The sequence below is a fragment of the Cavia porcellus genome, unplaced genomic scaffold (assembly GCF_034190915.1).
Source record: "Cavia porcellus strain 051 isolate PalLab524CR breed Dunkin Hartley unplaced genomic scaffold, mCavPor4.1 scaffold_9, whole genome shotgun sequence".
Taxonomy (NCBI): domain Eukaryota; kingdom Metazoa; phylum Chordata; class Mammalia; order Rodentia; family Caviidae; genus Cavia; species Cavia porcellus.
The window spans coordinates 71,949,928-72,022,016 of NW_026947492.1; the positions used below are offsets into that span (position 1 = coordinate 71,949,928).

Sequence of the window (72,089 nt, forward strand, 5' to 3'; positions counted from 1 at the left end):
AATGTGAAAGTGAAAAATATACTGAGGAACTATTTCAGGCTGAAAAAAAAGGAATTGATGATGAAATACAACACTGTCTCACTCAGGTGAATCTTGGACAAAATATCCTTGCACTTTCCTTTGATGTAAAGTTCATTATTAGAAACACTTGTGAAATCTGAATGAGGTGTGTAGATTACATGGTTTCAGTGATAATGTACTCATTGTTATACAGGAGAGTATATTATAGGAAGTACAAGTAATGGATCATAATGCTCAAATGGTTTGGAAAGTGTGTGTGTGTGTAATGTATGGAAAGAGATTCTTCAATAAATTGTGTCAAACATTAATATTTGGGAAACCTAGCTGAATGTATTCTGGAATTCTTTCCATTATTCTTGGAATCCTTCTGTTACTTTAAAATCATTATAAAAATGATTTTTTTTTTTTTTTTGTCTTTTGTCTTTTTATCGGTACCGGGGATCGAACTCACGACTGCCTGCTTGCAAGGCAGGCACTTATGCCGCTGAGCTAAATCCCCAGCCCCCGTAAAAATGATTTTTAAAATCATTGTTTCTCTACCACATTTTTTACTTCTATTTCCTTTTCTGTCTTCAAATGTTTTCTAATGATCTCCCAAAGGCACTTGAAAGTAAATTTATAAAGCACTTAAGCATATTCATTAAGTACAGATGTGCTAAAACATGATGAGTAACCTTTTGGGTTCCTTGAATCAAACTACTTGAATTTAAAATACCATAGTATATGTGGTTTTAAGGCAATGCACTTAACTTCTCATGTATGTTTCCTCATGTGTAAAGGCAAAATATTGAAAATATTCCCTTCATGACTGGGACAATTAAATTATGTGCTACAAGTAAAGTACTTAGCACAGTGTCTAGTGCATGGTAAATAACTGAATGTATACGCAAAGCTTTGCAAAGGAGTTCTGAGAGAGACTACTGCTGAAAAAAATCTGGGTTGTGTAGCATTTTGTTTATTGGAATCTACATAGAGCCCCAAGTAGCCGACAGTCTTAAAGAATGTGTCATATTCTTACAGTATTGAATTCATTCAGTATCTTCAATGAAAATGTAAAATGTTTTTTATGGCAGATTGAGGAAGTCACCGTTATGTGAAGATTTTAATTAATTATAATAATAAGTGGGTTTTCTTAACTTGAAATTATTGTCATGACTGTCTAGCATCATCAAATAAGGAAGATGTAACGAAGGGAGTGGCAGGTATTTTTACTGAGATCTGAACAGAACAAAACCTGTGTATTGCAGGCAATGCTTGACATGAGCTATTTAGAAACTTATTTTTAAAAGTATTGGATTTTATCAGCTCATCCAGTGAAGCAGAAAAAGCTCAGCTTGCTTGTGATGCTTGTGGAATATGAGAAATTTTTCTGCACTAGAGCATATAAGAGCAGTGTAGGAAAAGAGATACAAGAAAAAAAATAGGGAAAAACACAAAATTGCATGATCCTAGCTCTCATGCCAAAATAAATCCTGCCCAAGTGATGCTCAACATAGATTATCTTTGAACGTTATGGGAATCAAAAACACTAGTTTTAGATCATCATGTCTGCCTGTGAATCTTGACATTGATGCTTTATAACCAACTCTGTGATTCTTGATAAATTATGTATCCTCTCAAATGAGGTGATATTAAAATGATTGTTACATGTATTTAATAAATATCTACTGCTCTTTTTCTGATAGAAAGTGTAAAGGCAATAAAAAAATCAAAATTTGCTATTGTCTGGTGCGTATATGCTAATAATTGTTACCTCTTTCTGCTGAATTGTTCCCTTCACTAATATAATGATCTTTTTTTCTTCTGGTCAGTTCTTCTGATCATTTTAGCTTAAAGTCTACTCTGTGTGTAGGATACTACACCTGCTTGTTTTAAGATTCTTGTAACGTAAAATATTGTTCTCCATCCTTGATTTTTTAGTTTATTAATTTCTTTTTTGTTTAAGTGTGTTTTGTATACAGTATATCATTAGGTTTTATTTCTTGGTCCATTCTCCAATCTGTGTCTTTGATTGGTAAGCAAGAGACCATATGTATTGAGAGTTACTTACAGATGCTGGCTTATTTTTGTCATTGCATTTTGTTGTTGTTGTTCCTGATTGTTTTTCTTTCTTCTACTTAATTGATCATCCTACCTGATGCATTCTATTGGAATTTCTGGCATTGTTAGCTTCATTGTCTCATTATTGGTTATCTTTTGGAGTTTTTTAGAGTACTGAATTTGTGGTCATGAATGGTTTCATTTGTCATGGAAATGTCTTATTTTTTCATCAATTTTGGAAGATAGTTTTTTAGGGTATGTCAATCTGGGTTGGAAGTTGTTTTATTTTCAGGCTTGAGACACTCCACTGCAAGCTTTCTTGGCCTTTAAGGGTTGTGTTGTGAAATCTAGTATAATCCCAATGGCTTTTCCTTTAAAAGTGATTCTCTAACAGCCTTTAACATTGCGTTCTTGTGTTGGGATTCAGGGATTTTAATTATGTGTTATGGAGACTTTTTTTTTTACTGATTGGGGGCTATTTGTGTCTCCATATGCCTCAGTTATTTGTATGTTAAATTATTTTCCCTCATTTGGTAAGTTTTCAGCTATTTCAGTGGATAGTTTTTATGCCATTTGTGTTGTCTTATTTTTCTCTTCTTTCAGCTGCACTTCAGTTAGTCTTGTTTGTATTATCTAGGTGCTTTGGGACCGATTTTTTATGTTCTTGTGTTGTGTTTTAAGGTGTCTTTCAATAACTGATGGCTGACAACAGTCCTGCCTTCTAGTTCTAACACTTTGTCCTCATGTTGATTACTTCTGCTGCCCATATTTTCAATAGAATTTTTACCTTTTTCATTGACTGTATTTTCTGTGCTAGACATTTATACTTTGCGTTACTTTCTTTGGTTCACTTAGCTTTTTATTTGTGTCTTCTGTAGTCTTGCCAAACATTTTATCAGTATCTATTTATTCTTCTGTGAACTCAACAGTAGCTTTACTGATCTGTTTGTTATCTCCTCTGTTATTCTTTGAAATATTTTAGCTCTGTGGCTTTGATTCTTACCCCTGAGAGACTCCTGGGTCAGTGTTGTAGGAGGTTGGAGATTGGGAGGGATTTTATGTTTCTACTTCTTGTTTTTTTGTCCTGAGGTTTGTAGGTTGAATATAGTGAAAGACTTTGTTTTACTTTTGGTTTTTATTCTTTTTTATAAAAGAAGCAACTATAGAAAGCTTTTATTTGTTCAAAGTAACAGTGCTAATGATGTAATACAGATAAAACCCAGAAACTCCCTCAAATACTACTTTAAAAATTAACAAATTAAGGGGCTGGGGATTCAGCTCAGCGGCATAAGCGCCTGCCTTGCAAGCAGGCAGTCGTGAGTTTGATCCCTGGTACCAATAAAAAGGAAGAAGACAAAAAAAAATTAACAAGTTAAACTTAATTTTAACAACTTAATTTTCATTAGAATGCAATTTTTCACACTAGAAAGTAAAAAACGAACACTCATATATTTATTTATATAGTTATTTATGCATAAAATGATAAGTTGTATAAAATAATTTTGCATGATGTAAGTCATTGAGCTGCATCTTCTGGACAAGAATGCCAAATAAGTCTCTTGTCATAAAAAGCAATTACAATTTGACAACATTTCATGTATTTCCTCTTTTAACAGGGCCAAGTCAGCCTCTCCTGAATCTTTCCATTTCATGAGAAACATAAATTCTCCACTACTGTTTGTGGCACTAATAATTATTAATTTGAGATTAAGACCTCTAGCAAAGCTTCTTGGTTTGTCAGTAGAATCTCTTTTCTTTGATTTGCTATAATCAGATTCATTTGTTTGATAAAGATTTTCTTTTCACATCATCTTATCAGCATTTTGAGAATTAAGAAATGCTTCAGTTAACTCTGGACAATCTAAATTTTCTTCAAGTTCTCATGTATTGTCAGCATCTGTAAATTTCTTTCACTCCAGAAAATACTCCACAAATTTACCTATAAAATTCTCATGTTTATCTGCTTTCTGGCTGAATATTACTCCATTATATTAAGAAATCACATTCAGGACTTCCGGGAGAACATGGCGGACAGATAACAGCAACTGCCGGAGGCTCTCTGAAAAACTAGGCTCAGAAGCCAGGTATGGTGCGGACTAAAGAGACATAAGCTGGTGGAGTTATGCTCTGCTGACTCAGGAACGAACTCGGCTGAGAGAAACCAACTTGGAATGCAGTCCTGGTGCTAAAACAGGAACAGAAAAGCCTTGCTGCCGAGGCTGGACCCCGCGCCATTGGAAGCCGCGATTTGGGTTTCCCGCCGCGCGGTGGCTGGCTGCCTCTACATCGGCTCCGCAAGGAGAGAGACGCGCGGAAACTCTGGGAGCGGGAGTCTGCGAACGGAGTCGAAAACAGGACGGGCAGGGAGGCATGTTCTGACTTGTGGCGAGGTGAGTGAGAGAGGCTGACACTCAGCCACAGTTTGAGCCACAGTTTGACTCCAGCGGACTTTCTGGGCCGGAGCAGTCCTGCTGGAGCAGGGCGCGGTGGCGACTCCAGCCACACATTCCCCTCTCGGGCGGGATTGGTGAAAAGTGCCTGGCCTGCGTGACGCTGCTGGCGGATCCCGTAGGCTGTCCCAACCCAGATCCCAGAGCCTGACGGTGGCCGGGAGGGGAGACGCGTAGGCTGCCTGGTCCGTAACTCCCTGGTGCGCAGCGGTGAGCTGGAACACTTAACTGGCGCAATTCGATCAGGCTGTGGCTGACTGGGAGAGAAGCTGGGCCTCTTATATAAGCTTACTTATATAAGGAACAGAGAAGAAGAGGCAGCATGGGAAGAGGCAGCAACAAGAAAGGCTCCTCGGCCCCCAATTCTGAGAATCAGGCAAAAGCAGACACCGCACCAATACACATAAGGCGCCATATAGAGAGCCTCATAGACCAATTCAGGAATGAAGTTATCAACGACCTGAAGCTAGAAGTAGGCAAAATAGTTAGAGAAATGCTAAGTACCACCCAAGAAAAAACAGGTGGTGGAATGGAAGAACAGAAAAAAAGGGGAGAATTGTTTGATGGAGAAAACAGAGAAAGCATAGAATACGTGAAGCAGGTTCAAAGGGACTACCAAGATACTAAGAAGTCTATCGAAGACTGGCATAACAGCTTGAAAGAAACTAAGGACAGACTATCTGAACTGGAGGGCAGACTTGTAATATGGGAGAATGAAATGAAAAACTTCTTAAAAATAACAAAGAAACAAACAGCAATAATACAAAGACAAGAAGATGATAAGAGGATCCATAACTTAAGGATTAAGAACATAAAAGAAGAAGTAGGGACACAAACAAGTGAACTACAAAAGCTACTCACAGAAATAATCCAGGAGAATTTTCCTAATTTAGCAAAAGGTAAAGATACTCAGATGTATGAGGCATACAGGACCCCAGCCACCTACAACCCAAACAGAGCAACACCCAGGCATATAATAATAAAAATTCCAGAAATTCAATACAAGAACAGAATATTAAAAGCTGTCAGAGACAAGAAACAGACCACTTACAAGGGAACACCCATCAGAATTACAGCAGATTTCTCTGCACAAACCATCAAATCACGAAGAGCGTGGGGGGAAATAATTCAAGCTTTGAAAGATAATAATCTCCAGCCAAGATTGAGATATCCTGCACAACTGTCCCTGGAAATTGATGGAAAAACAAGGTGCTTCCAGGATAAAGAGGAACTGGGGGAATTTGCAACCACCAATTCAACTCTACAGAGAGTATTGCAGGATATTCTAAAAAAAGAAAAATACAAAGAATCCAGAAATAGTGGAGGCCACAACGAATGGAGCAGAGAACAAAGTGAAGAAGACAAACTGACAGCTACTGACAGAATAAGAGCTTAACAGAAATGAGACAGAGAAGATTGGATGATAGGAACAGCTTTTTTGGAGAAAATGACATCTTAATAGGTAATACTGATTTAGTATCATCTTGTTTTGAAGTCTCATCTAGCTTTTGTCCTTCTGTCTCCAATGGTCTAAATAGGTTGTATCTTACTGGATTTTATTATGTACGATAGTATAAGCAAAAACCTTTTAAAGACAAGGAGATTATACAGAAACCATTGTTCATTTTCTGTTAGTCGATTCGAAATTCTCTGTAATGCTGTCATTCTCTTAAATGGTTTTACATTGTTTTGATATACTTAATGCTACAGTATACGAAGTTGTACTCAAGGATTTCAAGGAAAGAGACAATATGGTAACTACTTTTAGGTCAGGATTATCTGGTGGTGAAACACTATTCTGCGTAAATGGTTATGTTTTGATCTGTGCTGTTTCGTTGTTATGCCCTCTTTTATCTCAATCTCCACTCCATTATTTACTTTTTTATTTTTATCCTTTTAATTAAAGGAAAAAAATAGCAGGATATATTATAGTAACCCACTTTGACTTTCCATTACCTCGATTTAAAGCCCTGTATTACTCTCACCATCTGGTTTTTAACTGATGTTCCCCTATTCTGTTTTGCTGGATAGTATCAGGTTCGAAAATTTAGGCATCAGCTGTGAAGATAAAGAGATTCATTATAACGCCCATTCTCGTTGACTTTTATCTACTTTTGAAGACCTGCAATGTCTCCAATGTTTTGGTTTTGTCGGTTTTATTCTTTACTGTTTTGTTCAATTGTATTATAACTAATGATATAGGCAATTCTATTAGAGATAGCGGGAGGCATTATGGTAACCATTGTTGATCACCTTGTATTATGTTTTCACATTATCTATTATGTCCACCCTTTTGACTTGACCGATTCTGTTCTGTTATGTCACATTTGGTTTTACTCTCTTCCAAAAAAGTAATAAGAACCGTGGGAGCAATGAAACCCAAAATGTGTAATAGTCATTGTACAAAAGAGAGGAAAAGAAAGTGCTCTAAACTATATAACTGCATGTATATTTAAGTGTATAAGATAAAAAATGATATCACAGAGTTTTATTGGATCATTGAACAGAACTGTTAGCAGTATCATTGTTGGAATGTCCACTCTACAAGCTTTAATTTTGTGACTTGAACAATTATTTCTAAGATGACAATATGTAATCCATTAACTAGTGATTTCCTACTGTTCATTTTTTTTCTGCAAATCTGTATAACTTGTACCCTTTCTCTGTTTTTTTTTCTTTTCTCCTTAAATAAAAAAAAAAAAAAAAAAAAAAAAAAAGAAATCACATTCATACTCATATATGAGAAGCTGATAAGTAAGATCCAAAAAGTACAATAAATATTGTGAATTGGAAAGAAACTGTTCAAAAAGAAAAGAAACTGTGATAGGAAAGGAAAAAAAGGAGGAAAGAAAAATGAAAAATATATATACACATACATGATAAATAAAGATAGTTATACAGCTAGTTTCTCTTAGTTCATTGAAAACAAAGGTTTGTGCTAATATTCTTTGAACAATATTTCATGTCTATATCATGTACTCTGAGTTACTACTTTGAAGATAACTATGCAATGTATTAATTACTATTTCTGTATTATCTTGTTTTGAAATTGTTTATTTCTCTTTAAAGGAAAAAAAAAGCACCTTCCCATTCACTGCACTTACTCCAACACTTTTTCCACCATAAATTCCCCAGGCTCTGCCTCCTCAGTTTTTTTTACTTTTTCCATTTCATCCCTTTCTCATTTTTCTTGCAATGTGGCTCTATTGAAGGCTATATTTTATTGCAGAAAAAAGCTGTTATTCACTGCCTCAGATCCTCATGTTTTGTGTCCATGATTTCTCAGCCTGTGTGAGTGCAGTTCCAATCACAAGACTTCATTGCTAGTAAGGAGGCCTGTTAGCATCTGCACTCTGGCATGTGTCACTATGGGCCTTTCCTTCTGTCTCTGTTTCCCCATCTCCATTTATTTAGGAGGGCATGCTACACTGTGTTTGGCTTTGTGCCCAGTTCTTTGAGAAGGGCCATACAGGTGTTGGCATACAGAGAAAACCAGTTGATAGTAGCAACTATTGTCACCTTAGGTATAGTACTAAAATCAGCAATATTAATAGTGTTAAACACAAACTGGGTATTGATACATCCCAATAACCAATAACATACCATAAAAAAGAGATTTATGGTTATAGTATAAACGCTAAGACAAACCATAAATAAAGTTTCCTAAAATAGGAAAATAACAATAAATAATACACTGTATATTGTTATCTTCAAAGTAATTACTAAGCGTACAAGATATAGGCATAAAAACTTCTCCAAATGACGTTAGCACAAGCCTTTTCACTGAACTAAGAAATTAGTAGTGTAACTATCTTGTGGTTTTTTCCTTTTCCCTTCCTTATCCCCTCTCCCCACGTGGTTCCTCTTTCCTTTTGAACAATTTCTTCCCATTTCAGAAGATCTGTGGTACATTTTGGAGCTTAGTTACTCTTTCAGTTTCTCACACCAGAAGAAACAATATGATGTTTACACATATGAGTCTGATTTATTTCATTTATGATTATGGTCTTTACTTGCATCCATTTACCTATAAATGTCTCAGGTTTATCCTTTTTTATGGCTGAGTAGTATTCCATTGTCTTAAAAGATCACATCTTTTTTGTCCATTCTTCTGTTGGTGGGAATTTGGATTGTTTTAAGATTTAGCCAGTATGAATTGTGATGCTATAAATATCGGTGCACATATATCATTGTGATGTTTTTAATTCTTTTGGAAGTGTACTCAGAAGGATAGCTGGGTCAAATGGGACCTCTAATCTTTTAGGTTCTATATGGTTGCACCAGTCAACACTCCCACCAACAGTACACAAGGATCCCTTTTTCCCCGTAACCCTGCCAGTGATTGTTATTGATTCATTTCTTAATGAAAGCCATTCTTTCTGGAGATGGAATATCAATATTGTTTTTTTTTATGATTTTTTTTTTATTTAAGGAGAAAAGAAAAGAAAGAAAAAAAACAGTGAAGGGGTACAAGTTATACAGATTTACAGAAGAAAAAAATGCGCAGTAGGAAATCACTAGTTAATGGATTACATATTGCCATCTTAGAAATAATTGTTCAAGTCACAAAATTAAAGCTTGTAGAGTGGACATTCCAACAATGATACTGCAAACAGTTCTGTTCAATGATCCAATAAAACTCTGTGATATCATTTTCTATCTTATACATTTAAATATACATGCAGTTATATAGTTTAGAGCACTTTCTTTTCCTCTCTTTTGTACAGTGACTATTACACATTTTGGGTTTCATTGCTCCCACGGTTCTTATTGCTTTTTTGGAAGAGAGTAAAACCAAATGTGACATAACAGAACAGAATCGGTCAAGTCAAAAGGGTGGATATAATAGATAATATAAAAACATAATACAAGGTGATCAACAATGGTTACCATAATACCTCCCGCTATTTCTAATAGAATTGCCTATATCATTAGTTGTAATACAATTGAACAAAACCATAAAGAATAAAACCGATAAAACCAAAACATTGGAGATATTGTAGATCTTCAAAAGTAGATAAAAGTCAACGAGAATGGGCGTTATAATGAATCTCATTATCTTCTCAGCTGATGCCTAAACTTTCGAACCTGATACTATCCAGCAAAACAGAATAGAGGAACCTCAGTCAAAAACAAGATGGTGAGAGTAATACAGGGCTTCAAATCGAGATAATAGAAAGTCAAAGTGGGTTACTATATTATATCCTGCTATATTTTTCCCTTTAATTAAATGGATAAAAATAAAAAAGTAAATAATGGAGTGGAGATTGAGAAAAAAGAGGGCATAACAGCGAAACAGGGCAGATCAAAACATAACCATTTAAGCAGAATAGTGTTTCACCACCAGATATTTCCGACCCAAAAATAGTTACCATATTGACTCCCTCCCTGAAGTCCTTGAGTACAACTTCATATACTGTAGCATTAAGTATATCAAAACAATGTAAAACCATTTAAGAGAATGACAGCATTATAGAGTATTTAGAATCGACTAACAGAAAATGAACAATGGTCTCTGTATAATCTCCTTGTCTTTAAAAGGTTTTTGCTTATACTATCGTACATAACAAAATCCAATAAGATACAACCTGTTTAGACCATTGGACACAGAAGAACAAAAGCTAGATGAGACTTCAAAACAAGATGGTACTAAATCAGCATTACCTATTAAGATGTCATTTTCTCCAAAATAGCTGTTCCTATCATCCAATCTTCTCTGTCTCATTTCTGTTGAGCTCTTTTTCTGTCAGTAGCTGTCAGTTTGTCTTCTTCATTTTGTTCTCTGCTCCATTCGTTGTGGCCTCCCCGCCACTATTTCTGGGTTCTTTGTATTTTTCTTTTTTTAGAATATCCTGCAATACTTTCTGTAGGGTTGAATTGGTGGTTGCAAATTCCCCCAGTTCCTCTTTATCCTGGAAGCACCTCGTTTTTCCATCAATTTCCAGGGACAGTTGTGCAGGATATCTCAATCTTGGCTGGAGATTATTATCTTTCAAAGCTTGAATTATTTCCCCCCATGCTCTTCGTGATTTGATGGTTTGTGAAGAGAAATCTGCTGTAATTCTGATGGGTGTTCCCTTGTAAGTGATCTGTTTCTTGTCTCTTACAGCTTTTATTATTCTGTTCTTGTATTGAATTTCTGGAATTTTTATTATTATATGCCTGGGTGTTTCTCTGTTAAGGTTGTAGGTAGCTGGGGTCCTGTATGCCTCATACATCTGAGTATCTTTACCTTTTGCTAAATTAGGAAAATTCTCCTGGATTATTTCTGTGAGTAGCTTTTGTAGTTCACTTGTTTGTGTCCCTACTTCTTTTATGTTCTTAATCCTTAAGTTATGGCTCCTCTTATCATCTTCTTGTCTTTGTATTATTGCTGTTTGTTTCTTTGTTATTTTTAAGAAGTTTTTCATTTCATTCTCCCATATTTCAAGTCTGCCCTCCAGTTCAGATAGTCTGTCATTAGTTTCTTTCAAGCTGTTATGCCAGTCTTGGATAGACTTCTTAATTTCTTGATAGTCCCTTTGAACCTGCTTCACATACTCAATGCTTTCTCTGTTTTCTCCATCAAGCAATTCTCCCCTCTTTTTCTGTTCTTCCATTCCACCATCTGTTTTTTCCTGGGTGGTGCTTAGCATTTCTCTAACTATTCTGCATACTTCTAGCTTCAGGTCATTGATAACTTCATTCCTGTATTGGTCTATGAGGCTCTCTATATGGCGCTTAATGTATATTGGTGCGGTGTCCACTATTGCCTGATTCTCAGGATTGGGGGCCGAGGAGACTTTTTTGTTGCTTCCCTTCCCCATATTTTCTGTTCCTTATAAAATGCAAGCTTACATGGGAGGCCCGGCTTCCCTGCCTGTCAGCCACAGCCTGATCACATTGTGCTGGCTAGTTGTTCCCGCCCACCGCTGCGCACCAGGGAGTTGCGGAGGAGGCAGCCTACGTGGGAGTCATTCGCTCCTCCGGGCCACCGTCAGGCCCTGGGATCTGGGTTAGGCCAGCCTAGGGAGTCCACCAGCAGCGTCACTCAGGCCAGGCACTTTTCACCAATCCCGTCCGAGAGGGGAATGTGTGGCTGGAGTTGCCACCGCGCCCTGCTCTTACAGGACTGCCTGAGCCCAGAAAGACCTCCGCTGGAGTCAAACTGTGGTAGGGGGTCAGTTTCTCACTCACCTCGCCACCAGTCAGTTTTCGTGTTCGCTTCCTTGTCCGTCCTGTTTTCGACTCCGTTCGCAGACTCCCGTTCCCAGAGCTCGGCGCGTCTCTCCTTGCTGAGCTGCTGTGGAGGCAGCCAGCCGCGGAGCAGCGGGAAATCCAAACCGCGGTTTCCAATGGCGCGGGGTCGAGCCTCTACACTGAGTCTTTTCTGTTCCTATTTTAGCGCCAGGACTGTATTCTAAGTTGGTTTCTCTCAGCCCAGTTCGTTCCTGAGTCAGCAGAGCATATCTCTACTGGTTCGTGTCTCCTTAGTCCGCATCATTCCTGGCCTCTGAGCCGAGCCTTTCAGAGAGCCTTCGGTAGTTGCTGTTGTCTGTCCGCCATGTTCTCCCGGAGTCTCAATATTGTTTTAATTTGCATCTCAGGAATGACGAATGAGGTTGAACCTTTTTCCATATTTTTCTGTTTGTATTTCTTCATCTAAGAAGTACGTATTCATCTCAGATGCTCATTTTTAGATTGAGTCTTCAAATGGTGGGGGGCGGATACTTTTTTTCAATTCTTTATGTATTTATTTAGACATAAGTCCTTTGTCTGAGGGACAGGTGGTTAAATTTTTTTCCAACTTTGTGACTGTCTTTTCACTTTGTTAGTGATTTTTTGCTGTGCACAAGTTTTTTGATGAGATCCAGTTGCTGATTATTTATAGTATTTACCATGAAATGTCTGCCTATACTTATGTCTTCAAGATTTCTACCTATTTTCTCTTTCAATAACTGATCACCAAAATCAACACACTCTTCTAATGGAGTGTGGGGCCTGATGTTCTTCCTGGCCTGAGCGTGGAATACTCAGGAAATGTATGTCTAGTCCTCATTCTTTGCATATGTGTTTTCTGTGACTGTCTCTCACCCAGTCTCTGTGGTTGACTAACACTGAAAATTCTAGCATGAATCTTAGTTTACAATTTTGGGATTTTCTTGGGCTAATTCCGCTGGCCCATCCATCATTTCTCGTGGAAGATACTTACTCTTCAAAGTCTCTCCTGGGCCTTTGCCTCATCCACAGCCAGGTCAGATGGTTGGTCCCTGCCTCTGTAGCTCAGAGGGAACGAAAGTGCAGTGCTGGCCATGAGTTGTCAGTTTGCCGTAGTGATATCTGGGAGTGAAGCTGCTGTCTTGTCACACTGACCTAGGTGCAGCTGCTCTCCAAGTAAGTTATAATTTTTATCTTCTCAAGGAAACCAGGGATGTCCAAGTATTTTCTGAGGAGATGATTGAATTGAGATATAAGCACCGAGATGGAGTTAATAAGACAGAGAACTTAAGGGAGAATGTGGCAGTCAGGAAGAAATACTTTCAAAATTCTGTAGCAAGTATACAGACTATAGCACACAAAACACCTGTGTGGTTTATGTAAAGTGAGTGTTAGGGATGATGGCTTTATATGTGACTAGAAGGATCAATGTGAGATGAGTCATGGTAAAGAATTTGTCTTTATATTAGAGGAATGGAAAACTACTCTTGTATTTGAAACATAAAAGTGACATTTTGGTCTGTTCTGGTTATATCACAAAATAATTAATGATGGGTACTTTATACAGAAAAGAGGTTCAGGAACCAGACACTTTTGGTGGCTAGTCGTCCAAGATGGTATAGTTCCATCTCTTTGGCCTCTTGGGAAAGCCTGACTACCTTGTAACTTGGCAGAGAAACAGAAAAGGAACCTGCCTCATGCAGAAAGACCAAGTCAGGTACTAGGTGTGGTATTTTGGGAAGGTGCTGTTGGAGAACTAATTCCCTCTATTAGATCAGCATTAATCCTTTCTGACAGTGGTGCCCTCCTGACCCAGTTACCATGCAGTAGCCCCACCTCAACACTGCCACACGGGGTCCCAAGCTTCTATCACATAAATCATAATAACTTTTATGTAATATAAGCATCCAAGGATGAAGTAGTGGTAAATTAAGGACAGAGCTTTATTGAGCAGAGCCATAAAGTACACACTTCCAATCAGAACACACTCCAGCCTATTAAAACCATATTATATGATTAAAATGTGTGTTTTTAAAATAGTCTGCTGGTTGATATTTGGAAAGCATGTTAAAGGGAGCTAATATGGATTCAGAAAGGCAATTTATAAGACTATAGGGATAACATTATTTATTGGAATAGGTAGTTCATAACAATGGCTGGATTTAGACCCAAGGTAACATGGTGAAAACGAAGTTTAGAGAAACATCTGTTAAAGAACTTTAGACTTAAAGAACTTTAGGCTTATTTAGAAATTAAAATTGAGTATATATTTTGATTCATTAGATATGGGGCTGTGAGCAGTAAGGCAGAAATGTTTCTTAACTATGTATTTCCCAGAGTTGGGTTAGGATCTTTTCATATATATATGAAAACTCAATATATATCTGTGGGTACTTGGGCTGCCATTATAGGCTTTCTCACTTGAGATACAAATTTCTTGCTTACCCGATATATTACAGGCTTGATGTCTTGATTGTTTTTATATCTACAGGCTGTAGTGCCATGCATAGTGCACACTAGGTTCTAGAATCTTGTCAAGAAAATAAATTTAGAGACTTTGAAGTGGAGCTGAAATGATGCTAATATATTTTCAGAAAATGGAAATAGCTTTCAATATGAAAAACAAAGTATTCTTAATTCTTAAATTTGGCTCTGTTGAACATATTTAACAGTTCAGAGAGGTAGCAAGCATGTTTCATATTTCCATAACGCTCTTCTCCAATCAAAGCAAAGTGAATAGCAGTTCCAGTTTGTGTTGTGCCTAAGGAAGAAACCTAGGACATTTAGCACTATGTCCCTGAAATGGCTCCTTTGCATTCTTTAAGACTTGGCAAGTCAAGGGGACAGTGTAAACATGTCTACACCAGACTTCAGGTAAATATTGTCTTTTTTATAAATTGTTTGTTGGCATATTTAGCTATATATTTATCATAGGGAATTTGTACCTGTACATGATATAACTTCATTCTTTCCCCCCCATTCTCCTACCCTCCTTTCAAACTTCTTCCTCTCCTTGCTTACAAAAGTTTTGTCTTCAGGTTTTTCTTCTTTTCTCATTTTTTCTTTTCCATTTCTTCCTTTCTCCTCCCCCACTCCCTACTTCCCCTTCCCATTTGAACATTTTTCTTCCTATTTCCAAAAATCTATTGAACATTTTGGTCCCTATTTACACTTTTGATTTCTCATGCTAGGGAAATGGTATGGTATTTACTCATGTATGTCCAATATATTTTACTTATGAATATAGTCTCAAGATGGATCCATTAACCTAGAATTGTCTTCAGCTGATCCTTATGGCAGAGCAGTATTCTACTATATTAGAACAAAACTCCACATCTTTTTAATATATACATCAATCAATGGACATTTGAACTATTTTCAAGATTTAATGGTTATAAACTGTGCCTTTATAAACACGAGTGTGCATATATCACTGTGGTATGATGTTTTTAATTGTTTTGGAAATCTATTCAGAAGGGGAATAGCTGGGTTGAATGAAATCTCTGGTTCTAGTTTCTTGGGAAATCAGCACAGTGATTGCCACAGTGGATGCACCAGTCTACACTCCCACCAGCAGTGCTGAAGGATTCCTTTTTCCCACAGCCCTGCCAGCATTTGTTATTGGTTGATTTCTTAATGGTAGCCATTCTTTCTGGAGTGAGATAGAATCTTAGTGTTGTTTTAATTGGCATCTCTCGAATAACCAGTGATGTTTCACATTTTTTCACTTGTCATTTCTACTTGTTCATCTGAGAAGTATCTCAGGTGCCCATTTTTGGATTGGGTCTTTAAATTTGGGGGAGTTTTGACTTTTTTGAGTTCTTTATGTATTCTGAATAGTGGTCCTTTTTCCAAGAAACAGTGGGAAATTTTTTCCCCACACTGGGTTATCTCTTCACTTTGTTGGTGGTTTCTTTTGCTGTGAAAAAGCTTAATAAAATGAGATTCAAGTTGTTGACATTATGTGATATTTCTTGAGTGACTGGGGTTTTGTTCATAAAGTCTTTACCTACACCTCCGTCTCTTCAAGTGTTCTACCTATTCCCTTTTAGAGGAAATTTGATGTTTCTTTTTTATTGTTTAGATCTTTGATTCATTTCAATTTTAGTTTGCTGCACGGTGAAACATATGGGTCTAGTTTTAGTCTTTGACATCTGGAAAGCCAGTTTTTTCCAGCACCATTTATTAAAAAGGCTATCTTTCTTCCAATGAACGTGTTGTCACCTTTGTCTAAGATAAGGCAGCTAAGTATTTCTAGAGTTGTTTTTACATCTTCTAATCTGTTACACTGATCCTCAAGTCTGTTTTTTTTCCCAGCACCATACTGTTTTTATCACAGTAGCATTATGCTGTAATTTCAAATCAGAAATTCTGATGCCTCTTACTTTGCCTTTGTTGCCTAGAATTAACTTTTTATTCTAGATTTTTTCTGGTTTGAAATTAATTTGAGGATTGCTTTCTCTAATTCTGTGATATATACTGCTGGAAATTTGATCGGGATTACAATAAATCTATATAACAATTTTGGAAGTATGACCCTTTCACTGTATTAGTTTTCCTAACCAAGAGCAGGGACATCTTTCTATTTTCTGATATCCTCTTCAATCTCCTTTTCATAGTTTTCAATGTAGAGGTCTTTTACTTCCTTCATTAGATTGATTTCTAGGGTTTTCAAAAAAAATTGTTTTGGGTGCCATTGTGAGAGGCGTTGTTTCCCTAATTTCTCCCTCAGTGGGTTTTCACATACAGGAAGGCTTTGGATTTTTGAATGTTGACTTGGTATCCAGCTATGCTACAGAATTTGTTTATTAAGTCTATCTGTATTATGGTGGAGTTTTGGCAGTCTTATATGAAGAATATCATGTCATCCACAAATAATGATAATTTAGCTTCTTCATTTTCTGTCATGATTTCTTTTTCTTGTCTAATTTATCTGGCTAATGTTTCCAGAACTATATTGAATAGAAGTAGTGAAAGTGGACACCCTTCGCTTATTCCTGATTTTGGAGTGAAAGCTTCAGGTTTTGTCCATTTAGTGTAATGCTAACTATTGGTTTGTCATAGATAGCTCTTTATCATATTGAGATAATCACATCTATTCCAGTTTACTGTAGGATTTTTATCATTAATAAGACTTTGTCAAATGTTTTTTCTTCAGCTATGGCGATGATCATATGATTTTTGTCTTTGGCTCTGTTAATATGATTTATTACTTTTTTGATTTGCACGTGTGGAACCATCCTTGCATCTTTGGGATGAATCCTACTTGGTATTGGTATATAAAAATCTCGATGATTTGCTGCATTCTGTTTGTCAGAAAATTATTGATGATTTTTGCATCTATATTCATTTGAGAGATTGATATTAGTCCTATTTCTTGGTTGGGTCTTTCTCTGGTTTTGGCGTTGGGTAATACTTGCTTCCAGGAATGAATTTAGAATATGGCTTCTCTTTCAGTTTCATTGAAGAGTTTAAGAAGTAGCAGTATTAGAGGTTTTTTTGCTAAATTTCTTGAACAGTTAAGCAGTGAATCTATCAGGGCCTGGGCTTTTCTTTGTTAGTGAGTTTTTAATTACATCTTCAATTTCATGGACTTATACTGATTTATTTAAAATTTTTATGTATTCTGGATACAGCTTTGATGATTCATGTGCATTTAGGAATCTGTCCATTTTGTTTGCATTTTTTCATGTTTTAGAATACAGATTCTCGAAGTAGGTATTGATGATCTTCTGAATTTCTGGAAGTTCTGTTGTAATGTTACCCTTTTAATTCCTACTTGCATGTATTTGAATCTTCTTTCCTTTTTAATAAAGGTTTGGTTAAGGGCTTGCCAATTTTATTTAATCTTTCAAGCAACCAACTGTTCAATTCCTTGATTCTTTGTATTTTCTTAGTATCAACTGTATTAATTCCTGCTCTAAATTTTATAATTTACTCCCTCGAAAGAGGTTTGGGCTTGACATACTGTTCTTGTTCTAGAAGCTTGAGATTCAACATTAAGTTGTTTATTTGAGCTCACTGTTTTCCTGATATTTGTATTCACCATTATAAATTTCCCTCAGAGAATTACTTTCATTGTGTTCCATAAATTCTGATATGTTTTATTGGCATTATTGTTTAATTTGTAGAAACTGTCTTATTTCTTCTGTAATTTCATCTGTCATCCATTGGTTTTTCAAGAGGATATTATTTAATTTCCATGTGTTTCTGAAGGTCTTGTGGTTTCTTTTACTATTGCACTGTATTAAATTTCATTGCACTATGGTAGGATAATATGCATGGGACTATTTGCATTTACTTAAGTATTTTTTATAGTCTCTTGCCAGCTTGTTTCACTGGCTTAGCACAGCTGGCTGTTAACTGCATTATAAAAGACTGCAAGGAGAACGATTAGACTAAAAACGTATAGACAGACACTAATCCTAAAAACTAATAAATGCAGCACCTCTTCAGCAGCTTTTTCTAGTGTTCATACTCTGTGATCAGGTCTATTATTGTAACTGCTACTTGTGGCTAAATTATGGATGCCCAGACTCTATATTAGTCTATAGTAGAAGAGTACACTGTATATATCTTTGTCTGATAACACAACTATTTTCAAGATGCCCTTTTCCTTTCTTTTGGCTCATTCCTTTTTTTATTGCTCATAAAAATCTATCCAAGTATACTAATCAATATTTCTAATAATGTGTTTTGTTTTTAAACTTTCTTCTGTTCCTTCTTGAACCCTCTAGAATCTTATTTCATATTTGGTTACAGTTTCTTTTTCTTTTATGCTGCGGGTTTTCTCCGCATATCTGGTAAGTTTTGTTTTGTTTTTTGTTTGTTTTGCCTAGTGTATCAGCCAGTTTCCATGATAGTCTCTGATTGCTCCTTCTGATAGTTATGCCCTTGTGTAGTTACCTCCTTCGCTGTAGTGTGGTCTGTATGACCAATAGCATATGGCTGAAGTGAATATATGCAACTTTGCAGGTTAGGTCATAAAAGGCACTGTGGTTTCTGTTACTTCCTTTTTCAGCTTTTGTTTTTAAAAGTTACTAACTTTAGAAAACGTTAAGGAGCCAGGCATAGTGACTCATGCCTGTAATCCCAGCACTTGGGAGGCTGAGGCAGGAGGATTGTTGGGAGTTTAAGACCAGCCTGGGCTACAAAGTGAGCTCAAGGCCAGCCTGAACTATATAGCGAGACCCTATCTCAAAATGACAGAAAAAAAAAAAGAAAAGAAAAAAAGAAAACATTAATGAGTTTAGAAAACATTAAGAATATAAGGAGTGGTCTACCTAGTGAAGAATAGAGAATTCTTGTTAAACAGTCAGTAAATGATGGAAAGAGATCGCCCTTAGTCCGAATCAAACCTTCACATAACTGGAGTCCCAAACAAAATCATCACTGCAACCTCATGAGAGACTCAAAGGCTGAATGACCTCACTAAGCCATTTCTGAATTCTAGAACTTCAGTAATTATGTGAGATAATAAATGTTGTTTTAAGCCATTAAGATTTGAAGTAAGTTTATACATAGCAATATATAATTTATAGTTATTCATACTTAAAATAGGATGACAGAGCTGAATAGGAGTTCTTTGTATGTTATGGAAAGCTTTCCTTTTAATGGATTTTGGAAATGGAGCAAACTTTTGGGAAAAATACAACCTCAGTTTGTTGTTATAACAGTCTCATTAGGTACCCTATTTCTGCCATACTTGTTCATTTAATTTTTTTAGAGATTGATAAATCTCTTTTTGCCAATAAATATTGATTACCAGACCTCTCTTTGTGGTGGTAAGGGCTGGGAGACACTCTTTTATACACCAAGGTTTAGTTCTTTGGATTTTCAACATTCCACCCTTATTTTCTGATCTTAGGGTTTTTTCCCCAGGTATGTGGTTTCTTTTTTCCTATGTCACCTTATAATTGTCTTCAGACTATGGATTCCTTCAATTAATTGAGTTTTCAATACCTTTCTTCATTCATATCATTTCTAGAAATACTGTATATTGAAAAAAATTTGTCTGCTTGGACTATCTCCTCTTACATTCCTTTTATCTTCTGTTGTTCTCTTTGCTATCTTGTTTATACTAGTCAAAATGTATTACTTTACCATTATTTTAATAGAGTTTAGAGGTTAGGAAAGTCCAGATATGTTTATTCTCCCATCTGGAACCAGAAGTGTTCTGTGCAGCATATATTATTTTACTTATTCATACATAATCCTTCACTGTAAAAGATTTAAGACAAGATTCTGCTGTTATATATTCTTTTTCAGGAGATCTCAGGGGCCATTGGTATCTCCTCATTCACTCTTCATCTGGCTATGTCAGTGGAATTACTATGCCAGCACTGCATGCTGTCATTCTATTTTCTCTGAACTCTCCCTCAACCTCTCAAATAATCATAGGTATGTTATTAACCCTAGAGCTCTGGAAGAGTGACCCTTTTTCTGTATGGTGTCACTCAGTGGAATTTATCTGGGGAAGATCTGGCATTACAGACCTCTAGCCAAATCTTATCCTTCCTTGACATAGCTATACAAATGGTGTTGGAGGCAATTAACTGCTGCTACCAGGGCTAGCTGGAAAAGTATGATGTGAAGTAATTTCTCCCTCCATGTTTCCCTCCAGAAATATCTTCTGTCTCCTGAGCCACAAGATTTTCTTCATAGGTTACAGTATTATAAGATTTGAATCCAGAAAAAGAAAATAGAATTCGTATACTAAAAGAATCCCTCCTCCTGCCTAAACCACAAAGAAAGACAGTTTTGGAAAATAAACTCTTGATATCTGTGAAAGTTTCTAAACAAGCTCTGTGTATTTGTTTCATAACAAAGTTTATAAAATAATAATTGCAAACTTTTGTATTTTAACTTTCTGAGGCAATAGTGCTATCCATTTCCTAAATACGTATGACATCTCTTTTCTATATTGTATAATATTAGCCAACAAAGACTTTTTAGTATTTAATTTGGTACTGTTAACACAGTATTACCTCCAAGAAGAAAATGTGTTTTATGGAAATAACCAGTGATAATTAAATTTAAGACTTTAGCATGTTTCTTAACAAAGTATAAATAATAAGGGACAAATTATAATGATAAAGAATATAGTACAAATAATATTTGAATGTCTGGTCAAGTTTTTGATGCTTGGAAAGTCTAGCCTTTATGATAGACTTGTTGATTTCCACTTGAAGTTCTATATTAGTCAGAGTTTTACTAGAGAAAACAAATATAACACAAGATATACAAATGTATAAGAAATTACAGGATTGGCTTACAATGGTCAGCCACAGAGTCACATGAGGAAGAGTACCTTACCCTGACGGGAACCAAAGCTTCTAAGCCAGCAGAACGTGAGGTCATGGAGACAGGAATAAAAAATTTTGCTGTCTTGGTTACTTTTTTCTTATTATTGAGATAAAATACCTGATGCCCAAAATTTGGAAAGGGAAAGTTTATTTAGCTTACAGTGTGTTGAAGGTTTCTGTCCATACTCACTTGGTTCCAAAGCAGGATGGCATGGCTGAGGGGCAACCGTTCATGGCAGCTGCAAGTGGCAAGAGCGAAAGGGCAAAGCAGAGGAAAAAAACACAACTTCTTCCCTCCTTACATTGTATGCCAGCTCCGCCCTGGGCGGGTGTAGCATTTACACCATCAATCCAGGCGCTAGACAACAAGCCAATCACAAATGCTAGATTCAGCAGCTTCCATGACTATATGAGGTTTGGGGGGCCACCTAGACACAAACCAATAAAATTTGCTTTATATGTTTTAAAGCTATATTATTATGTGCCTGTAATGTTAATTTTTACGTATTTTCTCAGTGAGTTGAAATTTAACTGATATCACCGTTATATTTAAAATTAAAGATCTGTCAGCACACATTAATATGGGTACATCTTAAAGACATAATGCTGAGAAAACATGCATAATATGGAAAAATATAAACAGTATGACTATGCATATAAAATTTAAAATTCTGAAATGAACAATATGTTGTTTAGGGACATATTATAGACAGATCTAAAATGAAGTAGAAGATTTTGGTAAATTATGGGGGAAAGAAGAAGGTTATAATTAGGGAAGAATACACAAAGATTCAAAGATGATGGGGATGTTAGGTATGTTGTATTAGTTTGTGGGTATAAGGTGTACCCTCACAAATACATAGGTATATATTTTATTTTGTCCTATTCAAATATGCTATTTATTCTTTTGTAATGATATATTTCATAATGAAAATGATCAAATAATTATATTAATACATTAAAAGGAAGTTAAACACAATTTTAAGACTTCCCTGCTTAAATCCCTAAACCCTGGAGCAATTATCTCCTCACCTGTGACCTTGAGACTTGCTCATAATGTCAAGCCTATCTATGAGGCTGTATCCTTAGCTCAGTGAAAACAACTAGGCCTGGATTGTGTTCTAGGGGAGACTTTTTCATAACTAAGTTTAGGACCATGTAACAAACATTTAATCCCCTATCCTGACAGAACATTTCTATTAAATTTTTAAATCAGAAAATATCCCAATTTCATTTCTATTTTCTCCCTGTAATTAGTCTTATGCATTAGTTCCATGTCACATAATCTGTAAAGTAACTAAATTGGAATGCTTACTTGTAGCTGGGCTTTGCATATTATGATTTACATGTGTTAATTTAAACTTTACAAGAATCATTAAAATGAATAATATTACAGAGATTGAAATGACTAAGATTAAATAACTTCCCCAAGATACTCTGCTCTGAACCATATTCTATGACTCCAAAATCTGCACTTTTTAAAAAACCTGCACTCTTAGCTACGATGGTCAGGCCTTGTTCTTGATAATTCTCTTTCCAGAAACTGTGGTCTCATCTTTGAATTTCAATCCAGAAACTAAACACAAATATCTTCAGTGACAGCAGCATCTTCCCCACTCCTTCAGAATTCCCATTACAGGATATTAGTCCTTCATCTTCTCACTGTAGAATCTCTTATCACAGGAGATGTTTTAGTAGTTCCTTTCATACTGTCTTTCTGTCTGAAACTAATATCATCTAATACTTCCTAATATCATCATGAGCCTGGCTTGACAGCCACTGTCAGCCAAGAGAGTCACTCAGTGTCTCTCTGTCTTGTCAAGGTAAGTGAATCTACTGCCAGGTTGTGGTTTCTTTTCCTAACTGTAGTTATCTTGTTGAGTAAACAATTATTTTGCATGTGAATTATGTGCAAAGTAATAAAATACAAGCCATAAATTATGTGCAAGGTAATATAACAAATTTTAAATCTGATAGTAAGTGAAAAAATGCTGCTTGTATATGAACATAGATGCCTGCAAGACTGGAGGCATTAGAGAAATACCACTCTCAGAGCATGTAGGGCAAGCCAGAAGAAGAGAGCAGAGAAGTGAATTAATTGTGGCTACCCATACACCATGGGGTGAGATGAAAGCAGCTGGATAATTTCTGGCACACTGCCTGCTGCATAACAGGTAACCAACACCAAATGTTTACTTGTGGAACAAACGATTGAATGATGCACACCTGAGGCAAACCATAATTTGGCAGAGAAATGACACTATCATGAAAGTGAATAAGAATTAATTGAATATCTGAAGCTAACTGCTGGTTGAAAGCAAAGTTTGGAAGATCCTTGATTCCTCTTAAGAATGTAATTGTCCAAAAGGAGAGAAAAGAAAGAGACCTGGTTACTAAGGGTCTATGATGGAAATTTTGTGTCAAATTAACTGGAACATATGGTACCCAGATATATTGTCACACATTATTGTGCATTTGACTTTTAGATAAAATTAGCATTGAATTGGTATACCAAATAAAGCAGATTGCCTTTTTTAAAATATCTGGATCACGTTCCATCAACTGGCCACCTGAATCAAACAAAAGAGCTGAGAAAGGCAGAACTCCCTGAGTGCTTGTGCTTGGCCAAACAGGATTTTTCTGCCTTCAGATTCCAGCTGAAACAGCACCACCTGTTAGCTTTCCAACTGGAACTTACAACTTTGGTTCTGCTGGGTCCCTAGGTGTCCAGTTTATCACTAGCACAGGTAATGATTTTATAGCCTCATAATGAGGTGAGCCAGTTGTAATAAATCTCTACTCTGAGTGTGTGTGTGTGTGTGTGTGTGTGTGTGTGTCTGTCTGTCTGTCTGTCTGTCTGTGTATATCTTCATATCCCATTGGTTCAGTTTCTCTTGAGAATATTGGCCTAGTTTTACCAGCAAGGACCAATTTGTTGCTGACACAAAAATTGAAAAAAAGTGAAAGGGCCATATTAGATTTGAAAATGGCAACAGTTAAGTATTTTATGTATACATATTCTAAAAATAAGAAAAAATGATCATGGTTCTATAAGGCTTTAAATGGAATGTTGGATTTAAAAGCATTGGGAAAAAATTGATTCAAAATACAGTACACAAAAGCTACTAGGAGACTTAAAAGAAAGAAAAAGAAGTACATGAAGATACCAAGAGACTGTAGAGGGAGCTGTTTGATCAGCTCAGGTGCTGAAGGGCACTTTAAAGATGAAAGAAGAGCACACAACCAGAGGCTGCTGTTGCATGTGCTATTCACTGAGGAGTGATTTAATAAGCATTTGAATGAATAAAACTACAATGTTAAGAAATATAAGATGTTTAAATATGCTAAAATTGCCAAAAATAGTGCTATGTGGCAAAGAATGGTAGGTGCTTTGTTTCTATCAACAAGCAAAGCTAAGAAAATATGCTCTAATACTTTGGGGATAGAAAGTAAGCATCTTAGAGCTGATTCTGTTCTGTCTTCTCTCCCAAGGTAAATATTAGACTGTGAAGTGTGACAAGAATTTAGAAAGAGGAAAAAAAAAAAAAAAAACCACAGACAGAAACGACCTTCACAGAGCTCCAGCTCATCCTTGGGCTAAAGCTTATCCTATCTGCTAAAAGAACTCTTAGAAATTACAAAATTATTCACATATGGCACATTTATGTTTCAGTCATTTCAACAATCATTTTCAAGCATATATCCCATTCCTGGAAGCAATCAGACACTGGGAACACACAGAGGAAGACAATACAAGATAGTCTTCTTGGGAATTTGAGGAATTCCAAAGAATCAGACAGCAGTTGGAGACTAGGAAATGCTCTAATTTCCTCAAGGGTATTCCTGTATCCCAATCAGGTATCAAAGCATACTGGATCTCAAAATCTGGTGGGTAGTAAAATTAAGATTCTGGCTTCTAATCCATGGATTCATTTTTTGATTCTGCTCTACTGTTAATCCTTCTGTTGCTGTATGCTCCTGGCTTCTGGTCTTTAGCTGTGTTTCTTGATTGTTACTGGGTCCTTTTTCTCTGGGTACAATGCTGAATCTGACTTTAATTTATTCACCTATTTGATAAATGTTGAATGTCCTCTATTTGCCACGATCAGTTCTAGATGCGAGGTATATGGCAGTAAGTAAAACAAAATCCCTGTCCTAATGAAACTTACTTTCTGGTACTGTTCATGGTGGGGGAGGCAAAATAGAAGGAAATACGTATTTTTGCAATATACAATATTACTATGAACATAAATTAAGGTAAAAAAGAGAAAGGAATACAGGGTATTACTATTTTATGTATGTGATCAGAATAGTCTTCTCCAGTAAAATGACACTTGAACAGAAATTGAAAAGAGTGAGAGTGATGATCACGCTTATGTCTAGCAGGAGGAACACTCCAATAAAGGCAAATGTCAGCATAAAAACTAGAACAGAGTAAGTTGGGGAAGACTGGTAAGGGGACATAGAAACATCAAGAGAAAGGTGAGTATGGAAGGTAAAGCCTTCTAAACCATATGACAACCTTGATTTTAATCTGGGCCTGGGCCTTTGAAGGATTTTGAGTAGGAGAGTACCATTTTTTCTCATATGTTTAAATACACAATTGGCATGATGCATAGAGAACAAGGTTTGTATGGAAGGAGATAAAGTCAGAAGCAGAGAGAACTAGTATTACCTAATAGATTGGAAAACTTTGATGGTAGCTTGGGCCAGGTTGGAAAGGTAAAGTGATGCAAATCTGATTATATTTTGAGAGTATAACTAAGAATATTTGTTGTTAGGTTGGAGTATATGTAAAATGAGATGGACTCATCTTGGCTTTGGCCATTAACGCCCTCTGAAATGGGCTTGTCCTTGCCTTTTTTGTTTTGTTTTGTTTTGTCTTTTTCCTTTTTATCGGTACTGGGGATCGAACTCATGACTGCCTGCTTGCAAGGCAGGCGCTTATGCCGCTGAGCTAAACCTTCAGCCCCATCCTTGCCTTTTGATTTTATACCCTTCTAAACAATTGGGAGGTCAACTCTTCTTACCTCTACTGAGAATCTCAATAGCCAACTTTGACATTGGTCTGTCTTACCCCTGCTGAGCTTGTTCTAATTTTCCAAAAGATAATAAAACAGGTACTTTTTACCTTAAGTTTAAGACAAAATCAGTGCTAACTAAAGGAATGTCCATTACATCCTAAAAATGTGTATCAGTCTAAGGAAAAATGGGGTTAACCATGTAGAAATACGTGACATTTTATACTTACTTTTTCTTGATTAAGGAATCAAAGTGGAGGGACCCAGGCAATTGTAAAATGAAAATGGCATATAAACATGACTAAGAAGATAGACTTTCTGGGAAAATAAACCTATATTTTCATATCAAGTAAAAAAAACATGCCTCAGAAGCAGTCTTTGTCTCCATGTATGTTGTAAAATTTAGTTCGGAAACTTATTCTACCAGTAGCTTAATGGTTGCAAGAAAAACTAAGCACTGATAGTTGTTCTCTTTTTTCTTTGATGAAGTTCGTATCATCTGTTCTACCACTGCTTTCTCCATTTTACACTAATTGAAATCCAGGCCAATTTCTTTGCAAAAGAGCTGAGAGCAGCATTACTGCATCCCTGGGTCAGACTGAGGAGGATGCAACTTTGCCTCTCTGTCGTGGCCGTTACACAGATACCTGCCATTCCCACACACACGAACAGGAGCTGATTAGCACTCTGGTGCCCTATTTAAACTTTCTAGTTCCACAGAGAAGCTATTTTGAAAAGTGAAAAGATTACACTCCGATAATAGACTAGAGGGCTTACACATATGGATGGCTCAGAAGATTAAAAGAATAGACTGAGAATAAATGCAGCCTGCACCTGATGGAGCAATGAGGGTGATTCACCCTCATGCAGACTGTGGGGCTCTTTGAAAGAAATGCAGTACTCCCAGATCCTCCTTGATGCCTCCGTGAGCAAACACAATGGGCAAGAGGAGTAAGGGGCTAAAAGAGGTAGGGGGCTAATATGTAATCCAACTGCTATCTTCCAAGGAACCAATTAGACTACTTCATAGTCTTTGATGTGTCAGAGATCTTAGGTCCTAATTGGTTGGCTTCTCTCTGCCAACTTTGTTTGATCTCCTCTGAGTATTCCTGCATGAGAACATTTTTCCCATGATCACAAATCTTCTGAAGAAGTGGATGAGTGATGGAATTCAAGCTGCTTCTAATTTATTTTAAAGATGATATTGATCAGAATTTTGTTGATTTCAGGCTAAGACTTCTAGACATTGCATCGAAAGAGGCCTATGGATTGACATGGTTTAGTTTTAAGATTTAAAGAGGCCAAAGCTCTGGGAAAACTATCTCAGTCAACTACGATCATACCTGTATGTTAACGTGTTAATTTACCAAAAGAAATGATATCATCTGAAGATACATTATTTATTATAACATTGGTTCCAGTTATTTTCTATCCAGGAAAACAAATTAGGGAACTAAAAAATAAATATACTTAAAAACATTTATTAAACCCATTAAACATGTACAAGGGGATGACAAAATTAAAGTGAATGTTTAAATTTAAAAAAAAAAACACTTATTACAGTAAAAAACACGTTGCCAAGAGTGATGGGAAAAGTATGTTTGAAAGCAAGTGAGATTTAATTTGAGTACTTTGAGGGAAATTAATGGCAACATGTCTTTTACTGCAATAAAATTTTAAACTCACTATTTTTGAATATGCTTATCAAATATATATGGAAATTTCTGTCAAAAGCCTTACTGTATCTTTATCTAGCTTGTTTACTGGGTCAGGCACTGTGCAACTTCTGGCTCTTCCCATCTTCCCAAAGGTCAAGATGATCCTGAAAGTGTTTGAAGCCATTCAAGACATCATAATAGCCACAATAGCCGAAATAAAGACATACATGAAAGAGGACTTCCAGAGCTGTATCAGGAAGTGGTAAGAATGATGGGATAAGTATGTCCAAAAAAAGAATATTTTAATGAAGAAATATATCTTTATGTTTTTTAAACTTTAATTAAAAAATAAATATTTACCATATGTTTTGCTCATACCCTTGTATTACATGTTAAGAACTTCTCCTTACACTGATTTGATGATGGAAAAGGATTAAGAAAGGCACTACAACTTGATTTTTCAACTAAGAAATGTGAAACTATATTCCCATTCCCTATCCCTATAGATAGTAGAGACACAGGTCCATCCTGCAATCTCAAGTATCTGTGTCCTAGAAACTCTCAAGTGTCTGTCAGGTCTAATTTTGACTCATGCCTATGTGTTGTAGGTAAAAATGAATTGTAAAGCAAGAGCCAGATTTATCATTTCAACATATTCTTGGATTTGTATTATCTGAGTGGCCCACAGATAATGTTGTGGCAGTCATAATGTCCAGGGAAGAAGCTCCTGCTTTTGAAGTAGGAGGTCCCCTCTTGTTTGTAGAGTTCATTGTCTCCAGGGGTGTAGATATTTTTTTTTTTTATTTTAAAGACAATAAAACCAGACAAAATAAATCAGGATAAAGTCAACCAAAATAAAAAAGTGAAAGTGATACAGGACTTCAAAACAGTATATTAGAAAATCAACAATGGCCACCATAATGCCTCTTACCTTCAAAATTGCTGCCCATACAATTAGATATAATAAAATCAAGCAAAGCAGAACAGAATAAAACCAATCAAAACAGAACACTGAATAAAACAAAACAATAAAATAGAATGAAACAAAACAGAACAATAGGGGGCTGGGGATTTAGCTCAGCAGCATAAGTACCTGCCTTGCAAGCAGGTGTTCGTGAGTTCGATCCCCGGTACCGATAAAAAGGGAAAAGACAAAAAAAAAAAAAAAAAAAAAAAAAAAAGAACAATACTGGATTTCAAAAACAAGACAGAAGGAAATTCCCCATAGTTGCTATGCTGTATAATGCTATCCTCTAAATAGATGATCAAATGACCAGTTTTAGGTCTGCAAAGTCAAACAATATAAGCATCAAGTTGTTTTTATACCTCAGTTGCTATCAACTCAGCCTGTGTTCCTCCAGATCAAAATTTTCAAATTGGTTATTGGGATTTGGGGGTTGTGTTTTTATCTCCCAGCCCATATGCTGGCTGGCTAATGGGAAGGGTGAATTGGCTTCTTGTTTCTCCCCCACTGTCTAGATATTTCTGATGCAGCCACTTGGTTATCATTCCTGTCTGACCATCTTGGTCAGTCAAAGTGAAATGGAATGCTACAAATTCTTGGGCTAGAGAATGAGGCACAATGGCCTCTAGAGGCCCAGTTTTAGCTTCAGAGGCCTGGCATCTGCTTAGTTGATCTTATTACCTAAAAGGTAGAATTTAAATCTCTTTGAGGAAATTTTCTGTATGCCACAGTTCCTCTGAAGTTGATAGTTACAACTTGCCATCAAAAGATGTGTGATCCTTTGAGGAAGCATCTCCACGCCTCCAAAGTGTCATCAGTGTCAGTATTTATTACCCTTGCTAGTTTTTCCTCCTGGTCTTAAGTTGTAAGTGTTAGAATACATCAGTGGTAGTTGGTAGGAAGCCAATTGTTCTTACTACCAAAATAAAATAAAGTAAAACAGGTTGGGGTGATGTTAATTTAAATTAATTTAAATTTCACTATTTTCATAAGTCGCAATATTTCATGAGTGTGTATAATCAATTTATAATGAAAAATAAAAGCAATTTAAAAAATCTAAAAAAAATGTTGGAGCTATGTATCTCATTTTAAGCTATCTATGGTCAAGAAGTAATCCCAATAGGCCTGATGGTGACAGTGAGAATCACTGTCCTAAATTCCTTTTGGTGTTCAATTTGTCTGTGTCATGAACTTGAACACTGTCAAGGCAAGTGTGGCATCATTAATTTTAAGTTGTTTTTAAAAATTTAAAAAAAAATTTTTTTGAGGCAGGCCCTTAGTGTGTATTTTAGGCTGGTCTTGAACTCACTATGTAACCAGGCTGGACTTGAACTCAGAGCTCCTCCTGCCTCAGCCTCTCTAGTGGTGATATCACATGCATGCACCACCATACCAGGAAGCTTTTATTTTTAAGTTTTTAAATTTATAAGCTATAGAAAAGTTGTAAAGATACTCAGAAAATTTTCATATATTCTTCATCCAGTTTTCCCTATGGTCAATATCCTGTATTACTCTTAAGTCAAAAGTTAGTCTAAAGAACTAACATTGGTAAATTACTGTTGCTTAAACTACATGGTTTACTTTTTTAGTATTAGACTTTTAAATTTTTTTTAAATTTTAAAGAGAATAAAACCAAGCAAAATAAAATAGAATAAGGCAAATCAAAACAAACCAGTGTAAGTGACACAGGACTTCAAAACAATGAGAAATCAACAGTGGTTACCATAATGCCTCTTGCTGTATTCAAAATACAGATACCTTCAGACATAGTAAAAATCAAACAAAACAGAACAGAATAGAACCAATAAAAAGAAAACAATGAATGCAATAAAAGACTTCAAAACAAGAAAATAGGGAATAAATAATGGCTACCATAATATACCTTGCTATGTTTGAAATAGCTGCCTATGGTATTGGATACAACAAAACCAAACAAAACAAACAGAATAAAACTTAACCCTACAAAACAATGAAAATGATATAAAACTTCAAAACAAAATAATAGGGAATTAACCTATTGGCTACCACCTTCAGAAAGAGAGCTCCCATAGATGCCAAACTGTGTATCATTATCCTTTGAACAGATGATCAGACCACTAGCCCTAGACCTGCAAAGTCAGTGAAACACCAAACACCACAAGCATCAAATTACATTTCACCTGAATAGCTATCATTGCAGCCTGTGTTTCTCTAGATCAGCTGGTTGCTTATGGTGGTGGTGGGGAGAGTGTTGACTCTTCTTGTTTCCTAGCCCACACACCAGAAGGGGCTGGGACCTGGTTGTCCCCACAACCAGTGATGGCACATGCATGCTGGTGAATTCTTGTTCTCTTCCCCTGAAGTCTGCAAATGGTGCTGCCTCATGGGGAAAGGCTGAGGTCTGTCTGTTCCCTGGTGGCAGCGACCTGCACATGGCACTTGTTTGCAAGGGAGGACTTGCTTCTTGGTGAATGGTTCCCTCCCCCACCACAGTCTGCGAATGACACTGACTCATGGGAAAAGGCTGGGGTCAGCTGTCCTACTACTTGACTTTTGAATCATTTTAATATACAATATTCGTTGGTTCTGTCCTATGTAGTGTCATTTTTATACAATTTTTATAACAGTGCCACGTCATCTTTATAATTTTTCTCTAAGCTCTAGAACAGTTTAACACAAGTTTGAATTATTTACATCCTCGTTTATAGGAAGTGACCTATGATACTGTATCATCTTGGCACTAATTGGGGAAAGTTTTCTATGCTGAGACAATGACCAAGGGAAGAATACTAGTACACTAGCCAAGAGTCTTCCCCCAAATTCCATTGCAATCTCCAGTGGATAATTCTCATATAGGCCAAGTTGACCTACAATATTCTTGTAGAAAGCAAGCTGAAATGCAACCTATGCCCTTTTCCCTTAAGTCCATACATGAATCTGGGTTTTTATATGTCTTTAAAAGAGAGATATATAATTGGTGAAAAAGCTGAACAGAAAGCAAGTCAGGCAGAGTTTGATTCTGTCTACCATTTCCGGCTCAAGTCCATCTCTAGAATTTTGATTTAGTAGGTCTAAAATGAGGCTCAAGGATTGATTTTTTGCATGTGTGATTCTGAGAATTAAATCCACAGCCTGTTCATGTTAGGCAAGCACTGTACTACTAACTATATCTGCAGCCCAAACTTTATGTTTTGAACAAGTTATCAAGTTATGCTACTGTTCCTGATCCTGGAATTAGAGATGGAGAAGCACTGTCCTAAGGTATAGTTTGTATAGAAAAAAAAAAAAACTAAATAAATGTTTTATTATTTCTTAAATTATCAGTTATCTGAATAGTAATTAAATTCCTTAAACTTCCAGAGATGACCAATGATTTTTTGTCTTTTTCCTTTTTATTGGTACCGGGGATCGAACTCACGACTGCCTGCTTGCAAGGCAGGCGTTTATCCCACTAAGCTAAATCCCTAGCCCCTTGACCAATGATTTTTATTTAATAACATGACAAACTAAACTCATTTAAAAAGATACACTGGATGTGTGTCAATTTCATACATATTTTGGGTGTTTGAATTTTCTCATTTTTTCACCTCTTCATATTGGCCCCTGGGTTTTTTTTTGTTTTGTTTTTTTTTGTTTGTTTGTTTGTTTTTTGACATGGTTCATTTCTACTGCCTTTGGAAGCTTTTTTACTCTCAGGTAACAACAAAATTATCCAGGCTTTGTTATAAATTTTAAACTCTAAATCTGAATTCAGCCATTTGTTCAAAGATTCATGGTTGTCTTTAATGTGATTCTGTATTAAATTTTTGCTAGGTTTTTTTGGACTATAGAAGTATATTCTTGCTGCAGAAATACAGAAATAGCATGAAGAAGCAGATAATCATATCATTTGTAAGCAGTTACTGATAATATTTTAATATATTTCTTTTCAAATCTTTCACAAAGAAATTCCATACAGTTTAAACATGCTGTGTATATAGATTAATAGCTTTTAATTTTCACTTTAAAAAATTTTCTTAAAAACTTTCCTGTATCCTTAAAGACTGAGTTAATGTCATTTTAGTAGTGCTATTATATCTCACTGTATGGACTCACTTTATTTTGTTTTATTTTTATTGTAAGAAAAAATAAAACAATGGAGTGTTTCTCTGGTTTTGTTATCACGGTAATAATTCTTGCCTCCTGGAATGAATTAAGGAGTGTTGCTTCTCTTTCAGTTTCATTAAAGAGTTTGAGAATTCCTGGCATTAAGTCTTCTCAAAATTTCTTGTAGTGAATCCAACAGGATCTTGACATTTCTTTGTTGGTAAGTTTTTTCATTACATTTTCAATCACATTAACTGATGTCTAGTTATTCAGAATTTTTTATATCTTCTTGGTTCAGCTTTGGCAATTCATGGATGTCTAGGAATCTGACCATTTCTTCTGTGTTTTCTACCCAATGAAGTAAACGTTTTCAAAATAAGTACTGATGATCTTCTCAATTTTCTTAGGATTTGTAGTGGTTTTACCCTTTTAATTCCTCAACAAAATGAGTTTGAGTTTTTCCCTTTTTTTGATTAAGGTTGGCAAAGGGTTTACCATTTTATTTTTCTCTCAAAGAACCAACTCTTTGATTCATTAATTCTTTGTTGTGTTTTCTTGGTCACTATTACATTAATTTCTGCTCCAATCTTTACAGTTTCCTCCCTTGTGTGGCCTTTGCGCTTGCCTTGCTCTTCTTTTTCTAGAGGCTTGAAGTGTAACATTACGTTGTTTCTGGTCATGCTGTTTTCTTGATGTGAGAAATCACTGCTATAAATTTCCCTATTAGGTCTGATTTCATTGTGTAGCATAAGTTCAAGTTTGTTGTATCTGCATTCTCATTTAGATGTAGATATTGTTTAATTTCTTCCTTTATTTCATCTGTGTTCCCCTGGTTGTTCAGTAGGATGTTATTTAATTTTCATGTATTTATGGAGTTTTTGTAGTTTTTTGCCATTACTTTCCAAATTTATTGCACTGTAGTCAGACAGTATGCATTAGATAATTTCAATTCCTTGGTATTTATTTAAGCATATTCTGTGGGCTAGTGTATGGCCTATTTTAGTGAATGTCCCATGTGGAGCTGAGGAGAGTATATTCTGATGATATTGGGTGGAATAATCTGAAAACATCTACTAAATCCATTTGTTCATAGATTTGGTTCAGTTCTGATATTTCTTCACTGAATTTTTGCCTAGTAGTTCTATCTCTTAGTGACAGTGGGATATGGAGGTCTCCTGTTCAATTGTGTTATTGCATACTTGATATTTTCATCACTATTAATAGTTGTCTTATATAGTTGGGTGCTCCCATATTTGGTACATACATATTTTTGATTACTATCTCTTCCTCTTGAAGCTTTCCCCTAACAAGTACATAGTGATTTTCTTTTCTTTTCTTTTTTTTTAATTTTTAGTACTGGGGATCAAATTCATGACTGTGTGCTTGCCAGGCAGGCACTTATATTACTGAGTTAAATCCCCAACCCTATAGTGACTTTCTTTATCTCTTTCAATCATTCTTGCTTTGAAGATCACATTATCTACAAACAGAATAGCTATCATTGCTTTTTTCTGGGTTTCTCTTGCATGGATGATTGTTTTCCATCTTTTGACTTTCAGTCTATGAATTTCTTTTTGAGTTAAATGTGTTTCTTGTATACAGCATATTGGTTGATTTTGTTTCTTGATCCATTCTGCCAGTCTGTTTCTTTTGACTGGTGAATTGAGGCTATTTACATTGATGATTCTGATACGTACTGGCTTATCTTTGTCATGATATTTTCTTGATGTTGGTGCCCTGCTTTTTCCTTCTGTTTAATTGCTTGCCTTACCTGGTAATTTTTTTCAGTTGTTGTTCTTGGAATTGTGGTAACTTTTATCCTCTCTGGAATATCTTTCAGTACTCTTTGTAGGGTTGGTTTGATAGCCATAAATTTCTTCAATTGTTCTTTGTGATGGAAGTTTCTTATATCTCCCTTATATTTAAAAGGTAGTTTTTCAGGATACATCACTCTGGGTTGGAAGTTGTTTTCTTTTAGGACTTGAAATTCTTCACTCCAAGCTCTTCTTGATTTGAAGGTTTGTATTGAGAAATCTGCCATGATTCTAATGGGTTTTCCCTTACAGATGACCTGTTTCTTTACTCTAACAGATTTTAATATTCTGTTCTTACACTGAACTTTTGGAATCTTATTATTTGTCTTTGAGTAAATTTATATTTGTTATAACTGTTTGGGATTCTATTATGATTCATTTATTTGTATGTTAAATTCTTTATCCACACTTGGCAAGTTTTCTGTCATTTTTTTTTTATTTTAAAGGACTAAAACCCAACATAACAAAAGAGAGTAAAGTCAATCAAAAAGGATAACAGAAAATCAGCAATGGCTACCGTAGTATATCTTATCTTCACAATAGTTGTCCATTCCATCAAACAAAGTAAAATCAAAGAAAAGCAAAATAAAACCAGTCAAAATAGAAAAATTCAATAAAACAAAACAATAATCAGAAAAAACAAAACAGAGAAAACAATATTGGATTTCAAAAACAAGACAGATAGAAATCACCCACATTTGCTATATTGCAGATGTTATCTTCCTAATAGATGTTCAAACTACTGGCCTTTGTTATTCAAACAATACAAGCATTTAGTTGTTTTGTACCTCAGGTTGGTGTCAACTGAGCCTGTCCTCCAAACCAGCTGGTTGCTTATGGGGCTGGTGGTGGTGGAAGGGCATTTCTTGACTCTCAGCCCATATGCTGGTTGGCTCATGGGAAGAACTAACCGGCTCCTGTCTTTCTGAGACCCACATGGCTTGTGTGGCTTACTGGACAGGTGAATTGACTTCTTGATGTGTTCCTCCCATACACAGCTTGGATTCTGTCCACTCATGGGGAAGGTGATCTGGCTTCTGTCTTCCTGGGCTCCACGTGGTTTGTGTAGCTTACCAGCAGGGTGAACTGGTTTCTTGATGTGCTCCTCCCAGACGCAGCATTTTGCCATGATTTTTTATTTTTTTTAATGGCATTTATGCTGTTTCCAGCTTTCTTAGTGACTCAAATCAATCTTATGTTTTTATTCTTAGCTTCATCTTGTAGCTGTTGGATTGATTTTTCATGGGCTCTTGCTATTTTAAGATATCTTTCTTTTCAAGATTACTACTGAAATTCTGTCTTTAAAATCTGAAATTCTATTCCTCTTAAACTCAATCTGTTGCACATACTTTCAGTGGAGTTTTAATCTCTTGGATCTCTGTTTGGATCTGTTTCATGGATTCCATTTCTTTCAAATGTTGAACTTTTTTATTTCTATCATTTTTCTAAGCTTATCTATATGTGTGTTCTCTAATCTTTGATTTTTAAGCATAATTTCTTTTTGTACTTGAGAGATTATTTTTTCTGTGGCCTTTCCACTTTTTTTTTTTTTTTTTTTTTTTTTTTGGTATCATCTCAGAAAGTTCCAGTGTTTGACTTTGAATTTCATCTGTCTTATTGAATTCCATGCTTGCCTTTAGTGGGCTTGGGGTCTGGATTTGCATTTTGCTATTGTGTCCTGTCATTTTTTCACTTTTTCTTTTATTATTTTCTGTGTTTATGCTTGCCATTTTCTTATGATAGACAGCTTTATCGCATCTAGAGGATATCCTCTAGATGTAGGTGACTCTGTATAGCTATCCTAAGAACTTACCCTCCCAACCTGCAAAGCATGCAAAATCACCATTTGGCTCAGCTCCATATCTTTTGGTACTATATTGTGGTGTTGATTATGACCCCATACAATCACAGTGTTATCATAAAGGGGAGTAAAACTGATTATAAGATGTATGACATCCTGGCTAACGTAGTATAGTTGGTAATAACAATAGTTTCAAGTACAGCTTAACTACTGACAAAGTGTAGTAACCATTAATCTGCTACCTCCATCCATAGGAGCAAACTGTAAAGTTATACAAGTCCAAACATCTACTGTACACCTGTATGCAGTGACTTTACCCTTAGTGGAGTGATTTTTAGCCTTCTATGGGAGGTGAGGGGGTTAAAATGGGGAGGGGACAGGCTAAAATGATGAATGAGGTAAGATGTAGTAGAGTCAAGGATAGAGGTAAAAGGATGATCACCCAAGTTTGGGGAAATTGAAGGACACAGGACAGGAATAATGAAGTTTAATGCAGAGTAATCACAAAGGCAGAGAAATGATTACTCAGTTGAAAGTTTAACTTCAAGAGGTAGACAAGGAAAATGACAAATAGAACCAATAGAAGAAAAGAAAAAAAAGATAAGAAATCTAAATACTATAAAAAGGAGAATGAAAAAAGAAAAAATTAAGAAAGGAAGAAAAAGCAGAGCAAGAGGGATAGACAGAGAGATAGAGAGATACCTAAATGTAAAAATAACCACAGAATACAAAACAAAACAAGATAACATCCAACCAGACAGGAAATGATAGCCAATCAGACACACAAAGGAGAATAAAAATAGTAAAATACCTCTGGTGTTTACATTTCTGTCATGCTGTCCATGCTAGATACCATAAATGTACTGGATATGGAGCTGATTTTGGTCTCTGGATGTGGGAGCTAAGACTAGTTTTCTGTAGATGGAGTTCTCCACAGCCCAATTGTTGGCTCCATGCTGGTGCTCCAGATACTTCCACATTGCTGGTCTCTCTGATTACCCTGCCCTCCAAAGGCATGTATTTGCCCATGTGCCTGGAGTCTTGCTGTTTTCCTGGGTCTTGGGGTTCTAGTTGGTCCACCTGTCAAAGGCATATGTCCTACACTCTTCTTTCAGGCTCCACCATCCTGGTGCAGAGCATGGATGAAGTGGAGAGTATGGACTTATACTCTTTCACAGGCACTGCTGTCCCAGGGCATGGAGGAAGCACAGAGCATGGACTCAGACTATTCTTGCAGTCCTCAACATCCCAAGGGCAATGGATGAGGCACAGAATGTGGACTAAGACTCTTTACATACCCCACCATTTTAGGGGCAATAGAGGAGGTGCAGAGTACAGAGTGCAGACTCAGATTCTTCTCGCAGGTGCAGCCATCCTGGGGCAATTTGGGCTTATTTTAAACTCCATAATCATTTTTTAGATATTAGATCTTTCGCTTGTTTTTATAAATTATGCTTCAAAGAATAATTATGTACTTATATCTTTGACCTCATTTAATATTATTTCCTTAGAATCTACTCCAGAAGTACAACTTCATAGATCAGAAATGATGAAAATATTTAAATCTTTAGAAACCTATTACTAGATTGCTATCCACTGCTGTGTTCTTGATAGCATTGAAATTCTCATTTTAAAATAGGTGCTAGTTTGATGGACAAAATATTGGCATTATTGTTTTTTATCTGTTTTATTCTAAATATATTACTAATTGATCTACTGTGTTATTAAAAATCTTTCTCCGAGTTCATCATTTGTAGGGAGCTGTTTAAAGCTGGAGATTGATCACATGTGTGGGGCTAAAGCAAGTCCAGCCCAGAAAAAATAGAAAAACCAAACAAGCTATGTAAACAAGTTATTCCAGCACTAAGAAGGCCAGGGGCCCAGGCCTGCTAAGCAATGGCTGCTAGGCAGAGGGGCTGAAATTGACATCATCTTTCCCAGGATATACATAAAGGTGCTACAGTAGTTGAGCAGTTACTTTCCTCCCATCAGGATGATAAGGGCTCATCTGACCCCAGGTTTGTCTTTTCTTTATTTTTCTCATCTTCTCATGGTTCTTAACCCCAACAACCTTGGGAGCTGCATTGGATTGCAGCAATCATTTGCCTTTAAATTTGGGATTAGCTCTTGATAGAAACCTTCCATCCTCATGTGCCAATATATCATCTTGAAACTTCTGGTGGATTTATAATGTCTCATCAGTAACATAAGTAAAAGGCAAGTTTATTCTCAATTTACATAAATTAACTATAAATCTGAGATTAGTAGAGCACAATATATTTCATATAGAAAGAAATAACATAGAAGAGATTAATCACTGTACAATGTAGCTGTCTTGTCAGTGAAGCATCTGGCCTCATAATATAATCTTGCTATGGTGTGATAGGACCTTCTTTCCCAGCTCTGTTCATCTATGAGGGGCACGTGAATCTCCTTTCTGGAAGAGGTAATATTTAAAGAGTCAGGATAGGTGATGCTTATAACTAGTTACAAATTAGCCATCTACATGGGTGCAAACCTTAAAAAACAAATCTCTTCACAAGAAATTCACATCCAGCACAGCTTTTTAGAAACTTCCAATGGGAGGACTGTCAAGAAATGATGGCAAGAGTGACTTCCAGAAGAACATGGCAGACAGATAGCAGCAGCTACGGAGGCTCTCTGAGATACTCCACTTAAAATCCAGGAATGTTGCAGTATGAGGAGTCCTAAGCAAGGGGAGATACACCCTGCTGACCTAGGAATGAACTAAGCTAAGGGAAACCAACTGGAAATCCAATCCTGGTGCTATAACAGGAACAAATAAAATATCAGCGTGGAAGCTAGAACCCACGCCACTGGAAACCACAATTAGAATTTCCTGCTGCCACTGCTGTGTCCAAATCTACAGGGCAGGGAGAGAGACGCACGAAAGCTCTGAGAGTGGGAATTGGCAAATGGAGTTGAGAGCAGAACTGGCAATGAGCCCTACATCAACTTGCAGTGAGTGAGCGGAACGGGGACCCTTTCATAGAGTAGGAGGCTCCAGCAGAGGACACACTGGGACCGGGCAGACTTGCCAGAACAGGGCGCTACAGTGACATTAGTTGCATATTCCCCTCTCAAGTGGTATTGGTGGGGAGTGCCTGGCCTGCATGACGCCACTGATTAAAACCCAGTAACCAGGTCTCAGCGCCTGGAGGTGCACCCTTGCGGTGAAGCCTTCGGTAGGTTGACCTGGAGGGGCAGACCCAGCAGAGGCTACCCAGGTCTGTGTCTCCCTAGTACACTGTAGTGGGTGGAAACACCTCGCCGGTGCAATTTAAACAAACTGTAACCGACAAAGAGAAAAAAATTGGGCCTCCTACATTCACTTGTATGGAAGGAACAAAAAGCATGGGAAGAGGAAGCAACAAGAAAGGGTCCTCAGTCCCCAACCTGAGAACACTGATCCAGGAAAGGTGAATGCAAAGAAGAATGAGGAAAGAAAACATGCAATATCAGACACAGCACCAATAGACATAAAACAATATCTCCGGGACCTCATAGATGAGTTCAAAAGCGAAGTACTTAACGAAATAAAGCCAGATATATGTAGAATAGTTAGAAAAATGCTAAGCACTGCCCAAGAAAAAACAGATGGTGGAATGGAAGAACAGAAAAAAGGGGAGAATTGTTTGATGGAGAAAATAGAGAAAACATAGAATACATGAAGCAGGTTCAAAGAGATTACCAGGAAACTAAAAACTCTATCGAAAGCTGGCATAACAGCTTGAAAGAAACTAAGGATTTTACCTGAAGTGGAGGGCAGATTTGTAATGTGGGAGCATGAAATGAAAAACTTCTTAAAAATAACAAGAAAACAAACAGCAGTAATACAAAGGCTAGAAGATGATAAGAGGATCTATAACTTAAGAACATAAAAGAAGAAATAGGGACACAAACAAATGGATTACAAAAGCTATTCACAGAAATAATCCAAGAGAATTTCCCTAATTTAGCAAAAGGTAAAGATACTCAGATGTATGAGACATACAGGACCCCAGCCACCTACAACCCAAACAGAGCTACACCCAGGCATATAATAAGCAAAATTCCAGAAATCCAATATAAGAACAGAATATTAAAAGCCATCAGAGACAAGAAACAGATCACTTACAGGGGAACATCCATCAGAATTACAGCAGACTTCTCGGCACAAAACATCAAATCACGAAGAGCATGGGGGGAAATAATTCAGCCTTTGAAAGATAACAACCTCCAGCCAAGATTGATATATCCTGCACAAAAACAAGGTGCTTTCAGGATAAAGAGGAACTAGGGAAATTTGCAACCACCAGTTCAACTCTACAGAGAATACTGCAGGATATTCTAAAAAAGGAAAATACCAAGACTTCAGAAACAGTGGCAGAGAGGCCACAATGAATGAAGCAGAAAGTGAAATGAAGAAGACAAACTGATAACAAATGACAGAAAAAGAGCTCAACAGAAATGAGGCAGAGAAGATTGGATGATAGAAACAGCTATGTTGGAGAAAGCAAGACATCATAATAGGTAGTGCTGATTTAGTATCATCTTGCTTTGAAGTCCCATCAAGCTTTTATTCTTCTGTCTCCATTGGTCTTAAGAGGTTGTATCTTATTGGATTTTATTATATGTGATAATATAAGCAAAACTTTTATAGATAAGGAGATTATACAGAAACCATTGTTCATTTTCTGATAGTTGGTTCTAAATTTTTGGTAATACTGTCATTCCCTTGAATGGTTTTACATTGTCTTGATATGTTTGGTGCTACAGTATACGAAGTTATACTCAAAGATTTCAAGGAAAGAGACACTATGGTAACTACTTTTATGTCAGGATATCTTGTAGTGAAACACTTAAATGGAAATGCTTAAATGGTTATGCTTTGACCTGTGCTGTTTTGTTGTTATGCCCTCTTTTATCTCAGTCTCCTTTTTTTAGTTATTTACTTTTTTTTATTCTTATCTTCTTAATTAAGGGAAAAATAAAAAAAGCAGGATACATTATAGTTACCCACTTTGATTTCTTATTAACTTGACTTGAAACCCTGTATAGCCCTCACCATCTTGCTTTGACAGATTTTCCTCTCTTCTGCTTTGCTTGATAGTACCAAGTTCGAAAGTATAGGCAACAACTGTAAAGACAATAAGATTCATTATGACGCCCATTCTCATTGACTATTATCTTCTTTTAAAGTCCTGTAACGTCTCCAATGCTTTGGTTTTATTCTTTACTGTTTTGTTCAATTTTATTATAACTGATGATATAGGCAATTCTTTTTAAGATAGCAAGAGGCAGTATGGTAACCACTGTTGATCACTAGTATTTTGTTTTTACATTATTTATTATGTCCATCCTTTTGATTTGACTGACTCTGTTCTGTTATGTCACATTTGGTTTTACTCTCTTCAAAAAAAGAAATAAGAACTGTGGGAGTAATAAAACCCAAACTGTGTAATTGTCATTGTGCAAAAGAAAGTGCTCTAAAGAATAGAACTGCATATATATTTAAGTGTATAAGATAGATAACCATATTACTGAGTTTTGTTGGATCATTGAACAAAACTGTTTCTAGTCTCGCCTTTTGAAAGTCCACTTTATATGCTTTAATTTTGTAACTTGAACAACTATTTCTAAGATAACAATATGTAATCTATTATCTAGTGATTTCCTATTTATTTTTTCTGAAATTCTGTATAACTTGTACCCTTCTTCTGTTTTTTTTTTCTTTTTCTCCTTAAATAAAAAAAAATGTAAAAAAAAAAAAAAAAAGAAATGATGGCAAGAGTCAAAATGCAGAAATCTGAGGTCAGTTGGAGCCCTGTCTCTTGACCAGAGGAAACCAGCTGCCCAACGACTGCAGCATGTTTATTTATACACGCAATAGGTTGATGTCAGGTGAAAACAATTTTTTCACCTCAGGTGCTTTGAGTTCTTGGGGTAGAACAACTTGTTCACCTATCTTGCCTCATGTACTCTGTGTTCTCAGAACTGGCCTTGCTCTAGTCCCACACATGTGATTGATCAGTCACCTTCCACATCTCCTTTTTTGTTTTGTAGTTGTAAGCAGTGGGTGATCAGTTAGAGTTCGAAGAGGTATATTTGGAGGACTATGCAGAATGGCATCTCCTTCTCAAACATTTTCCATTCTGAGTAAGCTTACTCACTTAGGCTAAATATTCCAATTCCAAGGATTTGAGGTCCCTGCAGTTTAAACTTATAGAGCCTATTAGCCCGTAAGCATAGAGTTATCAGTGTAGCTGCCAATTGTCTGAAGGTGTTAGTGATTTGAGTTTCTTGTATAGCTAGCAAATAACCCTGGCATTTAAAAAATTCATCTAATGGTTTTACTTTTCTGCTGAATGATTAGGACCAAGTTGAAGTCAAACTTACATTTATTAAAATTAATTTCTTCTTATCATTCAATTTCAGTTAAAATCTCCTCAGGATTTACCTTGTTGCTGTGTATAGTACCGCTCAGTTTTCCTATCAGTGTTAGCCATCTGGAAAAATCATGACCATTTCTTGAAAAGTTGCTTTCTATGAAAGTTTGGGAGATGTTTTTCTCCTGGTGACGTCTCTTTAGGCACACTACACACCATTAATCTCATTCCTTTGAGGTCCAACAAACTTCTTGGTCAGTAGATCAGGGACTCACCAAGGTATAAGATGTCATAGCAGAGATTCTCGTATGTTCTTGGTCTACATTGACCTTGAAGGTCTTGGATCAAAATGTTGGATGTCCTCTTAGCCCATCTATCTTTCTAGTTTTGAGTCTCTAAATCTCAGTTTTTGAACCTTCAGAGGAGAAGATTAATGACATTACACTGTAATGGGAGCAGTGAATTTAATACAATTTTACCTGAATATCAAGCACCTGGAAACACAAAGCAGAATTGTTATTTTCTACCAAACATGGGTGAGTAAGTAGTCGAATCCCAGTAGAATGTTAACAAGCAGCAGTTATGTAGTTTTTTGCAGATAATTTGAAATCAAAAGTCATACATAATATTGTAGCATGGCAATCATGATGATATTTTTGTAACACACTTAAATTCTCCCTGTTGGTATAGAATAGCCTTTTTTCTATTTTTTATTTTAAAGGGAATAAAACAAAACAGGGAAAACAATGTAGAATTTCAAAAACAAGACAGAAGGAAACCCTCAATAGTTGCTATAATGTATATTATTATCCTCTAAAAACGTGCTCAGACTATCAGACCCAGGTCTACAAAGTCAGTCAATCAATACAAGCATTAAGTTGTCTTTGTACCAACAGTTGCTATCATCACAGGATGTGTTCCTCCAAATCAGTCAGTTGCTTACATGGGGTGGAGGTGGGAATGTATGGGGGTGGAACATGACATCTTGTCTCCAACCCCAGGCATCAGCTGACTCACGGGAAATGTAAGCTGACTTCTGAGGTTTTTTCCCAGCCCACAGCCTCTGCTGGCTCATGGGAAATGCAGGCTGATTTCTTGGTTCTTTTCCTGTTGCATGGCCTCCACTATCTCATGGAAAAGGCAGGCTGACTTCCTGGTTATTTTTCTAGCCCACAACCTCTAGAATAGAGTTTTTAGTCAGTATCTCTATCTACTACACAGGAATCTTTTAGTTAACTTGTTGGTCTTTAATAGGAAGTCATTAATGAAATTTGTAATATTGTCTGGACTGCTTAATGTCTAAGCATTTCTAAGTATAGGCACATGTATAGCATATACATCATGTAAGTTTTTGTAAGGCATAGGTCAGATCTGAAAGAAAAAGTCGATGACCGTAAACAATCCCTGATTTACATTTTGGAAGATTTGTTCATCTGAAGGCATGAAAAAATTTAATACACCATGAAATTAATTACAATCAATTTTCATAGCCATATGAAAACTTTTGTTTCCTAATTTAGTTTTGTACCAAAGCATCTCTAACTCAGAAAACCTTATTGTCTAATTTCTAGAAAACATACCCTTTTGATGATGACCAACGCGAACATATCACAATAACATATTTTTAATAACATTTATTGGGTTGTCTCCCATAAGGCTCTGGGTCTGGGTCCATGATACAACCAGACAGCATGCTCTGGCACTGAAATGGGCCAGTCAGCATTCTCTGGAAAGACACAAGTCCCATAGGAGTACTAGGATGGATCCCTTCCATTGTCCACTATGATCTTCGCAAAGGACCTTACCTTGATTCTTTTCTTTTACCTGATTGAATTATCTTTCTGCTGCTACAGCATCACCCCTAGTAAGATTTAAAAATTTAATAGTGTATAATACCAAGTGAAGTCTATTATGAGTGTGCATTTTTGTATGGAAGGATTCCCCTTTCCTCAAAGTTCTCAATGAACTTTGAGAATATAGTGAATGCATTCAAAATTCCTTGACCTTGAGGATTATAAAGAATTCTCATGATAAGGGAAGGTTAAAAGGTTTTACAAAATGTTTGAAAAACAGCACTGGTTCCCACAAGCCAGAAGCATTTGATGGAAGGTGGCAGAAGAGGCAGAAAGTTGTTGAATGGCATCTGAGTGAGTAACAGTGACAGAAGCCAGCAATCTATTTTTTTTTTTTATTTTAAAGATAGTAAAATACAACAAAGCAAGACAGAACAAAGCCAATCAGAACAATGCAGCAAAATTATTACAGAACTTCAAAGAAGGATACTGGGAAAATGATAATAGCTACATAGTATATCTTATCTTCACAAATAGTTGTCCATTCCATCAGGTATAGCAACATCAAACCAAAAACAAGACACTATAAAACCAATCAGAACAGAATATCAAAGCAAAAAGGTTAATCAAAACAAAGCAAAACAATGAAAACAGTATTGGACTTCAAAGACAAGATATAAGGAAATCCCTCATATTCACTATATTGCATACTGTCATCCTCTGGAGAGATGCTCAGACTGCTGGCCCCAGGCCTGCATAATCAACCAAACAATACAAGCATTTAGTTGCTTTATGTACCTTAGTTGCTATCAACTCAGGCTCTGGGGGAGGCAAGATATGCATGGTGTTTGATTCTCAGCCTGCATGCTGGTAAGCTCATGGAAGGTGCTGTCTTTTCTCTCCCTGGAACATGCGCAGCTTGCATAGCTTACCAGGAAGGCTGGCTAGTTGATTCCTTGGTTGGTCCTCCAAGTCTCAGTATGGCCAGTTCTCAAGAGATGCTGATTTTTCTCTCCCTGGCACATGTGTGGCTTTCACAGCTTACCACGAAGGTTGGTTAGTTTTTTTTCGTTGGTTGCCCAAGTCCCAGCATGGCCAATTCTTGGGAGATGCAGCAATCAATCTATTGCAGTGTTTCCCTCAGTGAGAGATGCTGGCAATTGGGAATGAGAAATTAAATGACTGATAAAATAAGATACTGTGTGACTGAATGGTAGTTTGAAGAATATGCAATAAATTAAAAAGATCTTCTTGGCCAGTGTGTATAGTGGCAGTTTCAGTGTGGCACACCACACTGCAAACATAAATGCTGTCTGGAAACAGGTTAATGTGAGTGAATGAATGATTTTCAAGGCCCATGTAACAGCCTGTAATTTAGTTTTTTGTGTAGAAAAATTGCATATCCTATATCTGAGAAAAGAAGGGTTAGGGTTCATATGCTTGTAACTCAAAAGAAAATTATTTGTGGCACCAAAGGAGCAGTCTTCACTTAGCATGTCTTTTGTAGTAGTCCCATTGTGAGTGGCACTGTGAGCAGCCTGATTCATGTATAGCTCAAAATAATTTCCCTTCCACAATCAATAATCCCTTGGATTTTCACATGCTTTAGCAATTACTTTCCAATTATTTGGGGGCCATAAGCTGTTGTCCAATGAGCTCTATAAAATCCAAGGTAAAAGGGGTTGTGGGGCCAGAGGTAGCCATTGCTTGTTTAAGTTCTTTTAAGCTGTTAAAGGGTACAGTTTAATGATGGCATATAACTCGTCCCAGATTATTGGAATCTTGGACTTCAATAACAGGATAGGCATATTGAAAAGCCTCCATCAATTCTCCTACCCCTATGGCTTCTTTTTTTAAAATTTTTATTTTAAAAGAGAATAAAACCAAGCAAAATAAAACAGAATAAAGCCAGTCAAAACAAAACAGTGTAAGTAATACAGGACTTTTAAAACAAGATAATAGGAATTACCAGTGGCTACTACCTTCAGAAAGAGATGCCCCTTAGATGCTGTACTATTATCTTCTAAATTGATAATCAGATTACCAGCTTTAGGCCTGCAAAGTCAATGAAACACTAAACACTTCAAGCTGCAGTCGATGAATTGTATTTTACTTCAATAGCTATCATCTCAGCCTGTGTATCTCTGAATCAGCTGGTCACTCATGGGAAGGTAAGGGGCATTGACTCTTCTTGTCTTGAGGGACTGGCATCTGGTTGTCCTCCCCATAGCCTGTGCATAGTGCTGACTCACAGGAAGTAGCTGTCTTGTTGTTCTCCTCCCTGTGGCCTGCAAATGGCACTAACAGGAAAGGACTGGCATCTGGATGCCCTTCCCATGGCCTGCACACAGCATACCCCTTGGCTCTTTTAGCACCAAATGCAAGGGAGAAGGAAGGAAAGACTCTATTCTATAAAAGAACAGAAGTTTTGACCTGTAATGCAACAAAATTTTTTGAAGTGAGAAAGCAAGAACAGCCACTTGTGGCATAGTTTAGATTATCAGTTTTACTTTGGGTGACTGAAATGGAAGTCCCAATGGGGAAAGATCTTTTCCCTGAATTGTTCCTTCCTTATCTAATTGAGCAAAGCTAGAGGTTCAAGCTTTACTAGGGATGAGGGAAAAAGGGGCTGTTGCTCCACTATTTTTTTTTTTCTGCTCAGAACTTAGTCCTAAGATAGTGCTCTGAACAAATCCTCTGTGGTCATCTCAACAGGTGTACAGTCATTGAGACACTCCCTGATCCAGAGACACACACACACACACAAATGGTAAATACGGGAATCATTTCTGTATACATCTGTTTTTCTTGAGAACCTGTTTGCTTAATGTTTTATACCTGATGATGGGGTCAATATTGATGATATTAATACACCTCTGGGGCAAAATATTGATGATATCAATGGGATCAGCATATTAACTTGATTCTGGACCTTGTCCATTATGGAACAATAATCCTCACCATTGTGTTAAGGAGCATTTGGCTCTTTGTGCACCTGGCCTGATTTACAGCTATAAAAGGCAAGATACGCTGCTTGCTCCAATTAATTTGAGAATCAGTTTTTCAAAATGGCATGTTTTCCCACTTATCATTAATATAAATTATATTTCTGGAAAATTCTCAGTTTGTGTGGTTGCTTTGGCTTTATCTGCTATAGTATGAGTCCTTACACATGCACATATACCTCATATCTCTTTTTAATTAGGGGAAATACAAATTTAATTTCACTTATATAAGTAGACAGATTTTGAGATAAAAATATGGTTTTATGGTAGTCTTCTGTTTCTACCAATGGAGATAGTAGTTAGAATAGTCTCTTCATTATGAGAAAGACACTGGCATAACCTTTTTTTTTTCCAATGTTGTCCAATAAGCCCATTTTATCCTTGAAGTACCCTTAAAAAGACAGTGTTTTATTTATGTAGGCCAAAGGTATTTATCATCATGGTCCTGTCATCAAGTTATGCTGAACTTGTGGAAGGCATTTGTATTAGGGAATCTGATCATAGGAAAACCTCCATTTGCATACACACATAAGACCCAGGGCTGGAGATCATACGAAAGCCCAAATAGGAGTTATTCATGTGTGAGTCTGGACTAAAACACAAAATGCAACTTTTGGGGCCTTGAAGAGGTTTGGGAGACTCAGCTTCATACTGTTGAAGTTGCTCAATATAGCTGCTCAGGAATCCAGGAGAACTTTGGGAAAAACAGTAAATATATGTCCAGTCACAGGACTGGAATCAAGGATTCTGTTATAGTGAAAGATCTTCATGAAGATTATTGCCATTGGCATTGTCAAGTGCCTCTCTGATCTTATGAAAGCAATGCTAGAATATTATGAGACATTAGTGAGAGCAATGGAAGCTACGGGCTGAAAATCCTTTCTGGCTTTCTTCCTCATATATTTTTGAAAATAGGATGGATCACCTCAAATGGAGTAGTCTACAGTGTTCTTGCTTATTTGGACACAGTGAGGACCATAAAAGCTTAGATTTCTGTTTTTCTTTTGTCTAATCTGTCAGTAATCCTGAATGAATGTAGTTCCAAAACCTAAGTAAATTCATGTGCTTTTCTTTATTTCTGCTTATATGATGCTAGTTCAGCCACTGATATTTCTTAGATTTATTGGCCTCCCAACTTCTGTTTCACTCCATTCTTATGGAACTCACTCTCCACAAAGAGTCAACATTAAAACATATAAATCAGTCTTAAACTTAGTCACTTTAATAGTCTGACAACCATCCTGTTATAATAAAATCTACCTATTATGGTTTATGAGGTCTTACCCTCCCTCCCAGTTTCTTCTCTTGTCCTTATTTTCCTTGTTTCTATTCTCAGTCATTTACTATAGTAATTTCTTCTTATCTATGACTTTGTTATCTGCAGTTTAGTTACCCATGGTCAATGGTGGTCCAATAATATTAAATAAAAAATTTCAGAAAAAATAATTTTCAAGCTTGATGAAAACTTACACAATCCAGCTCTCTTCTGTTCATGATGTGAATCATCCCTTTGACGATCATATCCATGCAGTGTATGTGTTAGTCCCATAGGAGCTATGTCAGTTAACATGTTGACTATCATACTGCAGCACCTGTAGTTAGATGGCCTCCATTTTTCCTAATAATGGCCCCAGAGTACAAAACTTTAGTATTATAGTTATTAATCTTTTATTTTGCTTAATTAATAAATTCAACTTTTTCATAGATTTAGATGTTTAGGAAAAAACATTGTGTATATAGGGTTTAGACTATCCAAACTTTCAGGCTTCCATTGTTCCATTTGGAACACACCCTTTGGAGGTAATGAGGAATCCTCTACCACCCAATATTTTGTCTGTCATTTTTGTCTCTATTTAACTTTTATCTTTATAATCTAAGCTAGCTACTAGTTTATGAGTAGTTTGTAGGGGGTGTTGGAAAAGTAATGAATAAATTCTTGAATGAATGGACTGCTATGAACTCATTCATTTTATATTTCTCCCAGAATTAAGCTGCAAATTTTCACTGAGGGTAGAGATTTTGAGTGCATCCTCCGCCCCAAAAACAGTTCTTAGCACATAGTAATCATCCAGTAAATGTTAAATGAGTAAAAATACTGGAGTAAATTATTGCAAACATTAAAAGTGACGTACTCACAGTCTTTCCCTAAAGGAATGAAGTGCATCTCACCTATAGCGCATAAAAGTTAAAATGCTTTAGTGTTTCCAAGGACATAGCTAATGTGTAAATGCTTTCTCAATGTTTCCTTTAATGTTAAAAGAGCCTCCTGAGTTTCATACTATTGTTTTCATTTTATAGATGGACAAATTAAGGCTCAGAGAGACCAAATAACTTCTACGTAAGCCAAAAAGTAAAATCTCTGATCATTTAATGATATCTAATAAGCTGTAAATATTATTTCATCCCACTAAGTCATACTGATTATAATTTTCTAAATAAGATTCTGTGCATTATATAACATTAGCAGCAATAGTAAAAACAAATGGTAAAATAATGTCCTTTCTTGCTCTTTTCCTGTTCAGAGGAAAGTACTACTTTTTGGCAGAAACAGTTATTAGCAAAGAACAACTTACAAATGATCAAATAATTCTTCAGATCCAAAATACATATAGATAGTATTATAAATTGTGTTTCAGTTGAGGCAAGGAAGAAATGAAGTGATATAATCTTAAAGGGTATATAAAAGACCTAGTAGAAAACTTCAGTAATCTCTTTCATGTGGAGAAAATATTCTGCTGTTTCCTTTGGGAAATTTGGGTCTCTTTTGGAGGCAGAAGTTTGCTTTACTTAACTTTCTTGCCGGCCTGGCTTCCAGGAACAGCCTGCTTTGAAGATGACCCTTTCCCCCAGCTTTAAGTAGAGCTGGCATTTGTCTCTTTGCAGGCTCAATGATAGGCAGATGGAGCATGATTCTAAACCAACCTGCTGAGCTTTGGTACAAGGCTTTCAGACAAGAATCTTGATTAACAGTAAATGTTAATTGAAGCAGTGAATTATTAACATGTTTTTCAATAATTGATAAATGCTGTTGTTGGCTTTTTTACCCCCTCTGATATCATAAAATCTTCCAAGAAATCGCCAGCTTTGTCTAAGGGAAAGAGAGAGAGATGATTGTGTTTGATGACCTTCGATGCCCTGCTTATGTTTTGTGCTTAGACCTGAGTAGGGATGACACCATCTTTTCTTTGGGAATTCCAAATCACTTCAAGCAAACAATAAAATCATTTTTCCATAAATTCCTGGCAGCTTCAAGCAAAAAATTACATCTCCACAGAAGTATCAAGTAGAAACTTCTGCCTCTGATATATCTCATCAGAACCTCCTTGTGGGACAGGTGTAATGGATGTACTAAATCACACAGAGAGGGTCTCCTGTGTTAGCCCAGTTTCTCTAATGCTTTCTGGCAGCACTTGTCAAACTTTAAAGCCTGGATAGGGCTCAAAGTTTAAATTTTAAGCAATGTACTTGTCTTTTTCTTTCTGTCTTTCCTGCTGTTGTTCATTCTTCATATGATGCCATCGTTCTATCTTTAAGCACAATACGTTCTGATGCTCTTCTGCTCTAAAATTCTATTTAACACAAAATAATCTAAGCAGCCTTATACTTAGCTTCTCCTCCTGTCTTCCCACGAGTCTTGATAGTAATCCTGATCCAAGAAGAGCAGGTAAACACATTTTTACTTTCTTGTCCTGGGAATAGTTCTTACATGTTCCATTTACTAGCTGTGCTCAACTATATTTTGAGAATCCAAGCCCCAATCTCTAAACATAGTAAAAATCTTACATTTTTCCAAATGATAGATTCAAATATATGCTGACTTTTCTGAATTAGGTGTCTCATTTATATAGTAGTTTTGCATTTTCCAGTTGTAGTATTTTTTTCTCTTGTACCTTGCTTTTAATGTTGCCTCTGTTTTTCTCTTCTACCAGTTGGTAGCAGGTACTATGGAATCCTTCAGGAGATGGATTGTGGTTTTCGTTCCACATAGCTTTGTATTCTAATTACTGCCTAACATGGAATCTGATATTCCTTCAACCCAGTACTTCATATTGAGCAGTTTATACAGCACCATGTACTCAGAATGTTAAAATAAATATTGCAACAAGATTCATGAGGATACAAACTCATTACTGAGACAGACAATAGGTAGAATATAGTGAGTTAGTAGATAAAATAGCCATGAATTGTTTGCAGCTTATTTAACCTTGTCCCTTGAATCTTACTGGTTTTATGTTGCGCTTTTTCATAGTTGGTAGAATAAGTTGCATTATGTGAGTTTTTGGATGGTCTGACATTGTCTTGGGAAAACAAGTGAAGACCTGTGCTGTAGAGGTTCAGATGACCCAAGTAGAACGAGGAGAGTCCAGGCTTCCCTGCCAAGTATATGGAACAGAGAAGTACCATCCCTGCTGAACCCAACCCATATTACTGACTCATAAGAAATAAGTTATTTAGTTTAAGTTGCTGAAGTTTGGCACTTTTGTGCAACATAAACTATTTGGTACTGCAGAATAGATGCCGTGACATGGATATCATAAAACCCAGCCTAAAACCAGGAAAATCTCCAGAAATGATATTTGATCTCAGTATTTTATCAGCGGAAGTTTCCAGAATGAATGGATAAAGGCAAGGCAAATTGTGTTGCTTTAGTAATCAAATGTACATTAAGTAAAAACTCAGCAGTAATAAAATTATTACAATTACATTATCATCATCTTATATCTACTCACAAGTAGATATTTAATGAAGATATAAGTTACTGGGTCAGTGAATGGAATATAAATGATTTTACGACAAGCTATTGCTGGGGAGCAGTTAATACTGCTGAAATACAGAGTATGTAGGTGAAAATCAAGTTACTAGTTCAAGGCATATATAAAAAGTGCAGTACGCAGTGGAATAGCAGGTAACAAGAGGGGAGCACATTAAAGAACAGGGTCTCTCAGAAAAGCTTGATAAAAGAATAAGAAGTGCATAAAATTCAGAGATGTTTGCTTCCACTCAAAATAGGACAAGAGAACATTTCAGAAAGGAAACAGTAAGAGCAAACTGTGGAAGTAAATGAGGCTCATCTGGAAAGGAATACTTGGAAGTAGCAAGTGCCAGGGGAGGAAGATAGCTTTGGAAAGTTTTGAACCTTATAGTAATTGTTTTTGGATACCTGAATAAGGATGTTTACTTAATTCTATTTCATGAAAATAGGAGCCAGTGACAATTTGTATTAGGATGTTAGCACTCTTATTTCTTTTTAAGAAGTAACCGAGGTAGGTATATTGATACCTTTTCTGGGTTGAGAATTCAAGATTAGGCCACTAATGACAGCAAATAGTATATTTTCAGCCTGCAAGGTGCCATGGTGAGTAACATGGATTGGTTCACCCAGCCTCTGTTTCCTTCGTCTAATGACTTTTCTTGTTTGCAAAGCCTGAAAAGCTAAAAGTTCAGTTTCCTAGACTCCCTTTCAGCTAGGACTCTGAATATAAATTAGGTTCCACTAATAGGATGCATTCACACATGGCTTGGAAGTGAAAATTCTCCAATTTAGGTCATTTTCTATTGGTGAGCAAGGTCCTGGGGACTATAGTTAATCTGCTGCAATACCTGAAGGTCCACTTATCAATTCTGAGACTGTCAAGAGGCAATTTCAGCAGATGTATTAGAAATTTTCTGATTTCTGACTCTCTGATTTCTGAATCCACTGCTCTAGAACATGCTCTTGTACTACAAAAGTCAATTGTAGTGTTTGGAGAATCATCTCAAGAGATTAAGCCTAGAACTTGTGCAACAATTTTATGAGCATCTAATTTCCTATATTAAATCTCCTTCTGCTTAAAGTAATTAGAATAGTTGTTTCTTGTAGTGAACATTCATAGATGGTATAAACGTATTTTAACAAAATAGAGAACCTTGCCAAATGTGTGACTAATCCTGTGGGGAGTTGGAGTAGTTTCCATGGAGAAAGTGTTATTATCATGTATTTTAAAGGATGAGTAGTAAGTAATACCTTCTAGGCAGTTAAAAGTACAAAGGTCTCATCGAAAAGAAAAGATGAAGAAGCACTAGGTGTTAAAGATAATAGTGGTCAGGGAACATTAAATAGACCATCAAATTTCTACTATCATTTCCAGGCAAATTTTTAGTTCATTAATAATACAGATATAATTAGTATTTCTTCATAGAGTTCCAATTCATTATTTTTCTAGTGTTGTCATATCATAATTGCTTGCTTTTTCATAATATGTCTATGTATTTACATATATGTCCATATATAAATGGTATATAAGTGTAATTAATACGTACCTTTCCCATATTCACTTGACTGAAAGAGTAATGAGATATCAAAAAGTAATGTATTCACTAGAGTGAATACATATATCATATAGTAGACATGCAGAAAGCCCTGAATAAATGTTAGCTATGGTAATTCATTAGTTACAGTTGAACTCCTAGCCAATGAGTGCTAGCGTAATATCCTCCTCTTGCAGTTGGAAATACCCTCACTAATCCAGTCTTTTGTTATTACTGTTTTGCTTTGGGGTTTTTTGTGTGTTTATTTTTTGCTAATCTGTGGTATTTCTCTCTGGTATTATTAATTTGATTTTGTGAACTCTTTTGGCTCTTTTAGCTACCACAAGATGTGCAAAGAGTACTTGAAGTACCCCAAAATTGTCAAAGAAAATTGTCATGCTGGTTGTTAAATGCAAAGTTTATAGTGGTGCAAGACAACAGAAGGTAAATATCATTTGAAATTGGTGGAAATTCTTTGACATTTTAAGGGATATTATAAACATACCATAGACCAAGAGTTGTATAGCTCCTCCAGGCCTGGGAGGAGCTATAACAGTAACCTAGAGACTCTACTGAAACAACTCTGGCATGCATTTAGTTAACATTCTCACTTCCAAGAAAATATGTCCTGTACTAAAAGAGTTATACCTGAACTTTCTTTTAAACCCCACACTATGTATTTGTATTACTCTGTTCACATCTTTGTCCCTTTTCCACATTTCCTAAGGCCACTAGAACCTCACATTTTGTTGTTTATTCTGCAAACTCTCCTGTTAAAAAAAAAGACTGACAAATTTCAGCTCTTGCAGTGATCATTAGATAGAACAGCAACACAGGCCCCTATTATCCAGCAGCGTTGACCTTGTTATTTTAGAAACCTGTGTCCTAGGAAAGAACTTCAGCCTCTCTGGCACAGTCCCCTTCAAACTACTCCCCTCCAGAGGGTGAGTTTCTTTTCATATTCCATCAAACTGTAAAAATTTTGCACTTTTAATTTCTAAAACAAAACAAAACAAAAATCCTTCTTGTGATGTTGTTAATAATCAAATTATTTCTTTACATTCAGTTTTTTTCAATATATATTTATAGAAGTTTTTACTATATGTACTGTAAGCACCTAAGATTCAGAACATAAGGGACATTATCTCAATGAATATTCACTGTGGTGGAAGAAAAGGGAATACAACTTAAGCAGCAGCTGGTTCAAACTCTGACACAAGCACCTTCAGGCAAACTGAGCAGGAGACTTTCTAGCAAAGAGAAAATTAGCATCAAATCTTGGTAATATCTAGGGATGGTAGTGATGCTGTTTTGGGGAGGTTTTGGTCAGCTATCTATTTTAACAGGTCTACTGAGATATAGTTTACAAACCATGTAATCCCCCCATTTAAAGTATACAATTATTGGCTCTTAGTGGATTTATGTTCAAATAGGTATATAAAAAGCCACATTCAACTTTAGATTATTACCCTCCAAATAAAACCTATAAACATTAGCCCTCATCCCAACATCACAGGTCAAGAGAATCATTATTTACTTTTTTCATCTTTGTGTATGTATTACCTACTTTGAACATGTCACTTAAATAGAATCATTCAATAGGAGGTGTGATTAAAATATGCAGTTAAATTTTTTAAAATTACTATAGTAAAAGATATTTTGCCATTAGTACCCCTTCAAATATTTCCCTTCCCTTAAATACTTATCTCACCAATTTTGCCACTTTCTGAAGCAGTTCTGAAAGCCTTCTTTTACGAATGTTTTTATGAGGGTGTGTTCAAAATTGTGAATGTAGCTGCTGAGTGTTGTAGAGTGGATAGGAAGGCTTTAAAAGACATTGCTCCATCTGAATTTTATTCACTAGCTTTGGCACTGTGCAACTTCTGGTCCTTTCCCAAAGCCAAAATGACTAAGAAAGGTAAATATTTTGAATCAGTTCAGGGCAGTGACAGCCATGGAAGCACAATCAAAAAAATTCTTGATGAAAGACTTCTAGAAGCTCTCCAGAAAGTGGCATGAACAATGGGATAAATGTGTTTGAAGCAAGACAAAATGTGTTTTGAAGGAGATTAATTGCAATGTGTCTTTTACTGTAATATATTTATTTTAAAAATTCACTGTAGTTTTCTTTTTGTTTGTTTTTACTTTTAAAAAATTTTTTATTTTAGAAAGAATAAAACCAAACAATAAAACAGGGTAAAGCCAATCAAAACCAAAAAATGAAAGTGATTCAGGACTTCAAAACAAGATGACAGTGGCTACCTGAATGCCTCTTATTGTCTTCAAAATAGCTGTCCAAACCATCAGGTATGTAAAATTAACCAATCAGTATAAGAACTAAGTTGCTTCTTTACTTCAGCTATTATTTTTTAGAAATTTCAGATGTGTGATCTCTAATTTCTACTATGTCTTGTGTCTCCTGAACTTGTCCTGTGTGGGCTGGAGGTCTGAGATTGTGTTTTGCTCCTTTGTCTTGACATTTTCCTGTGTTTCTCTGAATCAGCCCACTGCTACATCCCAGGTGCTTCCTACATTTGCTGCCAGTCCCTCAGTGCAGGGGATGGGACTAGGCACCTGGGTTTCTCCAATCTGGGATTCCCAGAGTGGTAGAGAGGCATGGGGCAGTGGCTCACAGATGCTCCCCCATGGCAGTGGGCCTCAGGGCATGGCTTCTTTTCTGGACCCACACTGGGCTCACCAGATCTTTTCTGGCCACTAGTTCAGGGCCTCAAGGCATGGCTTCTTCCTGTTAAATGTGTTTGTTCACAGATTTGGTTTGGCTCTGATATTTCCTTGCTGAGTTTCTGTCTATTTCATCTGTCTCTGTGAAATGGGAGACTGAGATCTCCTGTTACAACTGTGTTATTGCTCATTTGATTTTGCATGTCTGCCAATAACTGTCTTATATTGTTGGGTGCTCCCATATTAGGTGTATAATATATATTTATGACTGTCGAAGCATTTATGCTGTCTCCAGCTTTCTCATTGACCCCAATCAATCTTGTGTTACTGTTCTTTGCTTTGTTTTGTAGCTGTTAGATTGATTTCTCATGGTCTCTTTCTATTTTTAATATATCTTTCTTTTCATGATCACTTGCAGCAATTCTATCTTTCAGATCTGAAATTCTATCCATTCCTTCATTCAATTACATATATATTTTCATTGGAGTTTTTAATCTCCTGCATCTCTTTTTTGCATCTGTTTCATAGATTTTATTTCTCTCTAATGTTGGACATTTTTTTGCCTCCCTCTTTTTCTAAGCTCATCTATTCTTTTATTTGTGTCTTGCCAAATATCTTTGATTTTAAGCATCATTTCTTGTCTGCCTGAGAAGTCATTTTCCCTCTATAGCCTTTTCCACTTGTTTTTTCACTTCTGTTGTTATCATCCAGAAAGTTCCAGTGTTTGATTTCTAACTTCATCCGTATCATTGAGTTCCAGGCCTATCCTGGATGGGTTGGGGGTCTGGGACTGCATCCCACCTCTGTGTCTTTCCATTCTCCACCTTCTCTTTTTTCATTTATTTTGTCTTCTATGTTGATGCCCACCAACCCCGCGTGATATGTACTTCTATCACCAGCATTGAGGCGCCTCTCAAGAACAAAAGGAGATGTCTGTTCCTCAAGGATGTCCTCCAGGTGCAGTTGGTTCTTTATAGCTATCCCAAGAACCTACCTTCTTCCAATGTTTACAGTTCTTGTTGCACCCCAGAGATGTGCTGGGTATGGAACTGATCTTGGCCTCTGGATATGGGCGCTGGGGCTGGTCTTCTGTCAGTGGAGTTCTCCAGAATGCAACTGCTTTCTCCTCACTGATGCTTCAAATGCTTCCACATTATTGGCTTCACTAATTACTTCACCCTTCAGAGGTGTTTGTGTATCTCTGTGCTGTGTTATGCTGTTATCCAGGGTTTTGGAGTTCCCATTGGTTTTACATTCTTTCAGCCAACCTGCCCTCTGGGATGCAACTGAGGAGGCCGGAATTGCAAACTCACTGTTGTCCATCTGGCCCTTCCCTCCAGGATGTAATGGAGGGCGCATACTCACTGTTTTCTAGAAGGTCCACCCTCTGGGATGTAATGGAAGTGTGCAGAGTGCAAAGTCACTGTCTTCCAGCCGGCCTGCCCTCTGGGATGTCTCACTGTAGTTTCCAATCACACATTATATAGCACTTTATGGTCACTTTTTTCACTTACGTTTTCAGAATTTATCCCTGTGACAGTATGTAAAATACATTTTTTCTTTTTCTTTTCCTTTTTAAAAAAAAGTATTGGAGATTAAACCCAGGGCCTTTACACTGAACTACATTCTTAATCCTTTTAATTTTTTAGTTTGAAATGACATCTTGCTAAGTCAGTAAGCTTCGCTGGCTGGGCTTATACTTGTGATCCTCCTACCTCAGCTTCCCAGAGTGATGGGATAACAGGCATGAACCATGACACCTGGTTTACTTCATTTCCTTTAGTGGCAAGTAATATTTGATTGTACAGAGATATCATATTTTATCTATTCTTAATATAATAAACATTTAAGATGTTTCTACATTTTGGCTATTATGAATAAAGTTGCTATAAATATTTATGTACAAATTTTTGTGTTGGCATAAATTTTTTGGCCTTCTTGGGAAATGTCTGGGTATAAAACTGCTGAATCATACAGAAATTCAGTTTACCTGTTTGAGAAGATGCAGGACTGTCTCTGAACCGACTATGTCATTTTACATTCTGACTAGCAAGATAGGAGGTTTTAGTTTCTCTATATCCTCACCACTTTAATTATTATGTTTTTTGTTTGGAACTGTTATGGTGAGTGTGAAGCAGAAACTCATTGTGGTAGGAATTTTTTTTTAACATATTTAATATTTCTGGTATCTGGGGAATACTGACACATAGTAAATACTAAGAACTAAGAGAGAGGAAAAAGACATGTTTAGGCAGAAGAAAATGAAAATATAAAGGCACAGAAACAAAAGGAAGTAGGTTATATTCTATGAGTTGTTGTAAACTTAGTGTGAGGAAGCATAGCTCTACATGGAGGATGTCGAGAGATGAAATTTAAGATAAAGTCAACTAATTAACAAACTTTGAATACTGTCATATACTAGGCAGTGTTTTTTGCACTGCCATACAACAATGAGCAAGACAGATTAAGTTTCTGCCTATGAGTAAGATTGAGAGTAGAAAGTATAAAATAAGCAAGCCAGAAAGTTTTATGAGCAAAATTCTTTGAAGAAAATCACATAGATTTACATAATAAAGAGTAACTTAGGTGTTAAGGTCAAGTTAGCAGAAGTGGGAGAGAAGATGGCATTTAAACAGAGATCTGAATGGTGAGTATTCAGTTAATTAGGGTTGGATGTGCGATGCACCCTGTAGTCCCAGCTCCTTGGGAGGTTAAGACGTGAAAATCACTTGAGAATGGAAATTCTAGGCCAGGCTGGAAAGCATAAAGAAATCCTGTCTCAGAAAATTAGGTATATGAAGCTCTTAAGAAAGGAAACAGCAAGGGCAAAGATTCTGAGACAGAATGCATTGAGCTGTTAAGTCAAGAGAAAGCCAACTTGAAGCAAAATATATAGATTTAAAAATAAGAGATTTATTGTTTCACATAGAAATCTGCCAGTACATAGCCCCAGGTATGGTTAATTCAGCAGTGCAATAGAGACCTAGGATCTTCCCATTTTCCTACTTAATCTTTAGAATGTTTCCTTTTTGATAAGAATTATATTGGCAATGAGCTTTTATTTGCCCCACTTGCCATCAAATATGGCATAGTTTATATTCAAAAAAATGGTCAGGTTCATGAGGTATCCTCATATTTCTCTTTTGCCTTCAGATTTATTGATGTTTTGCAGTTTATGAGCCTTGATAGGTAGATTATTATTTCTTAATGAAACATGTATAACACCTAATTATGAAATGGAAAATGACTATAAAATATTTTAAGCTCCACAAACTACTCAATCACAAGGTTTATTAACTGTCAAACAAAAAACTCAACTACCTGGTTTTCTTTTTTAAAAAAAAATAAGTATTCTGTACTTGCTGACCTTTTCTTCAATGACAAGTGTCATTGTCTTAGTTACTTTTCTTGTTGCTTAGACAAAATACCCAACAGCCAAACTTAAAAGAGGGGAAGTTTATTTGGCTTACAGTTTGTAGAGATTTCAGTCTATAGTTGGCTGGTTCTATGGCAGGATGGTACATGATGGAAGGGCATTGCAATGGAGAAACAGTTCATTACAGGTAAAAAAAAAAAGCAAAGTCCACAAGGGAGCAATATTAAAAGCATCTATACCCTTTTACACTTTATCCAGCCTATTTAGGTAGGTAGCCCTCACATCCTTAATCCTAGCATCCTTGAGTTTAGCTTTGCACCATGAATCAATCCTCTAAATCCAGCCATCTCTGAAAAAGCCTCACCTTTGAAGCTTGGAGGGGGTTGGAGGGGTCAGGAGGGTTACATCTAGACATAGACATAATAGTCATTAATTATACTACCTAGTATATATTTTTAAAAGTTTTTTGCCTGACACATAAATTGTACATATTTATGGAGTACAGTGTGATAATTCCATACAAGTAAACAATGCACAATAATTAAGGGTAATTCACATTCCTTTCTCCTTAAACATTCATCATTACTTTGTGTTGCCCCACAGATATTCTTGAGAAGATAAACTCAATTTCTTCTTTGAGAAAAAAGTGATGTTTTATTTTATTTTATTATTTTGGTACCAGGGATTGAACTCATGACCTCGTATTTGCCAAGCAGGTGCTTATGCTTCTGAGCTAAATCCCCAGTCCAAAGTGATGTTTTATTAATAAAATAAATTCAAGATAGAGGGTGAACATTTTTAGAATGATTTTTGGAAACATTTCCATTATTTGATTTCCATGGCTAAAAATGTTATTTTCCACCCATTCAGCTCTTCTATTCGTATACCTTAAAATTGTGAAAAGTTTGCCAACATTCAAAACACATTCGAAAGGGCTTATTCAGTTTTCAATTCATCTGTTGAAAATATATCAATGTAGAGTCTTCTTACCTGTTTCCAAGGCCATCATATTTTCATTCCAAATTTATATGAACTACTTCATTGGATGATGAAGACTGAAAAGTGATTTTATGATTTGGTAAGTATATCTAATCAAACATATTCCCTTTGAAAAGTTATGCCACTTGGATCTCTATATTATTGTGAGATATAATTTTCATTTATGATGACCATTAGAACTAAGGATTAAAATATATGGAATTTCAAACCAAATTATTGACTCATATAACATGTTAAAAAATTTAAAAATACAAGCTATTTTTGCTAAAAACTATTACATTTTATAGTATTAATCATGCATTAATATCAATGTAGCATTAAAATATTCATTTTATATGAGGAAAAAATGCCTATAATAAGGAAAAGAAAACAGAAATTTTTATTTTATCTTTTTCTAGTATGGGGGATATGATTCACATATTACATAATTCATTCAATTGTTTAGTTCAATAATTTTTAGCATATTTCAATAAAGTATGTTTAATTACAACTATATTCAATTTAGAACATTTTTATTTCCCCAAAAAGAAACTATGTCTGTTAGCAGTCATTTTTCATCTCTCCACAAAATGCCCTGTCCTAAGCACCCTTTTACTTACTGTCTCCACAGATTTGTCTCTTTTGGTTGTTTTAAAGAAATGGAATTATATAAAATGTGGTCATTTGCCACTAGCTTCTTTTACATAACATAATGCTTTCAAAGTTCATCCATGTTGTAATATGCATAAATGCTTCATTCTTTTAAGTGGATAAACAATGTGGATATTCTATATTTTGTTTATCCATTCTTCATTGGTAGAAATGTGAGATGTTTCTATCTCTTAGCTATTGTGACTATTGGCTGCTGTGAGTATTCATATACAAGGTTTTTATCATATACTTGGAAGCTGAAGTGCTGTATAATATGACAATTTTATGATTAACCTTTTAAGAAAGTTCAAGACCATTTTAAAATTCTACCTGCAATGAACAGCAATTAATCCACATCCTTGTCATTTTGTTTACTTTCCCTTATTTTCTCATTTCTTTTGTATACTTTTATTTGTATCAGTCAGGGTTTACTAGGGAAACAGATTCAACACAAGACATACAAACGTGTAGAATATTACCAGATTATGATGGTCAACCACAGAATTAGACGAGGAAGTGTGCAGAGGATGTCTACACTGGAGGTCTCAGGGTTCAGTCCAAGGTCTTGAGCTCACTACAGGTGTTCCAGGTAAGGTTAATGGGTCTGCAATGGAAAGCTGAAGAGTCTACACCAGAAGGCTGAAGGATTCAACGCAGAAGTCCAAGAGTCTGCTCTAGAAGCCAGGACACAACATCCAAACTGAAGGCAAGAGTGGAACTTCTCCAAAGAACAGAAACCTCTTTTCTTTTATTGTATCCCATTGAGTAGGAAGTGGTATCTCATTACTTTGATTACCGATTTGTGTGTTATGTGTGTGTGTTTAAAAAGAGTGAATACAAAGCCTTTACACTGAGCCACATCCATGGCCTTTTTTAAATTTTTACTTTTGAGATAGATTCTCACTGAGTTACTAAGTTACCCAGGCTGGGCTCAAACTTGCCATCCTGCCTCAGCTTCCTAGAGTGCTGAAATTACAAGTGTTTGCCACCACAGCCAACTTGCTTATAATTCTACAGTGACTAATTTATGCTGAGCATATATTGTGCTTGTTGGTAATTTGTATATCCTTGCTTTTAAAAGTCTATCTTATTTTTAAATTTGATTTGTCTTTTCCTTGTTAAATTGTGAGAGTTCTTTGTCTATTCTAGGTACCAGACTCTTATCAGACTTATTTTGTTTTATCATTTTCTCATTCTGTGGGTTATCTTTTTCCATTCTTCATGGTATTATTTGATACACAGAAGTTTTCTGTTTTGACAAGTCTACTTTATTATTTCTTTTATTGCTTGTGTTCTTGGTGTTACATATAAGAATATCACCAGATCCAATTATAAAAGCTCACCCTTATACTTTCTTTAAAAGTTTCATTATATAAGTTCTTACTTCTAGGTTTTTATTCATTTTAAGTTCATTTTAATAAATGATATGATATAAAGTTCAACTTCATTTTTCTGCATATGGTAAATCTCTTCCAGTATTTTCTGTTAAAAATATTATTATTTCCTCATTGGTTGTTTTTTGGGGAGAGGGGACTGAGAATCAAATTCTGAACCTCTCACTGGCTAGGAAGGTGCTGTGCTACTTAACTATATTCCTGGCCTCTGATCGGATGGTTTTGTTACCCCTATAAAGGTAGGGACCCAGAGACTTATTTATAGGCTTTTAATTTCATTACACTGATCCTCAAGTAATACGTACCATCTTGATTTGTACTGCATTTTGAAATTAAGAAGAGTGAATCCTCTTGCTTTGCTCATCATTGTCTATAATGGTTAGGCTATCTGAAAAGTCTATGTATACTGCATGATTGTACTCATGTGACCTTATAGAAAAGGCAAAACTATAGAAAGAGTAAACAATTAGTTGTCAGAGACAAAGGATGTAGGAGCATTGAATAAAAAAATACTGGAAATGATATAGGCAATTCTATTAGAGATAGCGGGAGGCATTATGGTAACCATTGTTGATCACCTTGTATTATGCTTTTACATTATCTATTATGTCCACCCTTTTGATTTGACTGACTCTGTTCTGTTATGTCACATTTGGTTCTACTCTCTTCTAAAAAAAGTAATAAGAACTGTAGGAGCAACAAAACCCAAAATGTGTAATTGTCATTGTGCAAAAGAGAGGAAAAGAAAGTGCTCTAAACAATATAACTGCATGTATATTTAAGTGTATAAGATAGATAATGATATTACTGAGTTTTGTTGGATCATTGAACAGAACTGTTTGCAGTCTCACTGTTGGAATGTCCACCTTATAAGCTTTAATTTTGTAACTTGAACAATTATTTCTAAGATGACAATATGTAATCCATTAACTAGTGATTTCCTACTGTTAATTTTTTTCTGTAAATCTGTATAACTTGTACCCTTTCTCTGCTTTTTTTTTTCTTTTTCTCCTTAAATAAAATTTAAAAAAATACTGGAAATGCTTTTAGAGTCTTTATTCCATATGACATTTAATGATGGATATATGACACCAAATATATATTTAGCAAAACTTACAGAGCTTTGAAAAAAATAGAGAAAACCTACTTAATGTATGCCGATTTAAAAACGAATCAGGACATCAGGAATCTCAATAGAAGGCAGACTATTGCTGAAGAATCTAATTGTACTGCAGTTATGGTACATGAAATGAACTTGTTTGGTGGAGTAGGGAAGTGGAAGGAAAAGAGACTAACATAAATGATTTGAAAATGAACCCTGAGCTAGTTAAAGCAAAGAAATTTAAACACTATCATTTAACTGATACTTTGTTTTACACAGGGACACAGATAATTGCAAACCACTATATGTATAGACTGAAACTGAACAATTAGGTAAATTGATGGATAGCAGAGGCAGGAGCCAGGTTTCCTACTGCTGAAGTGGGAAGTTACAGATAAATGAGGGTAGATGTCTAGAGTGAACTAAATGGTAAAGGGTTAAAGTTGTTAACCCTAAATATAAAGCTAAATATGAACCCATGTTTAGCTTAATATAGATACAGATGATTATGTGTACAATTTATAAATATGTGTGCATTCATACATGAATATGCAGACATACATTTCCTTACTCTGTATTGTAAATAACTTAGAAGCAACAGCGTCCTCATAGCAATAAGCATCCGCAGCATCAGATATTTCTCCAATACAAAGGAACAAAATCTCTTTAGAGAAATGAGTGTTTCTAGCATTGGAGGTGGAAATATACAAAAGGAAGCTTGAGCATCTTATAGTGCTAGTGAGGAAACCCCCTTCTATGCATGCACATCAAAAGAACAAAAGCCAATAAAGTTCCCAAAGGTGAAAGATGGTACACAAAGTAAAGCAGTATTGGATTATAAGCCAAAGCATAATATAGATATCCAAGAATTCATAGTAATATCAATAAGTGATTAAGTGCATAAATAAATGATGATAGCCAAATCCCCCTTTCAAATAATACAAATAATTTATGAGTATGGGGATTCTCTTTCTCAAGGAAGTGGAACATAACTTCCCATCCCACGAGTGTGGGCTTCACCTAGTGACTTTATTTCCAAAAACATAAAATGGAAAAGGGAAATAAATCATAAGAAACTTGACAGTAGAGAAACATGTCAAAATCACCTCAGCCAAGTGATCATCATCGACAGGAAAATTTGGATTGATGGGATATGACAGGAATGCTGCCTTAACTATGTAGTCTTCTTCTCAGAAACTGGTAACTTCAGTTTAACCATGAGAAAAAAACACTGCATAAATCCTCATTGAGAAACATTCTACAAAAATGACCAGTGCTTTTCTTTCCTTTTCTTTTTTTTTTTTTTTAAGAGCAGAGTATATTTATTGAAAGAATGCTTTTGTCTGACAGAGAGACAGAAGGGGTCCCGAGTGGATTGCCAAAGAGTTTGTCTAGTGCTTTTCAAAAGTATTAGGGGTCATCAAAAACAAGGAAGACCTGAGAAACTGTCATGGTCAAGAGGAGCTAAGAAAACCTAACAAATGTAGTGTGGTATCACAGATGTGTTCCTGGAACAGAAAAGGACATGATATAAACATTAGTGAAATCTGAATAAACTATGAATTTTAGTTAATACTAGCAAATCAAAAATTAATTAGAAAAAATAAAGGAGGAAAAATTCCTTAAAATTAAAAGACCTTTATTGGGGCAACATAGGTGCCAGATCTTTCCCTGTGTAGGTTCTCAGCAAGAAAATTTTTTTCTGTGCCTATTTTTCTCCCAGCTGTCTACAGTTGGTCTTTTAGACTCCTTTGCCTGGAACATTTCACTTTGTCTCCTGTGGCTCGTTAATATTTGCTCTTCTTCCTCCTTTCTTCTTCTCCTCTTCTGACAACTTCTTCTTTGATTCTGGGGATTGAAACGTTGATAAACTTTAATTTTTTATCTTTTGAGACAAAGTCTCACTAAGTTGCTATGTTCTCCAGGTTGAACTTGTGATCCTGCTGTCTTAGCCTTTAGAATGCTGGGATTCCAGGCATGGGTCAGCATGCCCAGCTTCTCTTAATTCTCATGTGAATTTTCTACCCTAAAACTTGTTATTTCTTAAGAAAATATTCCAAAGAAATTCCTATTGACTTCTTTAATTGTTCAGGCCAGCAAATAGAGTTTTGTAAAAAGATAGCCTGCACAGTGCTTTTCCAAGGAAGTCCCTTTCTTACTGGGAAATGTTCCTGCTTTATATTTTCATGTCATTAGTTTCTTATTGGAAGGAAGAGCTAGTTCATTCAAATTCACAGTAATTTGTAAGAATGAAGTTCCCTTTCCTTTGATTTGGACATACTGCTACACTTGTTGATTTCATGGAAATCTTCACCTGTGTAATCACTGTTGGTTTTTGAAACTAAATGATAAATTGGGATGGGGCCAGAGTATATGTTTTGAGAATGACCCACACATTCTAGGCAGTGTGACATTTTTGAAAAAATAGGAGTTTAGTGTGTTGGAGGAATAGCTGGGAGGTCGGAGCATATTCAGTGAGAGGATGATTGTGGGAAGTGAGTTCTAGGGCAGCAAATACAGCCATTTTTAAGATTTTAGAAGCCATGGTTAGCACAATAGATTTTTCTCTGAGGAGCATGGTGAATTACTGGTTCTCATCATTCCTTCTGCCCGAGATGAGGGAAGAAGGGACAGACTCTCTGACAAAACTTTAGCTGGACTCTTAAGTCCTCTTCCAAAGTAGATCTTGGCTTATCAGAGTTCTATGTTTTTGCATCCCCCAATTTTAGCAAGAATCTTGTCAAGCTGGTTTAGACATTATCCCCTTCCGGCATATCTGATTATCCTGGAGATCTGGTGGTGAAGGACACCATCTTCCAGGTGATGTCTGGCCATCTTAGCCTGTCTTCAGCAAGAATCCCATTAAGTAGAATTAGCCAGAGTTTCCCTTCCCCTGACAGTTCCTCTTAACGCTTTTCTGTTCACCTATCCCCACATTCCTGCACCTTAATGCTGCATTCTGGTTGTTTCTTGCTTTATTTGGAGTTTGAATTGTAACTTTAACTGTTCTGTTTGGAGTTGAGTCAATCTCTGTCCCCTACTACAAAATCCCATCACAGTAATTTCCATAGCTATTGTGATGCTGCTGAGTAAGGTCTGTCTGACTGTTTTAACAAGCATCATGTGTTTTCCTCTAACAAGAGAATCCTCTTTAAGTTCAAGGATAAACCCTCCATCTAGACTCTGAATTTCATATATTCATTGTTTCACCAATTCTCACCACTAGTATATTCATTCTTGTTAATTGCTAGTATATTAAAACTTTCTCCACAATTTTTAACCATACTCAGTTATTTTTCAATTGAAAGATTACATTTTCTCTTGACTATCATTTCATTGCTTAGCTGATATTTTGCTATGCTCCTTAATAACTAAATTCCTTAAATTTTTCCCTTTTCTAATTCCTCTCCCATTCATGATACGAATTAACACAGTTTGTTATCCATGGTATTAGCCCACCAAAATAACTGTTACTTCACAAACCACCACTGAATGACCAAATTCAATAACTCATTTCGGTCCTTTTCATATTTGAATTCTCTATTAACAAGACCTTCTACCTTGAGATGCTCTGTCTTCCCCAAACTATTTTCTCTTTTTCATATTTCTGTAACTTTTTTGCTAATTCCTATTTCTGTACTTAGCTGTTTGTTTTCTAAATAACCTTCATCTTTTTAGATTTATTTGTATTCTAAACTTTAGTTTGAATGATTTCATACACTCTCTTAGCTTTAATTACTACATAATAACCTATGAACTAAAAATTCTTTCATTTTAGTGTCTTTCTCGGGTTTAAATATTTAAGTATATTTACCTGAAATTTTTAAGTTCAACATGTCCAAAATCATGTTTTCTTTGCAGTTGGTATTCTCAACTTAAGTTTTAATGCCATTATTATTCATATATTAAAGGTAGTAAAAATATGAAAATTATCCTGTTTTCCTGCATCTAAAATAATATAAAACATTTTGAGTTCTCTTTGGTAATAACTCTCCAACCTGTCATTTCATCTCAGATTCTGCTATGCTCAACTTTCTTGCCTAAGTCAGATTATTATTCTTTATAGCTTATATTATTGAGCTAGATGGTTAGTACCTTCTCCTCCAAACTTCAGTTTCATGATTATTATAAAGGTCTTGATCCAGACTATAGAGATTCGTGTCTATTTGCATACTTACCTATATGCTCACAAAAGGAAAACTTTAAAAAATATTTTAGTATATGTTTGTGATGCATAATGAATATATTCATTATGGTATATGAGTATATGTATACATATCATGTCTTGACTCTTTTTTACTTCTCTCATTCCTGTCTCCCCCATTCCCAAAATCCCCTTGACATTTTCACAATAGGAAAAATTTTAAAATAGATTAAGCATTTCTATAAGTCCAGTGACGTTGGCAATCGTCTTATTCAAAACAAAATACTATTTGTCTCTTTTAAAAGCAAACAAGTGTAGTCTTGCATGTAAACTGACTAAGTGAAACAAATCTGGACAGTATAAAAAGCTGGTAAAATATATTTTACTCAAAAACTATTGCAATAGGGGAACAAAGACATCAGTTTGGAACTGGGCTTGACTTCGAATCAACAAAGACAGTTGGGGATTTATAACCAACAAACAGAATGATGGGGTGAGTGTATGGAAAACTACTGAGGAGACGTCAAGGGTAGGAGAATTCTTGCTAAAATGAGTTAGAATTTCTGCTGAAGGAAGGTCAGCATAATTAGATATGGAGAAGGAGATGAAGAATTTGATCAGATCTTGAAATTGACCACACATCAAGGACAAGGAGCTCTCAACACTGAATTAATGGGATTCTTGCTAAACCTGAGTTATGCAGGCCCAAAAGGACAGGATCCAACCTTAAGGCTTTGTTAAGAGGACTCAGAGGACCTTGACTAGAGTTTGGTTAAGGAGAGAGTCTTTATCAATATAGCCTTTGCCATGTAGTGTGTTGTACGTGTATATTCAAAAATTAACCATAACACAAATAAATCTGAACCTCAGAAGAATGAAGATCAGCAATAGGCTTATTTCAGACATGTATTAGCTTAGACTAACATTCAAAGAAGTTAAAGAATATTAGCTGCAACAAATACTGCCTTTTCTTTTCAAAAGATCCTTTTAGAGTCTTCATTATTTATAAGAAAAATTGCAAATTCATTGTCTTGACATACAAAAGCCATTAAAATCTTTGCCCTGAACATATTTCCATAATTTCCTACCTTTCATCAACAGGTCGTATGAATTATAGGTATGCAGACTTTATGTGTTCTTTCTTGTATATATGATATTTTTCTTATAATCCTTCTTAGATCTAAGACTTTACTCAAGACGTTCCCTTTTCTAGCATGTCTGATTCAATTCTGTGAACTCTTGCATTATCTTTCAAGTCTGACTTTGGCATTACTTCTTCCCCAGAACTTTCTCTTGCCTTCCTAGTCAAGTCAAAGTGAACAACCTTCTGTACTCATGTAGGGCACCAGGTATACATCAATTATAAGATTTATAATATTGCATGGCAGTTACTGGTTTGCATACTTAACATCTCCAAAGATCATAAACTGTGGGAAGGTTACACTGTTTCAGTCATCACTGTGCATTCAGTTCTTGGCATCAAATAGGTGCTGAAATATTGTTGGTTGAATGAATGAATGAGTGAATGAATGAACAAAGGGTTTCCTAGTTGGCTTATTTACATAACATTTGGCATGATTCCATTAGTCACTGGGCACCTTTTTGTTTTCATGTATTACCAACACTAATGATTCAGCTTGTGCATTTTTTCTGTACTACATTTGGCATTATCCATTTTTTGCAAAAAGCCTTCATTCTCTATAGTGTACAATAGTATTTGGAAAACAAAGCCTGCGTATTAGGAATCATCAGTTTATTGCTATCTGGGAGTAGTATTGTTTGTCAGTATTTTTACTGGTCAGAGCTAGAAAAAATATACATACAATTAATAATTCATGCAAGTATTTCTAATTAAGATTTACCATCTTAGACATTTTATTGTATTCATTTATATAATATTTTTGTCTCCTTTTTCTACAATGAAAATTTTAGCATTTACATTTTTGCCTTATTTTGCAAGTTGCATAAAACTATTTCAGAATTCCAATAGCAATACAGCAGTACCCAAAAATAAATTATAGTAAATTTTGCAGTTCATTTTTGTTTTAAGAATAGATATAACTAAAGTTGCCACAATACTATATTCAGAAGTGTGTTACTTTTATTTAGTTGCTGAGACAAGGTACCCAGTGCCCAAAATTAAGGAAGGAAAGGTTTATTTAGCTCACAATCTGTAGAGGTTTCAGTCTATAATCAGCTAGCTCCAAGGCAGGATGGCATGGCACAGGGGCAACAGTTCAAAGTGGCAGAAGACCACAAAAGCAGTAAGATCCAGAAGAGGGAGAGCAAGCCTGTTTTCCTCCCTTATTTTGCATGCAAGCTATCCATCCTATGGTTGATCCACAAGGATGTAAGACTGTGAGCTCAGTTAAGCATCTAAACTTTTCAAGTTAACACAATATATCAACCGTTACAAAAAGTTATTTGAAATAATTCTATGTTTGTTATACCATCAATGGAATATATTTAGACTTATTTCTTTTCTGCATTTTCAACATTCAGTGTTTTCTTTTTAACTCTTTGTTATTTAACACTATGTTTTGAATGTATGAGGTACTTACATTATTCAAAAATCATAACTAAGCCAGGTACGGTAGAGAGACTAAAGGAGGAATTTGAGCCCACCCTGAGCAATTTAATGAATTTACAAGACCCTGTTTCAAAATAAAAAATAAAAATGTGTTGAGGATATAGCTCACTGAAAAGGGCAAAGTTCAATCCCCAGTATAAACAAAGTCAACACAGGAAAATGTATATTCAGATAAAGGTAAATTTTGAGGAACTATGTAGTTAAATAAAGGTATACTCAAGTTATTGTCTCAAACTTTACTTCCTGTGCCTACTCTTACATGTTTTAAGGAACCACATGAAACAATCACCCAACTTAGTAGGCATTATTATTAATTTCTCACATCTTACTTGTGTTTATTTTTACAAAAGTAAGCATATACAGTATTTATATCTTATTTCCTCCTTATTACTATGTTTTATGTTAACACTCTCAAATTTGCACAGTGGAAGTAACTACTCTTACAAATAAAAGAAGCATTCTTTATACATATTGTTTGTACCCATCTACCACTTAATAGAAATTAAAGTAGAAATCACTCCATGTAAGTTTATAGAAATCTATGGAGATCCTAATTAATGAGTGAAGCACTCATTAGGTGTAGTCTTATTTAATCATGGCCCTACTGACAGGAATTTATGTTGTTCCACATTTCAGTAGATTTTACTATGATAAATCAAGCTGTAATGTAATCTTTTGCACATGTTGTATCTTATTTATAGAGTTCTATCTAAAGGGTAAATCTTAGAACTGGGATTAAATATCTAGCTACTTCCATTCAGTTTTAATACTCATTTTTGAATAATAGTTTTTAAAATCCTTGTATGCTTGCCTAGAGAACTAAAGTTTTACTTTTATTTTATTTTATTTTATCTTATTTTATTTTATAGCTTGGCCCTTTTTCCCTTGCTACCCTCTTGCATCTAATCTTCCCTGTAATTTACAGATGTAATATCAACATAACTGAAACTGTGTAGTTATCGAAGTACATTTCCTACTTCACAATAGTCTCTTGTTAGCCTATTCATGCATGTTGAGTTGTTGGCCATTTATCTTTTCAATATGTGCATTTCTGTAAAAACAGCTCAATCAGTCATCATGGTACTCAGCAGAGACAAGGAATTTTTTGTTTTTGTGGTTTTGGGAATGTTTTCTTCTTCCAAAGATAACAGCACTTTAGAAAGATAGTGATCTGTGGTAAGCAAAAATATCCAGTAAGTACTTTATAATATTTTCCCAGATTTTTTTATTCTCATATTTGAATATTAGTTCTTCTTTCTCTAGCTGCATGTACTTTAAATTCTTTGAATCTATAATCTGGGAAATTAAGTAGTATTTTGGTGATTGTCTTCTTTTGATGCTAATGATAAATAACATGTTCA

At 35.8% G+C, this 72,089-nt stretch overlaps 1 pseudogene; it reads right to left on the reverse strand.

Annotated features, from left to right (window-relative positions):
- Positions 1–3,577: 3,577 nt before the first annotated feature.
- Positions 3,578–35,664, reverse strand: LOC100713793 (chromobox protein homolog 3-like; annotated as a pseudogene).
- Between the last annotated feature and the right edge of the window lie 36,425 nt (positions 35,665–72,089).